The following is a 71,767-nucleotide window of genomic DNA, read 5'->3' as shown; positions in this document are numbered from 1 at the left end:
CCTCTCTCCCCCCAGCGGTAGTGGCGGAGAAGGACGGGACGCCAGTCTTTAAGTTCCCGCGGTGGCGTGTCAAAGGGAAGCCCATCCTAGAAATAGTGGAGGCCTACAAGGCGGTGGGGGCTGAGCTCAACGTCATGCCCTTCTGCTCCCAGTTCATCCCCATGAATGTGATCGACCACCCAGCCCACGGTTCCATCATCTACCACCCCTCCATCCTGCCCCTGCACCGCGGGGCCTCCGCCATCAACTGGTGAGGGAGGGAGAGGAAAAATAAAGTGTTAAGATAGTGTGAGGATTAAGGTTTATAGGCGTGTGTGTGGTGGGGTGGGGTGGGGGGGGGGGGGGGGGGGGGGTATGGGTGTGTGTGTGTTTGTCTGTCTGTCTATGTGTCTGTCTGTGTGTGTGTGACGTGAAGAAACTTGACCATGAGGGTGATAGGTCTAGTGTTAGCCTTTTGAGGATTGTGTGGGTGAGCCAGGCCTAAACTGACCACCAGAGAAGACAGACAGAATAACAAGTGTGCTTGACTCTTGAAATAGGCCTACGCAGGATCATTGTTGTAGACACTATGCCCCTATGGAGATGGTCAAGTGCAGAGGCACATGTGGTCATTTCAGCTGTTGTCAATATGTAACCGTGACCAGTGTAATTTCCTGAACAAGCTTGTCTTTAGTGTGTGCCTTTCCCTTATAGTTAAACACCTGCTGGAGAGCTGAGTAGGAGTGAGTGTGGTGCTATCTAACTGGTCTGGTTTGGGGTTGACCTGTTTGTAATGTATTTGGCAGAGGACAGTTTTCCCTATCTTTTTCCTACCCTTATCTATTCTCGGTTCCTGTTATCTGTGTTGGGGGTGTGTGTGCGCGTGTCCGTGTACGTCTCTGTGTGTGAACAGCTATGTGGATTTAGCCTATATTTGACACTGATCTGTGTTTGACTTGGCTCTTTAACCCAGGGGCGCAACTTTCACTGGGGACTGGGGGGTGGGGGGCATGTCCCCCCACATTCTGAAATTGCATTTTTGTCCCCCCCCCAGTGTTATCATTGGAATGTGATACAAAACGAGGCAGAGGTGTGCTTTAGGACCATGCGGACGCTCCGAGTGGTTGGGTAGGCTGTTTGGAGTGTATATCTGACTGGATAAAAAAATATATACAGTGGGGAGAACAAGTATTTGATACACTGCCGATTTTGCAGGTTTTCCTACTTACAAAGCATGTAGAGGTCTGTAATTTTTATCATAGGTACACTTCAACTGTGAGAGACGGAATCTAAAACAAAAATCCAGAAAATCACATTGTATGATTTTTAAGTAATTAATTTGCATTTTATTGCATGACATAAGTATTTGATCACCTACCAACCAGTAAGAATTCCGGCTCTCACAGACCTGTTAGTTTTTCTTTAAGAAGCCCTCCTGTTCTCCACTCATTACCTGTATTAACTGCACCTATTTGAACTCGTTACCTGTATAAAAGACACCTGTCCACACACCCAATCAAACAGACTCCAACCTCTCCACAATGGCCAAGACCAGAGAGCTGTGTAAGGACATCAGGGATAAAATTGTAGACCTGCACAAGGCTGGGATGGGCTACAGGACAATAGGCAAGCAGCTTGGTGAGAAGGCAACAACTGTTGGCGCAATTATTAGAAAATGGAAGAAGTTCAAGATGACGGTCAATCACCCTCGGTCTGGGGCTCCATGCAAGATCTCACCTCGTGGGGCATCAATGATCATGAGGAAGGTGAGGGATCAGCCCAGAACTACACGACAGGACCTGGTCAATGACCTGAAGAGAGCTGGGACCACAGTCTCAAAGAAAACCATTAGTAACACACCACGCCGTCATGGATTAAAATCCTGCAGCGCACGCAAGGTCCCCCTGCTCAAGCCAGCGCATGTCCAGGCCCGTCTGAAGTTTGCCAATGACCATCTGGATGATCCAGAGGAGTAATGGGAGAAGGTCATGTGGTCTGATGAGACAAAAATAGAGCTTTTTGGTCTAAATTCCACTCGCCGTGTTTGGAGGAAGAAGAAGGATGAGTACAACCTCAAGAACACCATCCCAACCGTGAAGCATGGAGGTGGAAACTTCATTATTTGGGGATGCTTTTCTGCAAAGGGGACAGGACAACTGCACCGTATTGAGGGGAGGATGGATGGGGCCATGTATCGCGAGATCTTGGCCAACAACCTCCTTCCCTCAGTAAGAGCATTGAAGATGGGTCGTGGCTGGGTCTTCCAACATGACAACGACCCGAAACACACAGCCAGGGCAACTAAGGAGTGTCTCCGTAAGAAGCATCTCAAGGTCCTGGAGTGGCCTAGCCAGTCTCCAGACCTGAACCCAATAGAAAATCTTTGGAGGGAGCTGAAAGTCCGTATTGCCCAGCGACAGCCCCGAAACCTGAAGAATCTGGAGAAGGTCTGTATGGAGGAGTGGGCCAAAATCCCTGCTGCAGTGTGTGCAAACCTGGTCAAGACCTACAGGAAACGTATGATCTCTGTAATTGCAAACAAAGGTTTCTGTAGCAAATTTTAAGTTATGCTTTTCTGATGTATCAAATACTTATGTCATGCAATAAAATGCAAATGAATTACTTAAAAATCATACGTCATGCCCTACAATGTAGAAAATAGTAAAACAATTAAGAAAAACCCTTGAATGAGTAGGTGTATCCAAACTTTTGACTGGTACTGTATGTCCCCCCCACTTCTAAAACCAAAGTTGCGCCCCTGCTTTAACCTCTTTGTGAATGGGCTCTATGGAAAAGGTTGGCTTTCTCTCAGTCTGTACTACAGGTGTATGATCTTAATTTGATCACTCTTTTGTTGCTGAGAATTTAACGGCACCGCAGGAAATGCAGATGAGCTTCACGACTGACATAAATTCACTGAAAACCTGCACACACACACGGTTATATTAACATTATTGCACTTTTCATGTAGCCTACTTTTCTCCAACTAATAGCCTAACCACCGATCAAGCAACATTATGAACTAAACGTTCAAATCCTATTACTGCTAGATTATTTTGCTATGACAATACTGGACAAATTAAGATCAGACGTTTTTATAAATGCAATTTGTAACAGATTAGTTCCTGCTTTTATGCATGACCTGATTACGTGAGAGGCCTGCTCCATATGGTTCCGTTTATGACCCTGTTTCTGTGTACGTCCCTCTTTCTATGTATGACCATGGTTCTATGCATGATGTTGGTTCTGTGTCTGACCTGGTTCTGTGTCCTGTGTCCTCCTCAGGACTCTGATCCAGGGGGATAAGAAGGCTGGGTTCTCCATCTTCTGGGCTGATGATGGTCTGGACACGGGTCCCATCCTGCTCCAGAGAGAGTGTCCTGTGGAACCCAACGACACAGTGGACACCCTCTACAATCGCTTCCTCTTTCCAGAGGGCATCAAGGCCATGGTAACCATAGCAACGCGCCATCATCTCCCTCTGTCCATCCTCGGATCACAGTCAGGATAAAACATACCACAGTCCCATGTGAATGGTGTAACGGTTGATGTGTACTACATTTAACACTGCTGTAACACCTAACACACTGACATTGCTTGAGGGTTGGTGTATTCCTTTGGTGCAGGTGGAGTCAGTGCAGCTGATCGCTGATGGGAAGGCCCCACGTATCCCCCAGACAGAGGAGGGGGCCAGCTACGAGGGTATCCAGAAGAAGTCCAACTCCAAGGTGAGATACTGAATGTGGTGTGAAGCATCAACAACGAGAGACACTGCCCACAGCGTCACCTGGTTAAGGCTGTTTGTAGAGAATGGTGGAAACTAAGTCCAATATCATGTTAGGAAATAACTATTCAAATAATTTCCTGTCTTTCCTGTCCTGTCACTTTTTTTGCCCAAACGATTATGTTTTCTTCTGAAAACTGTTTAGGGCAGTTTGATGTTGCTCAATTTGTAGCCATTTAATTCCACAATATGTCCATTCATTACTCAGTTTGGAAAAGTCCTGTTTAGCGAGAGTGTGATGTACTAGAGCCAGTAATGAAATCAGGGGTTGTCTAAGGAGGTGGGTAGGGCTGGTTTGAGGGGGTGGGGAGTTTAAACTTACTAGAACCTATAGCACTGGCCAACATTCTTAAGGCGAGTGGGGAGTGGGGGGTTATTTTTAAGGTCCCTCTTCCTAGTGTTGCATAATAAGCAGCCAACTGTTTGGTCCCCCCCTGGTTCCTAGAAACGAAGTAAAGAAGCGTCTGAAAATGAATATTTTCTTCCTCACTCTCTCCATCTTCTGTCTCTCCTCCAGGTCAACCTAGCTCAGCCGGCAGAGGCTATCCACAACTGGATCCGCGGCCACGACAAAGTCCCCGGGGCGTGGACGGTCATTGATGGTCAGGTGCGTTCCCAAAAACGCACACACACATTACATTTACAGTGTGTGTATGAACTGTACGTAGTGTCTAATGTTCTGTTTCTGTATTACTGTGTGTGTGTGTGTGTGGTCTAAGCCACTGCATCGCAGTGCTAGCTGTGCCACTAGAGATCCTGGTTCGAATCCAGGCTCTGTCGTAGCCGGCCGCGACCGGGAGACCCATGGGGCAGCGCACAATTGGCCCAGCGTCGTCCAGGGTAGGGGAGGGAATGGCCGGCAGGGATGTTTGTAGAGCATGGCGTTTGCAACGCCAGGGTTGTGGGTTCGATTCCCACGGGGGGCCAGTATGAAAAAAAATTATATATATATACAGTGAGGGAAAAAAGTATTTGATCCCTTGCTGATTTTGTACGTTTGCCCACTGACAAAGACATGATCAGTCTATCATTTTAATGGTAGGTTTATTTGAACAGTGAGAGACAGAATAACAACAAAAAAATCCAGAAAAACGCATGTCAGAAATGTTATAAATTGATTTGCATTTTAATGAGGGAAATAAGTATTTGACCCCTCTGCAAAACATGACTTAGAACTTGGTTGCAAAACCCTTGTTGGCAATCACAGAGGTCAGACGTTTCTTATAGTTGGCCACCAGGTTTGCACACATCTCAGGAGGGATTTTGTCCCACTCTTTGCAGATCTTCTCCAAGTCATTAAGGTTTCGAGGCTGATGTTTGGCAACTCAAACCTTCAGCTCCCTCCACAGATTTTCTATGGGATTAAGGTCTGGAGACTGGCTAGGCCACTCCAGGACCTTAATGTGCTTCTTCTTGAGCCACTCCTTTGTTGCCTTGGCCGTGTGTTTTGGGTCATTGTTATGCTGGAATACCCATCCACGACCCATTTAATGCCCTGACTGAGGGAAGGAGGTTCTCACCCAGGATTTGACGGTACATGGCCCCGTCCATCGTCCCTTTGATGCGGTGAAGTTGTCCTGTCCCCTTAGCAGAAAAACACCCCCAAAGCATAATGTTTCCACCTCCATGTTTGACGGTGGGGATGGTGTTCTTGGGGTCATAGGCACCATTCCTCCTCCTCCAAACACGGCGAGTTGAGTTGATGCCAAAGAGCTCGATTTTGGTCTCATCTGACCACAACACTTTCACCCAGTTCTCCTCTGAATCATTCAAATGTTCATTGGCAAACTTCAGACGGGCCTGTATATGTGCTTTCTTGAGCAGGGGGACCTTGTGGGCGCTGCAGGATTTCAGTCCTTCACGGCGTAGTGTATTACCAATTGTTTTCTTGGTGACTATGGTCCCAGCTGCCTTGAGATCATTGACAAGATCCTCCTGTGTAGTTCTGGGCTGATTCCTCACCGTTCTCATGATCATTGCAACTCCACGGGGTGAGATCTTGCATGGAGCCCCAGGCCGAGGGAGATTGACAGTTCTTTTGTGTTTCTTCCATTTGCGAATAATCGCACCAACTGTTGTCACCTTCTCACCAAGCTGATTGGCGATGGTCTTGTAGCCCATTCCAGCCTTGTGTAGGTCTACAATCTTGTCCCTGACATCCTAGGAGAGCTCTTTGGTCTTGGCCATGGTGGAGAGTTTGGAATTTGATTGATTGATTGCTTCTGTGGACAGGTGTCTTTTATACTGGTAACAAGCTGAGAATAGGAGCACTCCCTTTAAGAGTGTGCTCCTAATTTCAGCTCGTTACCTGTATAAAAGACACCTGGGAGCCAGAAATCTTTCTGATTGAGAGGGGGTCAAATACTTATTTCCCTCATTAAAATGATAATCAATTTATAACATTTTTGACATGCGTTTTTCTGGATTTTGTTGTTGTTATTCTGTCTCTCACTGTTCAAATAAACCTACCATTAAAATTATAGACTGATCATTTCTTTGTCAGTGGGCAAACGTACAAAATCAGCAGGGGAACAAATACTTTTTTCCCTCACTGTATATATATAAAATGTATGCACTCACTAACTGTAAGTCGCTCTGGATAAGAGCGTCTGCTAAATGACTAAAATGTAAATGTAAATGTGTATGTGTCTATCTCAATTGCAGTGTGTCAACTGAACCCGTGTCCTCTCTCTGTCTCTCCTTAGACTGTGACTCTGTACGGGTCGTCCATGCTGGGGGAGTCGGTGCCAGCCGGTCAGCCCCTGGAGTTAGAGGGGGCGTCCCAGCCTGGTGTCGTCACCAAGAACGGCCTGGTTCTGTACGGGTCAGATAGCAAAGCGGTGAGTCACAGGAAATGAGATCAATGGGAAATGAATAGGGAAATGTACAGTGTCTAGTGGGAACCCTGTTGGCTTTATTGCCTGTGATGTAACAGAGCACTATAAAGTATCTATCAACCTCTGATGGCTTCTAATGTTCATTTTGAGAATAGTTTCTTAACCCTAACTCTTTGTTGCCTCGCCTCCTTCCTCTCCTCACCCTCGTCCTCCTCTGGTTCCTCCACAGCTGATGGTGAAGAACCTGCAGTTTGAGGATGGGAAGATGATCTCTGCTGCTAAGTACTTCTCTTCAGGAGACACCGCCAGTGTGCAGCTGACTGATGATGAGAAGAAGATGGCAGAGGAGATACGAGTATGTTTCTCATTGTATCTCTGAAGGCTTTCACATAGCCATGTGTGATAGTTTGACACTACTAGAACAGAATCTGTTACTTAGTATACCACCATGTTGTAAATGCAGGATTCAGATAGAAGCTGTTCAATTAGCGCCAGTGATTCAGTGTGTTGTCACTCCAGGACATCTGGAAAGGCATTCTGAGCAACGTTGCTGCCATTGAGGAAACCACAGACTTCTTCAAGTCAGGAGCTGCTTCTATGGACGTGGTCAGGTCAGTGTATGCTTTCACTGGCATTGACCTGGTTTAACCCTGCATTTTCCTCACTTGACCTAGAGTTTTTTTGTTATATATTTTATTAACAGTGATCAGCTTTTGATCATCATGGTGACTTTTGTGACCCTAGTTGACCCCATTGTACCTGAGTGACATAATCTCCTATGACCTGACATAACTTCACTATGACCCTGATATAACCCCATCCTATCCCCAGGCTGGTGGAGGAGATCAAGCAGAAGTGTGCAGGGTTGCAGCTGCAGAATGAGGATGTGTACATGGCCACCACCTTCCAGGACTTCATCCAGATGTTTGTGAGAAGGCTGAGGGGGGAGGACCAGGAGGAGGAGATGGTCATCGACTATGTGAGTCAGACACACAACTGTCATACAGTAGCCTGGTCCCAGATCTGTTTGTGCTGTCTTGCCAACTCCTATGGTCATTTGTGCAACAATGATCATAGGAGTTGGCAAGATACCACAATTAATGACCAAAGGAGTTGGCAAGACAGTACAAACTGATCTGGGACTAGGCTGGTCATACAGAGCACAGATGGTGTTACTATTGATGATGAGAAACATACTGTTTTCCACTCACTTTCCACTTGTATATTCAAGTGTTTATATGACACATATACACATGTTATAAGATGATTATAAAACATCTGTAATTTGTCTTTGACGTGTAATGTTATGCCACTGTCATGGTTTTGTTCCCAGGCAACGAAAGACGTTAACAACATGACGGTGAAGATGCCTTGGCAGTGTTTCATCAATGGCAAGTTTGAGGACGCAGAGAACGGCAAGACCGCCGATACTATCAACCCTGCCGATGGCTCTGTGAGTTGTAATGCTATACATACAGATAGACACACACATATCCTACTATTACTCATCTATCATACTTAGATATACACTCTCACATACACACTGACTTACATACTTGTGGACATTATTATATTGATACGTCATTAAATGTTAACCCTTTTCCCTAGGTGATCTGTAAGGTAGCCTACGCGTCAGTGGGAGATGTGGACCGGGCGGTAGCAGCAGCCAAAGAGGCCTTTGAGGTTGGCCCCTGGGGCAGGATGAACCCTAGAGATCGTGGCACCCTGCTGTACAAGTGAGCACCAAGCTTACAGCGCCTCCTAGAGGCCTGGTGGAGATCTGCCTCGACTCATTATGGAGTATAGTTACTATCAGGGAACTTGTTTATATAGTGCAGATGTATATCCATTTATACAACAATAGTATATTTTGAGGACAAAGACTGCCAATGGAACCTTGAACCTACCTCCATCTCTTTTGCTGACCTCCCCTCCATACCAGGCTGGCTGACCTTATGGAGGAGCACCAGGAGGAGTTGGCCACCATAGAGTCCATAGATTCTGGAGCTGTCTACACCCTGGCACTGAAGACCCACGTAGGCATGTCCATCCAGACCTTCCGCTACTTCGCCGGCTGGTGTGACAAGATCCAGGTACAGTTTCACCTGCATGGACCATATAAATATAAAGATGTATGGAGCAGTTTGTATGATGAAACTGGCTCCACCTCTTTTTCATTCACACTTCCCTGTTGCCATATACTGACCTACTAGTGAGTAGATCTTTTCAGTAATCTAGTAGTCTAAGGATGTCTTCTATTACATCCTGTCTGCTACAGGGCAAGACGATACCCATCAACCAGGCCAGGCCCAATCGCAATCTGACCTTTACCAAGAAGGAACCTCTGGGGTAAGGGGTCAGAGTTCACATGTGATACAACTCTACTAGGAAATATCAATATGGATTTAGATATGAACATGATTCATGAGTAGTGGTTTTAGGATGAGTATTGGTTGTAGTAACCACTGCATTTGGCTGACCTGTGGCACCTGCTCATGGTGAGTGTTGTGTGTTTCCTGGGTGCCAGTGTGTGTGCCATCGTCATTCCCTGGAACTACCCACTCATGATGCTGGCATGGAAGAGTGCCGCTTGCCTTGCTGCTGGAAACACACTGGTCCTGAAACCTGCACAGGTGAGAACACACACCTGCATATGTTACAACAGATTCAGTCATAGATTTTATACTAGCAGTTGAACAACTTATGTAACATGGCAGTCACACACGACATTACCTGTCACACACAACTCTACCTAACGTAACCTTTCTCTGTAGGCCTACGTGTTAAAATAGCCTCTCTAGCACTGCACATTGCTGAACCACATATGTGAATATCAGCTGTCATTTGACTCACTTGTCTCTTGAAGAGTTTCCCGTGTCGACAGCAAGGAACGTGTTTCACTCTCACTCTCTGCTCTCGTCCAAAAGGTTACTCCTCTGTCAGCCCTGAAGTTTGCTGAGCTGACTGTGAAGGCTGGAATTCCCAAGGGAGTCATCAACATCGTACCTGGCTCAGGTAACAGGATACAAGGGAGCAAGGGCTTGTGGGAAGGGAGAGGTCCTCCAGGAGATCTGTGGGTGACGTATTAGATAAGGTTTTTGATTCTAATCTTTATTTTTCTGTTTCTCTCACTCCATCTCCCCCTCTCTACTACCCTCTCTCCCCCATCTCTACTTCCCTTTCTCCCCCTGGCACCCTCTCACCCCTTTCTCTCTCTCCACCTCCCTCTCCCCCATCTCTCTAATAGGTGGGATGGTGGGACAGCGCATGTCTGACCACCCAGACATCCGTAAACTGGGCTTCACAGGCTCCACTCCTATCGGCAAACAGATCATGAAAAGGTACAGTAGGGGGCTGGGACCCCACTTATTCCTGATTGGCTGATATTGGGCTACTTCCTGCTCATGCTCACGTGTCATTTCCTGTTGCAGCTGTGCGCTGAGTAACCTGAAGAAGGTTTCTCTGGAGCTGGGAGGGAAGTCTCCACTCATCATCTTCAGCGACTGTGACATGGACAAGGCTGTGCGCATGGTGAGAGAGGGAGAGAAAGAAGGAAAAGATAGAGAGAGTAACTACAAGAGAAGGAAAAGAGGAGAGAGACTTCATACCTGTGTCTTTTAACTTCTTCATCTGACCTGCTCTTATTTACTTCATATTCCCTTCCCCTCCATCTCTCTTTCTGCAGGGTATGAGTTCTGTGTTCTTCAACAAAGGAGAGAACTGCATCGCTGCTGGACGCCTGTTCGTGGAGGAGTCCATACATGATGAGTACATCAGGAGAGTGGTGAGTGTCTTCAACCCTCCCACAACAGTGCAAAACACACAATACACTTGACCTCTTCCTCTTCAAATCAAATCAAATCAAATGTATTGGTCACATACACATGGTTAGCAGATGTTATTGAGAGGTTAGCGAAATGCTTGTGCTTCTAGTTCTGACAGTGCAGCAATATCTAGCAAGTAATATCTAATAGTTCCACAACAAAAAACCTAATACTCACAAATCTAAGTAAAGGAATAAGAATATATAAATATATGGATGAGCAATGTCATTATCAGAGTGGCATAGGCTAAGATGCAATAGATAGTATAGAATACAGTATATACATATGAGATGGGTAATGCAAGATATGTAAACATTATTACAGTGGCATTATTAAAGTGACTAGTGTTCCATTTATTAAAGTGGCCAGTGATTTTCAAGTCTGTATGTAGGCAGCAGCCTCTCTGTGCTAGTGATGGCTGTTTAACAGTCTGATGGCCTTGAGATAGAAGCTGTTTTTCAGTCTCTCGGTCCCAGCTTTGATGCACCTGTACTGACCTCGCCTTCTGGATGATAGCGGGGTGAACAGGCAGTGGCTCGGGTGGAAGTTGTCCTTGATTATCTATTTGGCCTTCCTGTGACATCGGGTGCTGTAGGTGTCCAGGAGGGCAGGTAGTTTGCCCCCGGTGATGCGTTGTGCAGACCGCACCACCCTCTGGACAGCCCTGCGGTTGTGGGCGGTGCAGTTGCCATGCCAGGCGGTGATACAGCCCGACAGGATGCTCTCAATTGTGCATCTGTAAAAGTTTGTGAGGGTTTTAGGTGACAGGCCTACGTCAGTGATATGTACGCAGAGGAACCTAAAACTTTCCACCTTCTCCACTGCTGTCCCATCGATGTGGATAGGGGGGGTACTTCCTCTGCTGTTTCCTGAAGTCCACGATCATCTCCTTTGTTTTGTTGGTTGAGTGAGAGGTTGAGTGAGAGCCCTCACCTCCTCCCTGTAGGCTGTCTCATCGTTGTTGGTAATCAAGCCTACTACTGTTGTGTCGTCTGCAAACTTGATGATTGAGTTGGAGGCGTGCATTGCTACGCAGTCATGGGTGAACAGGGAGTTCCTCCGTTTCCTCCACCACACAATAGCTGAGTCTCTGTGTGGCATAGCTCAAGGGTCTCTCAAGATCATTTTCCTCATCATACCCTGTGCATTCCTCCTCTTCCTCCGTCTCCCCTCCTCTTCCTCCCATCAGGTGGAGGAGATAAAGAAGATGAAGGTGGGTGATCCTCTGGACCGCTCCACGGACCACGGGCCCCAGAACCACAAGGCCCACATGGACAAGCTGGTGGAGTACTGTGAAGTGGGCCTGAAGGAGGGCGCCACGCTGGTGTATGGGGGCAAACAGGTGGACAGGCCAGGTAAACACTTTTGAAGCAGTGTCTTTTCAACACTATAGGCCCCTCTTAGTGTCACAGTATGCACTCATACCAAAGTAGCTATAGTAGAATAACCTGTGTTCAAATCAAATCAAATCAAATTGTTTTAGTTGCATACACATACAGTATTTAGCAGATGTTATTGCGGGTGCAGCGAAAGGCTTGTTTTCCTAGCTCCAACAGTGCAGTAATATCTAACAATACACACAAATCTAAAAGTAAAAAAATGGAATTAAGAAATATAGAAATATTAGGACGAGCGTTGTCAGAGTCCGCAGTATAAATATACACTACCGGTCAAAAGTTTTAGAACACCTACTCATTCAAGGGTTTTTCTTTATCTTTACTATTTTCTACATTATAGAATAATAGTGAAGACATCAAAACAATGAAATAACACATATGGAATCATGTAGTAACCAAAAAGTGTTAAACAAATCAAAATATATTTTATCTTTGTGATGCGTGATTTGAAGGAGTCAGGCGCAGGAGGGTAAATCACAGTATACAGAGTTTGTTCCGTAATCCAACGTAACCAGTCCAGTGCGCAAAACAGGCGCACTGGAACAAACATGCACACAGGGAAAATACCCCGGCAATACAAAATACTGAGCTCAACCGAGCTACTAATCCTCACAATGAACAATCACCCATGAGGACAAGGGGGTCAGAGGGAACACTTAAACACGTACTAATGAGGGGAATATGAACCAGGTGTGTATAATTGACAAGACAAGACAAATGGAATGATGAGATATGAAGCGGCAGTGGCTAGAAGGCCGGTGACGACGAACGCCGAAGCCTGCCTGAACAAGGAGGGGAGGCAGCTTCGGAGGAAGTCGTGACTGGACGGCCAGGAGGACGCGGAGAAGGGCGAGCCGGATGGCGACGGTGGAAATCCCACAACAGGGAGGGATCGAGGATATCCCTCACCGGGACCCAGCAACGTTCCTCCGGACCGTACCCCTCCCACTCCACGAGGTACTGAAGGTCCCCCACCCGACACCTCGAATCCAGGATGGAACGGACGGAGTACGCCGGGGCCCCCTCGATGTCCAGAGGAGGCGGAGGGACCTCCCGCACCTCAGACTCCTGGAGCGGACCAGCCACCACCGGCCTGAGGAGAGACATATGAAACGAGGGGTTAATACGGTAATCATGGGGGAGTAATAACCTATAGGTAACCTCGTTGATTCTCCTCAGGACTTTGAACGGCCCCACAAACCGCGGGCTCAGCTTCCGGCAGGGCAGGCAGAGGAGCAGATTCTGGGTCGAGAGCCAGACCCGATCACCCGGTACGAAGACCGGGGCCTCACTGCGGTGGCGGTCAGCGTTGGCCTTCTGACGACGCACGGCGTGTTGGTCCCACGTCTCCTCCGCGCGCCGAAACCAGTCATCCACCGCAGGAGCCTCGGTCTGGCTCTGGTGCCACGGTGTCAGAACCGGTTGGTAACCTAAAACACATTGGAATGGCGTTAGGTTAGTGGAGGAGAGACGGAGAGTGTTCTGGGCATATTCGGCCCATGGCAAGAACAACGACCACTCCCCCGGCCGGTCCTGGCAGTAGGACGCAGGAACCTCCCCACATCCTGATTTACCCGTTCCACCTGCCCATTAGACTCGGGGTGGAAACCAAAGGTCAGGCTGACCGAGACCCCCAGACGTTACATGAACGCCTTCCAGACCTTGGATGTGAACTGGGGACCCCGGTCAAACACCATATCATCTGGTACCCCGTAGTGCCGGAAGACGTGTGTAAACAGGGCCTCCGCAGTTTGCAGGGCCGTGGGGAGACCGGGCAGAGGAAGGAGGCGGCAGGCCTTGGAAAAGCGGTCCACAACGACCAGGATGGTGGTGTTACCTTGGGAGAGGGGAAGATCGGTAAGGAAATCAACACTCAGGTGAGACCATGGTCGTTTTGGAACTGGTAAAGGTTGTAACTTACCCGCTGGGAGGTGCCTAGGTGCCTTACTCTGGGCGCACACCGAGCAGGAAGAGACATACACCCTCACGTCCTTAGCCAAGGTAGGCCACCAGTACTTTCTGGTCAGGCAGCGCACTGTACGACCAATACCTGGGTGACCAGAGGAGGGTGACGTGTGTGCCCAGTAGATCAGATGGTCACGGATAAGAGCAGGCACGTACTGCAGCCCAGCTGGAAACTGCGGTGGAGATGGATCTGTGCGGAACACCTGCTCTATATCCGCGTCCATCGCCCATACTACCAGCGCCACAATTCAGGAGGCCGGGAGTATGGGAGTGTTGTCTCTGGGCCTCTCCTATGTGTCATACAGCCGTGACAATGCATCTGCATTTACGTTCTTCGTACCCGGGATGTATGATAGTGTGAAATCAAACCGGGTGAATAATAGGGCGCACCTGGCCTGGCGAGGATTCAGCCTCCTCGCTGTCCGGGTGTACTCCAGGTTACGGTGGTCCGTCCAGATGAGGAAAGGGTGTTTCGCCCCTTCGAGCCAATGCCTCCACACGGTCAGGGCTCGAACAACAGCCAACAGCTCCCGATCACCAAAGTCGTAGTTCTGCTCCGCCGGGCTGAGCTTCTTAGAGAAGAAGGCACAGGGGCGGAGCTTGGGTGGCGTGCCCGAGCGTTGAGATAGGACAGCGCCTATCCCTACTTCGGACGCATCCACCTCCACTTCGAACGGTAGTGATGGATCGGGGTGGGCCAGTACCGAGGCTGAGGTGAACAGACCCTTCAGGTTACTGAAGGCCCTGTCCGCCTCAGCAGACCAGCAGAGCCAGGACGGCCCACCCTTCAACAGAGATGTAATGGGAGCTGCGACCTTGCCAAACCTCAGATAGTAGTTGGCAAAGCCAATAAAGCGCTGCACCTCCTTAACCATGGTTGGTGTCGGCCAATTAAGCACGGCTGAAATGCGATCTCCCTCCATCTCCAGAATGTCATCGATGTAGACCACTACACCACGACCAAGCATATCCCGAAACACCTCGTTCACAAAGGACTGGAAGACGGATGGAACATTCATCAAACCGTAGGGTATCACCAGGTATTGAAAATGCCCCGTGGTTGTGCTGAATGCTGTCTTCCACTCTTCCCCCTCTCGGACAAGGGGGGCAGAGGGAACCAGATGTGTGTAATTGACAAGACAAGACACGGGGGGCCAGTATGAAAATGTATGCACTCACTAACTGTAAGTTGCTCTGGATAAGAGCGTCTGCTAAATGACTAAAATGTAAATGTAATGATGAGATATGGAGCGGCAGTGGCTAGAAGGCCGGTGACGACGAACGCCGAAGCCTGCCCGAACAAGGAGGGGAGGCAGCTTCGGAGGAAGTCGTGACAATATTTGAGATTCTTCAAAGTAGGCACCCTTTGCCCTTGATGACAGCTTTGCACACTCTTGGCATTCTCTCATCCAGCTTCATGAGGTAGTCACCTGGAATGCATTTCAATTAACAGGTGTGCCTTCTTAAAAGTTAATTTGTGGAATTTCTTTCCTTCTTAATGCTTTTGAGCCAATCAGTTGTGTTGTGACAAGGTAGGGGGGTATACAAAAGATAGGCCTATTTGGTAAAAGACCTAGTCCATATTATGGCAAGAACAGCTCAAATAAGCAAAGAGAAACGAAAGTCCATCATTACTTTAAGACATGAAGGTTAGTCATTACGGAAAATGTCAAGAACTTTGAAAGTTTCTTAAAGTGCAGTCGCAAAAACCATCAAGCGCTATGATGAAACTGGCTCTCATGAGGACTGTCACAGGAATGGAAGACCCCGAGTTACCTCTGCTGCAGAGGATAAGTTCATTAGAGTTACCAGCCTCAGAAATTGCAGCCCAAATAAATGCTTTACAGAGTTCAAGTAACAGACACATCTCAACATCAACTGTTCAGAGGAGACTGTGTGAATTACATTTACATTTACATCATTTAGCAGACGCTCTTATCCAGAGCGACTTACAAATTGGTGCATTCAACTTATGATAGAATCAGGCCTTCATGGTCGAATTGCTGCAAAGAAACCACTACTAAAGGACATCAATAAGAAGAAGAGACTTGCTTGGGCCAAGAAACACAAGCAACGGACATTAGACAGGTGGAAATGTGTCCTTTGGTCTGGAGTCCAAATTGGAAATGTTTGGTTCCAACCGCCGTGTCTTTGTGAGACGCGGTGTGGGTGAACGGATGATCTCTGCATGTGTATTTCCCACCGTAAAGCATGGAGGAGGAGGTGTTATGGTGTGGGGGTGCTTTGCTGGTGACACTGTCAGTGATTTATTTCGAATTCAAGGCACACTTAACCAGCATGGCTACCACAGCATTCTGCAGCGATACGCCATCCCATCTGGTTTGGGCTTAGTGGGACTATGATTTGTTTTTCAACAGGACAATGACCCAACACACCTCCAGGCAGTGTAAGGGCTATTTTACCAAGAAGGAGAGTGATGTAGTGCTGCATCAGATGACCTGGCCTCCACAATCTCCAACCTCAACCCAATTGAGATGGTTTGGGATGAGTCGGACCGCAGAGTGAAGGAAAAGCAGCCAACAAGTGCTCAGCATATGTGTGAACTCCTTCAAGACTGTTAGAAAAGCATTCCAGGTGAAGCTAGTTGAGAGAATGCCAAGAGTGTGCAAAGCTGCCATCAAGGCAAAGGGTGGCTATTTGAAGAATCAAAAATCTAAAATATATTTTGATTTGTTTAACATTTTCTGGTTACTACATGATTCCATATGTGTTATTTTATAGTTTTGATGTCTTCACTATTATTCTACAATGTAGAAAATAGTAAAAATAAAGAAAAACCCTTGAATGAGTAGGTGTGTCCAAACTTTTGACTGGTAGCGTATATACAGTTGAAGTCGGAAGTTTACATACACCTTAGCCAAATACATTTAAACTCAGTTTTTCACAATTCCTGACATTTAATCCTAGTAACAAATCCCTGTCTTAGGTCAGTTAGGATCACCACTATTTGAAGATTGTGAAATGTCAGAATAATAGTAGAGAGAATGATTTATTTCAGCTTTTATTTATTTCATCACATTCCCAATGGGTCAGAAGTTTACATGCACTCAATTAGTATTTGGTAGCATTCCACAAGCTTCCCACAATAAGTTGGGTGAATTTTGGCCCATTCCTCCTGACAGAGCTGGTGTAACTGAATCAGGTTTGTAGGCCTCCTTGCTAGCACACACTTTTTCAGTTCTGCCCACACATTTTCTATAGGATTGAGGTCAGGGCTTTGTGATGGCCACTCCAATACCTTGACTTTGTTGTCCTTAAGCTATTTTGCCACAACTTTGGAAGAATGCTTGGGGTCATTGTCCATTTGGAAGACCCATTTGCGACCAAGCTTTAACTTCCTGACTGATGTCTTGAGATGTTGCTTCAATATATCCACATCATTTTCCTTCCTCATGATGCCATCTATTTTGTGAAGTGCACCAGGCCCTCCTGCAGAAAAGCTCCCCCACAGCATGATGCTGCCACCCCCGTGCTTCACAGTTGGGATGGTATTCTTTGGCTTGCAAGCACCTCCTTTTTCCTCCAAACATAACGATGGTCATTATGGCAACAATTGTTGGAAAAATTACTTGTGTCATGCACAAAGTAGATATTCTAACTGACTTGCCATAACTATAGTTTGTTAACAATACATTTGTGGAGTGGTTGAAAAACTAGTTTTAATGACTCCAACCTAAGTGTATGTAAATTTCCGACTTCAACTGTATATATACATCTAATGGCTTTAGAAGCTTCTGATAGGCTAATTGACATAATTTGAGTCAATTGTAGGTGTACCTGTGGATGTATTTCAAGGCCTACCTTCAAACTCAGTGGCTCTTTGCTTGACATCATGGGAAAATCAAAAGAAATCAGCCAAGACCTCAGAAAAAAAATTGTAGACCTCCACAAGTCTGGTTCATCCTTGGGAGCAATTTCCAAACGCCTGAAGGTACCACGTTCATCTGTACAAACAATAGTACACAAGTATAAACACCATGGGACCACGCAGCTGTCATACCGCTCAGGAAGGAGACGCGTTCTGTCTCCTAGAGATTAACGTACTTTGGTGCAAAAAGTGCAAATCAATCCCAGAACAACAGCAAAGGACCTTGTGAAGATGCTGGAGGAAACAGGTACAAAAGTATCTATATCCACAGTAAAACGAGTCCTATATCGACATAACCTGAAAGGCCGCTCAGCAAGGAAGAAGCCACTGCTCCAAAACCACCAAAAAAAGCCAGACTACGGTTTGCAACTGCACATGGGGACAAAGTGGTCTGACCATGAAATGTTTGGCCATAATGACCATCGTTATGTTTGGAGGAAAAAGGGGGATGCTTGCAAGCCGAAGAACACCATCCCAACCGTGAAGCACGGGGGTGGCAGCATCATGCTGTGGGGGTGCTTTGCTGCAGGAGGAACTGGTGCACCTCACAAAATAGATGGCATCATGAGGAAATAAAATTATGTGGAAATATTGAAGCAACATCAAGACATCAGTCAGGAAGCTAAAGCTTGGTCGCAAATGGGTTTTCCAAATGGACAATGACCCCAAGCATACTTCCAAAGTTGTGGCAAAATGGCTTAAGGACAACAAAGTCAAGGTATTGGAGTGGCCATCACAAAGCCCTGACCTCAATCCTATAGAAAATTTGTGGGCAGAACTGAAAAAGCGGGTGCGAGCAAGGAGGCCTACAAACCTGACTCAGTTACACCAGCTCTGTCAGGAGGAATGGGCCAAAATTCCCCCAACTTATTGTGGGAAGCTTGTGGAAGGCTACTTGAAACGTTTGGCCCAAGTTAAACAATTTAAAGCCAATGCTATCAAATACTAATTGAGTGTATGTAAACATCTGACCCACTGGGATTGTGATGAAAGAAATAAAAGCTGATATAAATAATTCTCTCTACTATTATTCTAACATTTCACATTCTTAAAATAAAGTGGTGATCCTAACTGACCTAAGACATGTAATTTTTACTAGGATTAAATGTCAGGAATTGTGAAAAACTGTCACGTTCGTTCATGAACGGGTCAGACCAAGGCGCAGCGTGATATGCATACATGTTTATTTGCCTATTAAACACAACGACAAAACAACAAACAAAACGTGAAGTCCAAGGTACACAAACAACATACCTAACACGGAACAAGATCCCACAACCCACTAGTGCCAATAGGCTGCCTAAGTATGGTCCCCAATCAGTCAGAGACAACGAGCGACAGCTGCCTCTGATTGGGAACCACACCGGCCAACAAAGAAGTACAAATACTAGAATATACAACATAGACAATCACCACATAGAAAATACACAACATAGAAACTACACACCCTGACTCAACATATACGAGTCCCCTGAGTCAGGGCGTGACAAAAACCGAGTTGAAATGTATTTGGCTAAGGTGTATGTAAACTTCCGACTTCAACTCTATATATATACAACTGCAGAAAAAATTAAGAGACCACTGCAAAATTATCAGTTTCTCTGGTTTTACTATTTAAAGGTATGTGTTTGGGTAAAAATAACATTTTTGTTTTATTCTATAAACTACTGACAACATTTCTCCCAAATTCGAAATAAAAATATTGTCATTTAGAGCATTTATTTGCAGAAAATGACAACTGGTCAAAATAACAAAAAAGATGCAGTGTTGTCAGACCTCGAATAATGCAAAGAAAATAAGTTCATGTTCATTTTTAAACAACACAATAGTAATGTTTTAACTTAGGAAGAGTTCAGAAATCAATATTTGGTGCAATAACCCTGATTTTCAATCACAGCTTTCATGCGTCTTGGCATGCTCTCCACCAGTCTTTCACATTGATGTTGGGTGACTTTATGCCACTCCTGGTGCAAAAATTCAAGCAGCTCGGCTTTATTTGATGGCTTGTGACCATCCATCTTCCTCTTGATCACATTCCAGAAGTTTTCAATGGGGTTCAGGTCTGGAGATTGGGCTGGCCATGACAGGGTCTTGATCTGGTGGTCCTCCATCCACACCTTGATTGAACTGGCTGTGTGGCATGGCGCATTGTCATGCTGGAAAAAACAATCCTCAGAGTTGGGGAACAATGTCAGAGCAAAAGGAAGCACGTTTTCTTCCAGGACAACCTTGTACGTGGCTTGATTCATGCATCCTTCACAAAGACAAATCTGCCCGATTCCAGCCTTGCTGAAGCACCCCCAGATCATCACCGATCCTCCACCAAATTTCACAGTGGGTGCGAGACACTGTGGCTTGTAGGCCTCTCCAGGTCTCCGTCTAACCATTAGATGACCAGGTGTTGGGCAAAGCTGAAAATTGGACTCATCAGAGAAGATGACCTTACTCCAGTCCTCTACGGTCCAATCCTTATGGTCTTTTGCAAACCTCAGCCTGGCTCTTCTTTGCTTCTCATTGATGAAGGGCTTTTTTCTAGCTTTGCACGACTTCAGCCCTGCCCCTAGGAGCCTGTTTCGAACCGTCCTCGCCGTGCACTTCACCCCAGCTGCCGTTTGCCATTCTTTTTGTAGGTCACTTGATGTCATCCTACGACTGTTGAGTGACATTCGAATGAGTTGGCGGTCATCCCGGTCAGTAGAGAGTCGTTTTCGCCCTCTGCCAGTCTGTAGCTTTGTTGTCCCCAATGTCTGCTGCTTGACCTTGTTCTTATGAACCGCCGTCTTTGACATTTTAAGGATGGAAGCAACCTGACGCTCACTGTATCCCTCTGCCAGTAAAGCCTGAATTGAACCCTTCTTTTCCACACTCAAAACTTTCCTTTTCAACTCTTTTGGCATGGTCAATAGTTATTTTTGATTAATATTACTTTTGAGGTACTATTAGCACAGTTTTTGCCATCCAGCTGGTCATATTGCAAGAGGATAGTGATGACCACAGCAGTGGTTTTTAGACTTTTTCTCGTTAAATAAGAATTGGTTCATTTGATCACCTAATCAGTACCTAATTCAGTAGAATGAGGTGTGCCTGTGTTGGAATTCAACAGACACTGGAATGGAATGGCTGTCATATATGTAGAGATGCTGATTTAAGAAACATTTGCAGTGGTCTCTTCATTTTTTCCAGAGCTGTATATACACTACCGTTCAAAATATTGGGGTCACTTAGAAATGTCCTTGTTTTCGAAAGAAAATCAATTTTTTTGTCCATTAAAATAACATCAAATTGATCAGAAATACAGTGTAGACATTGTTAATGTTGTAAATGGGTATTGTAGCTGGAAACGGCAGATTTTTAATGGAATATCTACATAGGCGTGCAGAGGCCCATTATCAGCAACCATCAGTCCTGTGTTCCAATGGCACGTTGTGTTTGCTAATCCATGTTTATCATTTTAAAAGGCTAATTGATCATTAGAAAACCCTTTTACAATTATGTTAGCGCAGCTAAAAACTGCTGTGCTGAATAAAGAAGCAATAAAACTGGCCTTCTTGAGACTAGTTGAGTATCTGGAGCATCAGCAATTGTGGGTTCGATTACAGGATCAAAATGGCCAGAAACAAATAACTTTCTTGTGAAACTCGTCAGTCTATTCTTGTTCTGTGAAATGAAGGCTATTCCATGCGAGAAATTGCCAAGAAACTGAAGATCTCGTACAACGCTGTGTACTACTCCCTTCACAGAACAGCACAAACTGGCTTTAACCAGAATAGAAAGAGGAGTGGCAGGCCCCGGTGCACAACTGAGCAAGAGGACAAATACATTAGAATGTCTAGTTTGAGAAACAGACACCTCACAGGTCCTCATCTGGCAGCTTCATTAAATAGTACCCGCAAAACACCAGTCTCAATGTCAACAGTGAAGAGGCGACTCCGGGATGCTGACCTAGGCAGAGTTGCAAAGAAAAAGTCCAGTGTCTGTGTTCTTTTGCCCATCTTAATCTTTTCTTTTTATTGGCCAGTCTGAGAAATGGCTTTTTCTGATCAATTTGATGTTATTTTAATAGACACACATTTTTTATTTCGAAAACAAGGACATTTCTAAGTGACCTCAAACTTTTGAACGGTAGTGTACAGTGGGGAAAAAAAGTATTTAGTCAGCCACCAATTGTGCAAGTTCTCCCACTTAAAAAGATGAGAGAGGCCTGTAATTTTCATCATAGGTAAACGTCAACCATGACAGACAAAATGAGAAATAAAATCCAGAAAATCACATTGTAGGATTTTTTATGAATTTATTTGCAAATTTTGGTGGAAAATAAGTATTTGGTCAATAACAAAAGTTTCTCAATACTTTGTTATATACCCTTTGTTGGCAATGACACAGGTCAAATGTTTTCTGTAAGTCTTCACAAGGTTTTCACACACTGTTGCTGGTATTTTGGCCCATTCCTCCATGCAGATCTCCTCTAGAGCAGTGATGTTTTGGGGCTGTCGCTGGGCAACACGGACTTTCAACTCCCTCCAAAGATTATCTATGGGGTTGAGATCTGGAGACTGGCTAGGCCACTCCAGGACCTTGAAATGCTTCTTAAGAAGCCACTCCTTCGTTGCCCGGGCGGTGTGTTTGGGATCATTGTCATGCTGAAAGACCCTGCCACGTTTCATCTTCAATGCCCTTGCTGATGGAAGGAGGTTTTCATTCAAAATCTCACGATACATGGCCCCATTAATTCTTTCCTTTACACGGATCAGTCGTCCTGGTCCCTTTGCAGAAAAACAGCCCCAAAGCATGATGTTTCCACCCCCATGCTTCACAGTAGGTATGGTGTTATTTGGATACAACTCAGCATTCTTTGTCCTCCAAACACGACGAGTTGAGTTTTTACCAAAAAGTAATATTTTGGTTTCATCTGACCATTTGACATTCTCCCAATCCTCTTCTGGATCATCCAAATGCACTCTATCAAACTTCAGATGGGCCTGGACATGTACTGGCTTAAGCAGGGGGACACGTCTGGCACTGCAGGATTTGAGTCCCTGGCGGCGTAGTGTGTTACTGATGGTAGGCTTTGTTACTTTGGTCCCAGCTCTCTGCAGGTCATTCACTAGGTCCCCCCGTGTGGTTCTGGGATTTTTGCTTGTGATCATTTTGACCCCACGGGGTGAGATCTTGCGTGGAGCCCCAGATCGAGGGAGATTATCAGTGGTCTTGTATGTCTTCCATTTCCTAATAATTGCTCCCACAGTTGATTTCTTCAAACCAAGCTGCTTACCGATTGCAGATTCAGTCTTCCCAGCCTGGTGCAGGTCTACAATTTTGTTTCTGGTGTCCTTTGACAGCTCTTTGGTCTTGGCCATAGTGGAGTTTGGAGTGTGACTGTTTGAGGTTGTGGACAGGTGTCTTTTATACTGATAACAAGTTCAAACAGGTGCCATTAATACAGGTAACGAGTGGAGGACAGAGGAGCCTCTTAAAGAAGAAGTTACAGGTCTGTGAGAGCCAGAAATCTTGCTTGTTTGTAGGTGACCAAATACTTATTTTCCACCATAATTTGCAAATAAATTCATTAAAAATCCTACAATGTGATTTTCTGGAGAAAAAAATTCTCCGTTTGTCTGTCATAGTTGACGTGTACCTATGATGAAAATTACAGGCCTCTCTCATCTTTTTAAGTGGGAGAACTTGCACAATTGGTGGCTGACTAAATACTTTTTTTCCCCACTGTATATGTGATGTATAGACATTATGGACAGTATGTGGATAGAATATGTAGTATATCTGAAGAATACGTAGGATAGAATAGTATATGTACAGCAATAGTTTAATTGTTAGTAACATAAGATTGGTTAGTGAATACGGATTATACAGTACAACACAATTGGAGGCCACTGTAATGCAATGTTTCAGCTAACCACCTTCATCATCATTGCTAATTACACTGTGATGTGGTTTCCCTCCAGGGTTCTTCATGGAGCCCACACTGTTCACAGACGTGGAGGATCACATGTTCATTGCCAAAGAGGAGTCCTTTGGCCCCATCATGGTGGTGTCCAAGTTCAAGGACGGGTACATCTCCTCAGTCTTTAGCGATAGAGCCTTTCCTCATCACAGACCCAAGTAATAGACCTGTTTGTGGTTCTCAACCCTGACCAACGTCCTTTTTCTCCCCTTCTGACCTTCAGTGACATAGATGGCGTGCTAAACAGAGCCAACGACACCGAGTTCGGCCTGGCGTCCGGCGTGTTCACGCGTGACATCAACAAGGCCATGTACGTGAGCGAGAGGCTGGACGCCGGGACCGTGTTCGTCAACACTTACAACAAGACTGACGTGGCCTCGCCGTTCGGCGGTTTCAAACAGTCCGGCTTCGGCAAAGACCTTGGTGAGTCTGGGGTTAATCATGTAATCATTTAGAAAAGGGGTTTCATGTTAATACTGTCATATTGGAATGTGGATTATATTGTATACTGATTTTTGTTGGTGGTCTGTCATAAATGCATTTCCATTTATTTTCCATTGTCTACCTTCCTTTTTCTTGAAACATAGTCCTCAAAGAGAATGGGCCTTCGAGCTTTGAATAGCCTTGTGAGCCCAACATGCTTGATTTAAGTTTGACTTATCAACTGTGCTTCTGTTCTGTCGGCAGGAGAGGATGCTCTTAACGAATACCTCAGGACCAAAGCAGTGACTGTGGAGTACTGAGGCAGCCTGCCCCTCCTAATAAACTGTTACCACGACTGATCAATCAATCCACCTGATCACGACTCACCAGTCCGTCTCAATCGGGAGTCCAACTTCTGCTTTGCTAACAGCAGGCGTGTGAGAGAGGAGACATTTGATGTGTAGCCTACCCTATGCCACGACCTCGTCTCAAGGTGCCTACTGTTTTTAGCATTCTGTTGGGGAACTTGCATTACGGACACATCATGGACACAGGCGGTTTTCCTCACAGTTACAAAAGGGAAATCGCACATATCAAACAGAGGTGGATTTCAGTATTCCGGAACCGGAGCCAAGGTGGATTTGACTGGATCAACCCCCCTTTACTTCGAGTTTTCAAGGTTTCGGTCCCTCCACTCATCATGAAAGAACATTTAGCTTTTCAAAAGCTGAGCGCTTCAGGCAATCTCCTCCTGCTCTGTAGATGCTGTGTTTTTAGAATCTTATATCTGACCCCTTTTATTTACAGTCACACATTTTATGCAACATTTCATTTTAGCTCAAGCATGCAATTTCAGATTTATGAGCTATGGATGCAAGGACTGACCATCCATGACATCAACATGATAGTTTTAACCATGTTGAGGCTATATAGTTTACTTTGTTTACAAAAATGTGAGTAAAGAAAGCTTAAATTTGGGGTTATGGGGTTAGACAGTTGAACTAAGCTCATGAAGCAGTTCTAAGGTATATTCTTCAAGAATCAATGGGTACATATCATTAATTTATAAGTCCAAAAATAGATGTAGAAACTGCAGATTGCCCCTTTAAGTTTTTAGTAAATATAATATTAATTTAAATAAGATATTAAATATACTACCTTTGAAAGACTAGTGTTTATATGAATACAACGGCTAATACTAATAAAGTATACGTTCAAGAAGAATATCATATTTTCATTGTATGCACCATTGTCAATGAGCATTTTGAAAACTACAGGGAAATCTGGTCTCTATGAAGATGAGACTATGCTCCCCCAAACCTTGTGAAAAAATCAGCCCCAATACATACAGTATTGTTTGTCTTCAAACATAAATGTTGTACAATGGTGAATAAACTCTGTTCCTTCTTTTGAATTTGATTTATTTCATATTCATCCAATGTCAGGGTCTATACTTCGATTTTTCCTTTAAACATGAGCATTTTGGTGTATGCCATGTCATTCACAACCACATAACAATATTGGATTTCATACACTTTTATTATGAAATACAGTACATGGTTTTGGTACTTTTTGTTTCAGGAAAAAAATTAACCTGGGAAAAACTTAACAGCTCACAAAGCTTGTGACCAACCATAACATAATCCTGGGACTAGGCCTATTCATAAAACAAAGCAGACATATATAATAAAGCATTTGGTATTGAAGATTACAGGTGAGAAATTCAGTCTAACAGTTTTCTGCTTAAATACTTAAAATGTAGCCTTGATTATCTATGCTAGTGATAATAAATCATATTTTAAAATGTACAAAAAATATTATCTATTGAAAATGGATTGAATACAGATAGCCTAAATGTCTTCTTTCTCTGCCATCAATCAACCGTCAAGCCACTATGAACTTTAACCTTACAAGTATCCTAGGGTCATCAGATAAACAGGGAATTATATAAGGCACATTCTTACTGCACATGCTTGAGAAGGCACTCAAAGCTTTGTTCCCATCTCATTATGGCTCAAATAGCACTGAAACACTTGTTGACATGATATTTGGCCCTTATAGTACAGACACCCCTCTATGTAGACACCATTGTCCCCTTTATCCCTCACTGCAGCAGGTCTCCATGCACTGAACCACTGTGAATCCATTAGCCCTCCAGGACCATGTCCTCACTGACCCACGGTCAGTTTTTATTATTTTACTCATAATGGTTATGAAAAGGGCTTGGAGAAGGAGAACTGATCCCATGTCAGTTGATTAGTATTACCAACGCATGTCAATATTCTACACGGCAACTGTCCCAGTAGTCTCTTTAGAGGCCTATAACGGCCTAATCCTCTTGTTTCTCCAGGACTTGGATATTAACCTTATTTTTCTTCCTCTGGCTGTTGCCAGGCAGTTTGAGGTTATCCTCTGTGAGCTCGCTCTCCTCAGAGTCTGAGTTGGAGTCATTGTCCTGTGAATACTCTCTGTCCGAGTCGCTGTCTGAACTACTGAGCTCCACAAGCGACACATCCTGATAGAGAGACAAGGGAATCAATGTAATAATCAACAACATAACACAATTTGTATGACTTCAACACAATGGGCTCATTTGAGTGGTAAGGCGAAAGTCAGACACTGATGTGGTTTTCCAACAGCAAGGCTCAGTGCAACATGGCAGTGTTCCCATTGTTTATATATGTTTTTTTTTTACTATGTCAAAATAAACATGTCTCCAACCCCCATATCACACACTGAAAATATATGCGTACATTGTACAATCAATTGGTGAGAGAGACTAAAATATCACATTAATTTGTACATATCCACTGTATTCATGAATTGCAGCAAAGTTGGTTCCTGTTTCAATCACATCTTTGGTCACGTTCACGTGGGTCAAACAAAAACAACCTAATGATTGGTTGACAATAGAGCCTCCCACAATGCAGGCGATGGCTGCAGGATGAAGTTGGGGAAGAGCAACTGCAGAAACTTGCAGTCAAAACTCGATGACCTTTGATCACATGATTTTTGTCAAGTTCATGCAGTCGACATGTAGGTGCAAGTCAGACGATGTTTATCCCGATAATACAACACACTTTGAAAGGCGGTGACCAACAATGGTCCCCGACTTCTCAAAAGTGATCCGCTAGAACGTGCCCAATGTCTCACCTGCAGTTTAAGGATAGAGTCAGCAATGTGCAAAGTAAACAGCAGAATCTGGCAGACTTCCGCAAAAACGAAGAGTGCGAAGCTAAACTTCACCACGGTTGTTGCCCCTGGGTGCTATCATGTTGCAGCAGAATGACAAGAAACCCAGCTGTGCACAAGCGCATTGTCTTGCTGCACACTCATCTGCAGTTCATCCTGCTGCTTGTGCCAACGTTATATCGCAGTCTCAGTTTAATTGAGCAGATGAAAACTAGAAGGGCCCTTTCTCTGCTAGCGAGGGGAAGAAGCTGTTAGTGGTCGCTGTTTCTTTTGGAGAGCAACCGTCAAAAGACAGATAAAGCGACCACTAGCAGCTGTTCAGGCTACACAATATGATAGGCCTGCTCGTGGTGTTCCGACATCACACTTCCCCCTCGCTATAAAAGACAACCACACTCACCATCTCTATGACCTTTCCAGCCTCCTCCACCCTCTCTATGTCATAGTGGCCCTCAGGTGCCTGCTCCATCTGCAACTTGAGCTTCTCATTGGCCTGGGCCATCTGGGGCAGGAAGTTCTGCAGTCTGTCCAGAACTGAAACACAACATGACAAACATACATACATACAACTGTAACTACACACGTAGCAATCTACTGAACATATTTAGCAAGCAATGCACACATTATGATGGGCAAGCTCTACAAATAGCCACATCTCCGCCATGGTGCGCTGTTATTATTCTGTTTCTGTCAGAGTATTGACCAGAAACGGAATAACAGCGCACCCTGGCGGAGATGTGGCTAATCTACAAACAAATGCTGGAAATGTTTTTAACTCACCACTACTTCTTGGGACCCTCTCGGTCTGCAAAGAACTGCCAGCTTTGGGCCCCTTCGACTTGAGGAGAAGCTTGTTATGAAGACCTATGTACAAGGACACCGAATTGTTACATCTGACCACACTGATAGTATGTAACAGTGGAGGCTGCTGAGGGGAGGTCGGCTCATAATAATGGCCAGAATGGAGTGAATGGTATCAAACACATGGTTTTTCCATTCCAGACATATTATGAGCCGTCCTCCCCCAAGCAGCCTCTACTTGAACACAATGTTGTTAATAGTTTGTGCACGTAGCTGTGATAGCTAACAGGCTAAACAACTCCTCAGTCAAATCAGTTGATAAAAGCAGTTTCGGGAAAAGGATCAAACCTCCTCCATTGCCACACGCGAGCAAGTCTTGTGAGCTTGTTTTCTTGATGTCCAAATGTAATTCCATTTTCGTCGTTGTATGATTATTTTGCTTCAACGTATGTGCTGCCGCTGTTTTTTGCTTAATTCGGCAACGTGAGAATCTACTTCCGGTGTCATGAACGCCGACGACGTTTCAAAATAAAAGTCTCTGACAAAGACATATCGTCATAAATGATGTACATTTTCAACGAAGACCCAGAGATTTCAATGGATACAGTTTTTTTCCGATTTGACTTTTCGTAGCACGTTAGGAGAACTTTCGTAGCTGGTTAGGAGAATTTAAGAAGCAGGTTAGGGTAATTAATGTAGCAGGAATAGGAGGATAAAAAAAAAAAAAGTTTTATTGTCACACACACGGGATAGGTGCAGTGAAATGTATTGTTTTTACACCACGTCAGACATAATAGTATGTACAGTGGGGGAAAAAAGTATTTAGTCAGCCACCAATTGTGCAAGTTCTCCCACTTAAAAAGATGAGAGAGATCTGTAATTTTCATCATAGGTACACGTCAACTATGGCAGACAAAATGAGAAAAAAAAATCCAGAAAATCACATTGTAGGATTTTTAATGAATTTATTTGCAAGTTATGGTGGAAAATAAGTATTTGGTCAATAACAAAAGTTTCTCAATACTTTGTTATATACCCTTTGTTGGCAATGACACAGGTCAAACGTTTTCTGTAAGTCTTCACAAGGTTTTCACACACTGTTGCTGGTATTTTGGCCCATTCCTCCATGCAGATCTCCTCTAGAGCAGTGATGTTTTGGGGCTGTCGCTGGGCAACACGGACTTTCAACTCCCACCAAAGATTTTCTATGGGGTTGAGATCTGGAGACTGGCTAGGCCACTCCAGGACCTTGAAATGCTTCTTACGAAGCCACTCCTTCGTTGCCCGGGCGGTGTGTTTGGGATCATTGTCATGCTGAAAGACCCAGCCACATTTCATCTTCAATGCCCTTGCTGATGGAAGGAGGTTTTCACTCAAAATCTCACGATACATGGCCCCATTCATTCTTTCCTTTACACGGATCAGTCGTCCTGGTCCCTTTGCAGAAAAACAGCCCCAAAGCATGATGTTTCCACCCCCATGCTTCAAGTAGGTATGGTGTTCTTTGGATGCAACTCAGCATTCTTTGTCCTTCAAACACGACGAGTTGAGTTTTTACCAAAAAGTTATATTTTGGTTTCATCTGACCATATGACATTCTCCCAATCCTCTTCTGGATCATCCAAATGCACTCTAGCAAACTTCAGACGGGCCTGGACATGTACTGGCTTAAGCAGGGGGACACGTCTGGCACTGCAGGATTTGAGTCCCTGGCGGCGTAGTGTGTTACTGATGGTAGGCTTTGTTACTTTGGTCCCAGCTCTCTGCAGGTCATTCACTAGGTCCCCCCGTGTGGTTCTGGGATTTTTGCTCACCGTTCTTGTGATCATTTTGACCCCACGGGGTGAGATCTTGTGTGGAGCCCCAGATCGAGGGAGATTATCAGTGGTCTTGTATGTCTTCCAATTCCTAATAATTGCTCCCACAGTTGATTTCTTCAAACCAAGCTGCTTACCTATTGCAGATTCAGTCTTCCCAGCCTGGTGCAGGTCTACAATTTTGTTTCTGGTGTCCTTTGACAGCTCTTTGGTCTTGGCCATAGTGGAGTTTGGAGTGTGACTGTTTGAGGTTGTGGACAGGTGTCTTTTATACTGATAACAAGTTCAAACAGGTGCCATTAATACAGGTAACGAGTGGAGGACAGAGGAGCCTCTTAAAGAAGAAGTTACAGGTCTGTGACTGCCAGAAATATTGATTGTTTGTAGGTGACCAAATACTTATTTTCCACCATAATTTGCAAATAAATTCATTAAAAATCCTACAATGTGATTTTCTGGATTTTTTTTCTCTCAATTTGTCTGTCATAGTTGACGTGTACCTATGATGAAAATTACAGGTCTCTCTCATTTTTTTAAGTGGGAGAACTTGCACAATTGGTGTCTGACTAAATACTTTTTCCCCCACTGTATGTGGCAGGGTCTACAGACAATCACGGACTACAAAAGGAAAACCAGCCACGTCGCCGACACCGACGTCTCGCTTCCAGATAAGCTAAACACCTTCTGGGGCCCCACAAGGGTGCGTGCTCAGCCCCCTCCTGTACTCCCTGTTCACCCATGACTGTGTGGCCAAGCACGCCTCCAACTCAATCATCAAGTTTGCAGACGACACATCAGTAGTAGGCTTGATTACCAACAATGACGAGACCACCTACAGGGAGGAGGTGAGGGCTGTGGGAGTGTGGTGCCAGGAAAATAACCTGTCACTCAACCTCAACAAAACAAAGGAGATGATCGTGGACTTCAAGAGGGTGCACCCCCCTATCCACATCGACGGGACTGCAGTGGAGAAGGTGGAAGCTTCAAGTTCCTTGGCGTACACATCACCGACAAACTGAAATGGTCCACCCATGCAGACAGTGTGGTGAAGAAGGCGCAACAGAGCCTCTTCAACCTCAGGAGGCTGAAGAAATTTGGCTTAGCACCTAAAACCCTCACAAACTTTTACAGATGCACAATTGAGAGCATCCTGTAGGGCTATATCACCTCCTGGTACGGCAACTGCACAGCCCGCAATCGCAGGGCTCTCCAGAGGGTGGTGCCGAACGCATTACCGGGGGCAAACTACCCGCCCTCCAAGACACATACAGCACCCGATGTCACAGGAAGGCCAAAAAGATCATCAAGGACAGCAACCACCCGAGCCACTGCCTGTTCACCCTGCTATCATCCAGAAGGCGAGGTCAGTACAGGTGCATCAAAGCTGGGACCGAGAGAATGAAAAACAGCTTCTATCTCAAGGCCATCAGACTGTTAAATAGCTATCACTAGCACATTAGAGGCTGCTGCTGCCTATTGAAATCACTGGCCACTTTAAGAAATGGAACACTAGTCACTTTAATAATGTTTACATATCTTGCACTACTCATCTCATATGTATATACTGCATTCTATCCTATAATATTCTACTGTATCTTAGTCCATGCCGCGCTGTCATTGCTTGTCCATATATGTATATATTCTTAAATCCCATTCCTTACTAGTTTTGTGTGTATTGGGTATTTGTTGTGAAATTGTTAGATATTACTTGTTAGATATTACTGCACTGTCGGAGCTAGAAGCACAAGCATTTCGCTACACCCGCTATAACATCTGCTAAACACATGTATGTGACAAATAACATTTGATTTGATTTGATTACTATATATGCTATGTCATAATCCTTCAAAATTCCAGAATGGAGTGAAAATGGCAGCCATTTTGGTCAGAGAGAAATCCAAACCAGTCTAAATGGAATTAATGGCAGTAGAGGCATAGGTGATGCATTTCCTGCTTTTACTTATGCAGGAAAATAAAAGTAAGGCATGTAATATATCAGAAATGGTGTAATAAAAATATTGTCACCCCAAAATATTGTTGTATAGTTATGAATACAGTTATGAAGGTTTTATACACATGTTCTGTATAAATAGCCTCTAAAATATATGTAAACAGAACATACATGTCTAAAATGTTGTTTTCCTGGAAAGCTGTGAGTGTTATTATATGACACAATATCAGTAGGCCTACTTGTTGTATTTACAATTTGTCTAAGTCCTATCATCAACTGATTTAGGTCAGTTGGTAGAGCATGGCGCTTGCAGTGTTCGATTCCCACGGGAGACCAGTATGAAACATTTTATAAAAAATGTAGACACTCACTACAGTAAGTCGCTCTGGATAAGAGCATCTGCTAAATGACTAAACTGTAAATGTCATTTCAGCCAGTGTATGGCTGTGGATTGACTGCATTGTTTTTAATGGAATGCTGGCATATTGGCAGTTAATAAAAAACAAAAAAATGGAATCATTCCTCTAAAACTGGCTGGTATTTCTCTAACAAACACAGTGCAGATAAGCTTCAAATTCATTGTTTTACACAATATCTTATCACAGCACTGGCAAACCATGGTTGACTAACTCCCTTACCAAAATGGCTGACCTTTTAGACCATCATAAGAAGGTTGATGGCAATGGGTGAGTCACGGATTCCCCAGCATGCACTGCAAATCGGTTATTTGTATGGGTGGGATTTTCTAAGAGGCGTTGCCGCACTAGAAGCGAGTAGACTTTTTACCTCCGCACACAAGCAAGATTTCATACAAACGCATTTGCAGCCGCCTACAGTGAACTTCTTGTCAATTTAGCTGGAATCTTTCATTATGGCCAACTACATTCATGTACCCGACGAGGCGCCCGCTGTACCCAAAATAGATGTCACATTAGACGAGAACGATTACAGATCTGGTGCATTGAGACTGATCAAGGAACTGAGACCGTTCTGGAAACCATCCGAGGTCAAAATGAAGGTATTACATTTGTCACATTCGACGTATTAATTTCTAATAAGTTTCTACGATGACCGTAGCAGACTAGACAGCCATCATCGGTCACATACTGTTTACCAGGCAGCTATTACCTAATTCTGAAACTGGAGGTGTTGCGCCTTTTTAAATAGAAGCTGCGTCAACTTGCTAGCTAGCAACAGTGTAGCATTCAAGCCAGCCGATTGACGGATGAATCGAGGCAGTGGAATTCATAGGCCTCTTGCTTGACGTAGTTTGTACGTTCTGTATCACATCAGGAGATTGCAACAAAGTATCTATCAAATTCAAGGATATTATAGGCGTCGTCATGCACATAACAGACAACTGGCAGCTGAAGTAGTTGACAAGTAGCTAGCTATGCATTTGATCTGGTGCCAATTTTCTTATGTCATTGTAATATTAACAGTGCCATTCTACGATTGCAAGACTAGGTACAACTTCCAGGAATCGATGATCATGAGTAGGGGGACTGTTTGCTAAGTACCTCAACTCCAACACCTGAGCTGTGCGCACACTAGCTCTCGAAAACCCTTCAGCCACATTACATTCTTCCACATTTGGCCTCCGTGTAAACTACAATTCCGACGCTGTGTTTTAACTTCAATAACCATCGCTTTCGAAACGGTTTTCGAAACATACTGGTATGCCCTTTGTCTTTCATATCAGCGAGAAATAAACTTTCAAATAAAACAGATTGCTACTTACTGTAGCAGTTTTGCACAGATCCATTCACTGCGTGCCTCTAGTTGACGAACTACACTTCCTCTCCTGTTAGTTTACACAGGTGTTCGAAGCACGCTAGATAACTAATTAGCACAGGTGGCGGCCTATGTCTTCCGTCTGTCTTCCGTAAACAAGCGCTGTAACATGGAGATATGGCCGTGTGGAATTTTATATATTTTTCATTTCTCACTGAAAGATACGTTCCTAATGTTTCCAAAACAGTACCGCAAGCGATGCGTGTTAATGTTTAGCGCAAGAGTTGGGGCTCTTGAAGATGCACTATGCAGAACTCGCTCTGCCATTTCCTGGTTGTTGACAAAACAAGCACGTATAGTGTAGTCATTGTACCATCTAAACCGCTGTGAAATATATTTTCCATAACCAAAAATATTGTATTTTCAGCAGTTTGAAGCTGGTGTACAAAGTAAAAGACGCATAAGCGACATTTAAAAACGGAAGCATAGAAATAGTGCACATAGAAGAGATCTATGGCTTCTTAGACTTGCTTTCAATAAGAATGACAGATCTATAACACATTTCTGTGTGAATTGAGGGGTCTCCCAAAAAGTTGCATATTGCAGCAAAACGTCACCTATCATCAATAGGCACTAAAGTAGTTGGCATATATGAATGAGGGAAGCAGACTATTTTTTTATGAACCTCCGACTCTTTCAAGTCTATGCACTGATACTTCAAAAATGTAAATTCTTAAACCCTGTAGCAACTGATAATGTAATAACTGTCAATAATGTAATAGGTCCTAATAATTTAGTAACTTTTGCATTTATAATGTAATAAATATTTTTAACACAAACGCAAAGTAATAGTTTTGGCTCATAATATAATAATTATTACATTATGCGTTGATTATTACATTATGAAGTGGGTAAATTATATTTTCATCAATAGTGTAATGACTTAAACCAACAACCTAAAATCACTCTTTCTTTAAAGCTGCAATATGTAACTTTTTGGGCAACCTGACTAAATTCACATAGAAATGTGAGTTATAGAACTCTTTCTCATTGAAAGCAAGTCTAAGAAGTGGTAGTGTTCTGTGCACTCTCTCTGCTTCCTGTTCTTAAGTTCTGTTTTTGATTATTTTAGTTTCAGTTTTGTACACTAGCTTCAAACAGCTGAAAATACAATATTTTTTGTTATGGAAAATATATTTCACAGCGGTTTAGATGGTACAATGATTCTCTACTCTATATAGTGCATTCGGAAAGTATTCAGACCACTTTACTTTTTCCACATTTTGTTACATTACAGCCTGATTCTAAAATTGATTCAATTATATTTTTTCCTCACCAATCTACACACAATACCCCATAATGACAAAGCGAAAATAGGTTTTAAATTTTTTAAGCAAATGTATTACAAATAAAAAACAGAAATACCTTATTTACACAAGTATTCAGACCCTTTGCTATGAGACTCGAAATTGAGCTCAGGTGCATCCTTTTTCCATTGATCATCCTTGAGATGTTTCTACAACTTGATTGGAGTCCACCTGTGGAAATTTCAGTTGAGTGAGTGTGTGTATCCTATATGTATGTTTTTTACTACAAAACGTAGAAATGCACAATTTTCACATATGTTGATGTTGGGGTGGTGCTGGAGATTATGAACTTGAACATTTAAAAAATGTTTCCCTTTAAGTGTCACTCTTGAGGAACACTCCATTTGCATTCATTGCCACAACAGCGAATGTGCATGTGCCAATTGAATCTCAACAAGGAAACAGTCAGTGGTTTTATTTGACTAATGTTTTATTAAAAAGTATGGATTTCAGCAAACCGAGAGAGGCACACAACAACAGAGGGCAAACATAGGGACACAGTAAGGGTTTAAGAGTTTATATTGTTAAAGTATCGCCACATAGCGAGTCAGAGGTTCATAAAAAAAACTCTAGTCTGAGCTCAACTCCGTGGAGGAGTTGAGGTACTTAGCAAGGGGACCAGGGGAGGTTTGTAAAAGTCTGAATTTTTGCCTGGTTTGTTTTGGGCACAGCAACTGTTTTGGGGAGAGCTGTGGTCAGAAGGGAAAGGTTCTCTGGAACTTTGAAACTCCCCCGAGGACATGTGCTAAGACTAATAATTGATGACTGTCAGTCTTCTAGTCTTTTATTTGTTTTATCTTGAAGATATGATCATATCATGTCGTGAGGTCCTTGGCAATTCCCTGCCGAGTCACAAGGTGGTCCGAGTTTTTCTCCTGGCCTCTGTGTGATTTAAAGTTAGGCTAGTCTAAATGGTGAACACACTTTTGAGAATGAAAACGTAGCCTAGATGGCAATTTGCATCAGGACATGGAGTTTTCCATTAACTGGTCTTATGACCCACTAGTCATGTGGTTTATTCATGGCAAACTTTTACAAACCCACCACACAGGTTTACACCACCTAGCTCATGTAAACAAATAGAACAAGTCTGTCATGTATGCTGATTGTAAAACCGAGGCGGTATGGTGACCATACAAGAGCGGCACAATGGGGGGCAATTTCAGTTTCCACCTCGTAAATAAAAACTGAATTGGGGGTGGGTGGGTGGGTGGGGGGGGGGGGCGTGGTTTCTCTAGGGAAACACAGCTCTAGGGGGTTGTTGTGGACACACACACACACAACCACCCTGCCTATTTTCATTCACAAAGCAAGGACTCAGCACATGCTAGCCATTGCTTGTTCCTGCAAAATAAAATTCCAGACGTGCCTCTACGCTCATGGTCAATCCCTGATAGTGTATGCGATTAGGGGTGGAATGCCTGGCCCCACAGAAATGTTCCAGTTTTCATTGGGGATGAAAACAACCATTGGGTTTAGACCCACCCAGGTAATTCCTATTTTCCCTCAATGCATTCTGGGGTCCTTTTGTTTTTCCATCAGATCTGAAATCCATTGACAACTTTTATAAAGGAACAATAGAATTCAGTCCCAGGATGAAAGTATACTACAGTAGGTGGCAGAATACTGTTTGTGGATGGTAGAGGTCCATTCGAATTTAGAAATGTCCTCATCCGTAGTATTAATAGAAAGATCTAGCCTACCTGACAGGAAGTCTACTGTACCTGTAGTATAGGCTACCTATAGTAAATATGCTATATAATAGAAGCCTATAGGGTACCTATAGCCATCCCTGTTATGAAAACCAGCATGACTGGACATAAGCCTATAAATATCTGAGTAAATTGTCATATACAGTGAGGGAAAAAAGTATTTGATCCCCCGCTGATTTTGTACGGTTGCCCACTGACAAAGAAATGATCAGTCTATAATTTTAATGGTAGGTTTATTTGAACAGTGAGAGACAGAATAACAACAACAAAAAAATCCAGAAAAACGCATGTCAAAATTTTTATAAATTGATTTGCATTTTAATAAGGGAAATAAGTATTTGACCCCCTCTCAATCAGAAAGATTTCTGGCTCCCAGGTGTCTTTTATACAGGTAACGAGCTGAGATTAGGAGCACACTCTTAAAGGGAGTGCTCCTAATCTCAGCTTGTTACCTGTATAAAAGACACCTGTCCACAGAAGCAATCAATCAATCGGATTCCAAACTCTCCACCATGGCCAAGACCAAAGAGCTCTCCAAGGATGTCAGGGACAAGATTGTAGACCTACACAAGGCTGGAATGGGCTACAAGACCACCACCAAGCAGCTTGGTGAGAAGGTGACAACAGTTGGTGCGATTATTCGCAAATGGAAGAAACACAAAATAACTGTCGATCTCCCTCGGCCTGGGGCTCCATGCAAGATCTCACCTCGTGGAGTTGCAATGATCATGAGAACGGTGAGGAATCAGCCCAGAACTACACGGGAGGATCTTGTCAATGATCTCAAGGCAGCTGGGACCATAGTCACCAAGAAAACAATTGGTAACACACTACGCCATGAAGGACTGAAATCCTGCAGCGCCCGCAAGGTCCCCCTGCTCAAGAAAGTGCATATACATGCCCGTCTGAAGTTTGCCAATGAACATCTGAATGATTCAGAGGAGAACTGGGTGAAAGTGTTGTGGTCAGATGATGCCAAAGAGCTCCATTTTGGTCTCAACTCAACTCGCCGTGTTTGGAGGAGGAGGAATGCTGCCTATGACCCCAAGAACACCATCCCCACCATAATTTTTTACATTGACATTTTAGTCATTTAGCAGACGCTCTTATCCAGAGCGACTTACAGTTAGTGAGTGCATACATTTTTTATTTTTTTTAAATGTTTATTATTATTTATTTTTATACTGTCCCCCCGTGGAAATTGAACCCACAACCCTGGCGTTGCAAACGCCATGCTCTACCAACTGAGCTACATCCCTGCCGGCCATTCCCTCCCCTACCCTGGACGACGCTGGGCCAATTGTGCGCTGCCCCATGGGTCTCCCGGTCGCGGCCGGCTACGACAGAACCTGGATTCGAACCAGGATCTCTAGTGGCACAGTGTCTTAGACCACTGCGCCACTCGGGAGACTGGAGGTGGAAACATTATGCTTTGGGGGTATTTTTCTGCTAAGGGGACAGGACAACTTCACCGCATCAAAGGGATGATGGATGGGGCCATGTACCGTCAAATCTTGGGTGAGAACCTCCTTCCCTCAGCCAGGGCATTGAAAATGGGTCGTGGATGGGTATTCCAGCATGACAATGACCCAAAACACACGGCCAAGGCAACAAAGGAGTGGCTCAAGAAGAAGCACATTAAGGTCCTGGAGTGGCCTAGCCAGTCTTCAGACCTTAATCCCATAGAAAATCTGTGGAGGGAGCTGAATGTTCGAGTTGCCAAACGTCAGCCTCGAAACCTTAATGACTTGGAGAAGATCTGCAAAGAGGAGTGGGACAAAATCCCTCCTGAGATGTGTGCAAACCTGGTGGCCAACTACAAGAAACGTCTGACCTCTGTGATTGCCAACAAGGGTTTTGCCACAAAGGACTAAGTAATTTTTTGCAGAGGGGTCAAATACTTATTTCCCTCATTAAAATGCAACTCAATTTATAACATTTTTGACATGCGTTTTTCTGGATTTTTTTTATTGTTATTCTGTCTCACTGTTCAAATAAACCTACCATTACAATTATAGACTGATCATTTCTTTGTCAGTGGGCAAACGTACAAAATCAGCAGGGGATCAAATACTTTTTTCCCTCACTGTATATATAGTGTTGTAACAATGTGCAAATAGTTAAAGTACAAATGGGAAAATAAATAAACATAAATATGGGTTGTATTTACAATGGTGTTTGTTCTTCACTGGTTGCCCTTTTCTTGTGGCAACAGGTCACACATCTTGCTGCTGTGATTGCACACTGGTTTTTCACCCAGTAGATAAGGTGTTTTCCCTCACTGTATATACACTCACTACTGGTCAAAAGTTTTACAACACCTACTCATTCAAGGGTTTTTCTTTATTTGTACTATTTTCCACATTGTAGAATAATAGTGAAGACATCAAAACTATGAAATAACACATATGGAATCATGTAGTAACCAAAAAAATGTTAAACAAATCAATATATTTTCTTTTTAAGATTCTTCAAAAAGCCATCCTAATTTATTGCGAATAAGAAACTGAAATATTACATTTACATAAGTATTCAGACCCTTTACTCAGTACTTTGTTGAAGCACCGTTGGCAGTGATTACAGCCTCAAGTCTTATTGGGTATGACACTACAAACTTGGCACACCTGTATTCGGGGAGTTTCTCCCATTCTTCTCTGCAGATCCTCTCAAGCTCTGTCATGTTGGATGGGGAGCGTCGCTGCACAGCTATTTTCAGGTCTCTCCAGAGATGTTCGATCAGGTTCCAGTCCGGGCTCTGGCTGGGCCACTTAAGGACATTCAGAAACTTCTCCTGAAGCCACTACTGCATTGTCTTAGCTGTGTGCTTAGGGTTGTTGTCCTGTTGGAAGGGGAACCTTCGCCCCAGTCTGAGGTCCTGAGCGCTCTGGAGCAGGTTTTCATTGAGGATCTCTCTGTACTTTGCTCTGTTCATCTTTCCCTCAATTCTGACTAGTCTCCCAGTCTCTGCTGCTGAAAAACATCCCCACCGCATGATGCTGCCACCACCATGCTTCACCGTAGGGATGGTGCCAGGTTTCCTCCAGACATAACGCTTGGCATTCAGGTCAAAGAGTTCAATCTTGGTTTCATCAGACCAGAGAATCTTGTTTCTCATGGTCAGAGTCCTTTCGGTGCCTTTTGGCAAACTCCAAGAGGGCTGTCATGTTCCTTTTACTGAGGAGTGGCTTCCGTCTGGCCACTCTACCATAAAGGCCTGATTGGTGGAGTGCTGCAGAGATGGTTGTCCTTCTGGAAGGTTCTCCCATCTCCACAGGGGAACTCTGGAGCTCTGTCAGAGTGACAATCGGGTTCTTGGTCACCTCCCTGACCAAGGCCCTTCTCCCCCGATTGCTCAGTTTGGCCAGGCGGCCAGCTCTAGGGAGAGTCTTGGTGGTTCCAAACTTCTTCCATTTAAGAATGATGGAGGCCACTGTGTTCTTGGGGACCTTCAATGCTGCAGACATTTTTTGGTACCCTTCCACAGATCTGTGCCTCGACACAATCCTGTCTCGGAGCTCTACAGACAATTCCTTCGACCTCATGGCTTGGGTTTTGCTCTGACATGCAGTGTCAACTGTGGGACTTCATATACGCAGGTGTGTGTGCCTTTCCAAAACCAGTCCAATCAATTGAATTTACCACAGGTGGACTCCAATCAAGTTGTAGAAACATCTCAAGGATGATCAAACAGGATGCACCAGAGCTCAATTTCAAGTCTCATAGCAATGGGTCTGAATACTTATGTAAATAAGGTATTTCTGTTTTTTATTGTTAATACATTTACAAACATTTCTAAAAAACCTTTTTTCGTTTTGTCATAATCGGGTATTGCGTGTAGATTGAGGAAAACAATTAATTAATTAATTAAATCAATTTTAGAATAAGGCTGTAACGTAACAAAATCTGGAAAAAGGGAAGGGGTCTAAATACTTTCCGAATGCACTATATTTATTTTATACTGAGGCATTGGATGTGATGATGATGATGCCAAATTGTGATAATTTGTCTACTAATCATCTATTTTTCTCTCTCGATCAGTCCTTCACAGATGGAATCACCAATAAGTTGCTGGGCTGCTACGTGGGCGGGGTCATGCAGGATGTGGTCCTGGTGCGTATCTATGGCAACAAGACAGAGCTGTTTGTGGACCGGGAGAACGAGGTGAAGAGTTTCAGGACGCTCCACGCACACCGCTGCGCCCCGCGTCTCTACTGTACCTTCAACAACGGCCTCTGCTATGAGTTCCTACAGGGCCAGGCACTGGAACCTGAACACATCCGCAGCCTGCCCACGTCCAGGTACAGCTACGCATATAGTTATCCCACCGTGTCGAGTACAACTTGTTGAAACAAGAGCACCCTTAGTCTAAATATTTGAGATAAACACACCCTCCCCCATTGCCAACCCTCTCTCCCCCCCTTAGAAAAAAGCAGAAACTCTGAGCTATCTTACCAGGCCCTAATCTTAGAAGAACTACACCCACACTACACATATAGTACTTTACATAGACCACACCTTTGAATTCATGTGTCAAGTCTACCCATTCTCAGGTGAAACCACAGTACACCTGCACTTCTTTACACTTTCCATAGCCTTCGACATTGTCATGTAAGGTGTGGTGCGTCTGTGTACTTGTATATGGGGGTGAGTCGGTAAGGAAACATAATGTGACTATTGTTCCCTTGGAGAACATTACTAGCAGTAGAAACACAGGACATAGATACAGTTACAGGTCAGGAGTTTGATTGAAAGCTGATCCTGGATCTATGGATACAGAACCATTCTTTAGCTAACCTGTTCTTCAGCTAAAGCCCAACCACTCCAGGGCTATGCATTCAGTTCACGTGTCCAATATCAGGTACACCGATGTACATAGACAAATATAGCCTCACCCTTAGGTGTAAACTCACCTTAAACTCCATGAGTTGACAGTCTTGTGTTTTTCCTATGACCTGACTTTCATTCAATTCTGGGATTCTTTACAAATATGGCCTCTAGTGTATAAGCCCATACTGAAGTAAGAGTTTTTTACAGTCTTGGCCTCTAGAATTTGGTCCCTCCTCTCAACTCCCTATCGCCAACTCACATCGCTTCCAACACCCTACAGGCTCATCGCGAGGCAGCTGGCTAAGTACCATGCCATCCATGCTCACAACGGATGGGTGCCCCAGTCAGACCTGTGGCTGACAATGGGCAAGTACTTCGCCCTGGTGCCCAAGTTCTTCCAAGACCCAGAGATGAACATGAGGTGAGTGGTGTAGATAAAGAAATGAACTGGGTCCCAATATCCAGACCTGCATGGTACGGAGTATGAAGGCCTGCGTTGGCGTATTCATGCCATGCACACTGAATAGTATGCTAGTTGAGATATTGGGACGTAGTCGAGGTCTAGATAGGAGGACTGAGTTATCTTAGTAGGGACACATGAAATCTGTTGGAGGTTTCTCATCAATACCTTTTTTAAGTTATAAAACTGTTATTATTGGTGCTTAAATATTTTGCCTCCACCCATTGCCTACTTTATGACTCATTAACGGGGCCAGGAGTTTTTCCAGGTCTGGTTACATAGTGATGAGGAATAACTCTCTGGGGCTCTAGTCTGGAACATTCCATTAGGAAGCTGTTGAATGGAACACTAGAGTTGTATGAGAGAGGCTTGTCCTGTGACCTCTGGCATGACTGAGCGATTGCACAGTGAATGACTGGCATTCCTCACAAAGCTTCACCAGGTGTGTTTACCTGAAGAGGACGAGCCCCCTGTCACTCAAACCTCACCCACTGTTCATGAACAATATGTACTGTACAGTTTTAGTTTGGTATGTTGACCATTTTAATAAAGTGGATTTGAGTTGATGCACTACGTTTGGAGTTCAACGCCTTTACAAGACTCCTTTATGCAGTCGTAGTTTATTGATCTGCGATTACGTGTTGATGAGTTTACTCTTGGATGATGTCAGTTTTCTAGTAGATTCCAACCCTCTCCTTTTATTGATCCGAGATGGCACAGTAATACTGTACCTCTGAGATTGCGCAACACCTCTACTTCTTTCCCTGTGTACTTCTGTAATGTGTAATCTCTCTCTCTGTCTCTCGCTCTCTTTCCTTCTTTCTCTCTCTCTCTCAACCTCCATCATCTCCCTCCATCCCCAGGTTAAACAGTGAGGTGCCTAGTCGAAGGCGACTGAGAGAGGAGATGGTGTGGATGCAGCAGAGTCTGTCTGTGCTGGGCTCTCCTGTAGTCCTCTGCCACAATGACCTGCTGTGTAAGAACATAATCTATAATCAGCAAGGAGGTGAGTCTCACCCTGCACGCCCAAACATACTGCACCTAGCCACTATTGCACTGTCCACCACTACCAGTCACAGGTAGGCCTGATTTCATATACTGCACCAGAGTTTGGGATCAATTCCATTTAAATTCAGTCCATTCGGGAAGTCGACTGAAATTCCAATTCTGATTTTCCACATTGAAGAGAAATGAAGGGAATTGGAAATGGAATTTTAGTTTAGTTCTGAAGTTAAAATAGAATTGAGGCACTGCACTACTGCTCTGCACGGCATTCTCCCAGTCACAAGCCACAAACCACAGGAAGGACTGACCATAGTGTTCAGTAGGTAAAAAATTAGAGAGGACATTCTGAAACAGAAGAGGTATGAAATACCCAAACTTGTTAAATTGGCTTATTTTGGTTTCTGTGTCAGTGTTTTCTCCTGTTTTGCTCAACTGAACAGGGCCTTGGCTTTAGTGCACCTTGTTTAGCCAACTACCATCACAGAGCCAACAGGCTTTGCCCGTCATGCTAGCTAAGGGTGGGAAGGGAGGGTGCTCCGTAGCTCATTTACATTTTCATCAATACATGTTTTTATTTGTGGTTCTTTGGGAATGCTGTTTTGTTTGTGTTGTGAATGCCTTTGGTACTAACGGCCGCCCGTGTACAAAGAGGATGCAAGTAGAAATGGTCACTCAGACCAGACTAGACCCGCCAGGTGGCCAATGGTTGCAGAGGGAATGGTGGGTGTTTTTACCTGAGGGTGGAGGAGGAGAGCATTCTTACCTGAGGCTAAGGTGAGGGAGGGGGAGAGGGATTCAGCTGATTTATACCTGGGGGGGTGGGTGATCTCACAGCTCCTTGTGTCCAGCTTTTCTCTCCTAGGAGTGACAGGCGGGAGCGGCTGGCCAGCCAGAGGGAGGGTTGACAGACCCAGTTCAGAACACACCACTGTTCTACGCCACAGCTCTCAGCTCAGAGCAGCAGTAGGCGCTAACACACTCTCCTTTCACTCAGACAGTGACTGACCGCTCTGTGTTAGCTAGCTCACTGCACCATTTGCTCTTATTACTTTCACTCAGTGACTGACGGCTCTTGCAGTGCTAGCTCTTTACCATACTGTTATCCAACCCAGTGCTAGACCACACCTAGTTTATACGCTTACTTGGTGACAGGATAGCTCTTGTCTGTTTTTATGAGAGGGAGAAGAGGGAAGCCTCAAGCTTCAGCAATGACAAAAAAATCATCACCGAAAACAGAACTACAGTTAAAGTGTAAGGAGATCATATATACAGTGGGGAAAAAAAGTATTTAGTCAGCCAACAATTGTGCAAGTTCTCCCACTTAAAAAGATGAGAGAGGACTGTAATGTTCATCATAGGTACACGTCAACTATGACAGACAAAATGAGAAAAAAAAATCCAGAAAATCACATTGTAGGATTTTTTATGAATTTATTTGCAAATTATGGTGGAAAATAAGTATTTGGTCAATAACAAAAGTTTCTCAATACTTTGTTATATACCCTTTGTTGGCAATGACACAGGTCAAACGTTTTCTGTAAGTCTTCACAAGGTTTTCACACACTGTTGCTGGTATTTTGGCCCATTCCTCCATGCAGATCTCCTCTAGAGCAGTGATGTTTTGGGGCTGTCGCTGGGCAACACGGACTTTCAACTCCCGCCAAAGATTTTCTATGGGGTTGAGATCTGGAGACTGGCTAGGCCACTCCAGGACCTTGAAATGGTTCTTACGAAGCCACTCCTTCGTTGCCCGGGCGGTGTGTTGCCCGGGATCATTGTCATGCTGAAAGACCCAGCCACATTTCATCTTCAATGCCCTTGCTGATGGAAGGAGGTTTTCACTCAAAATCTCACGATACATGGCCCCATTCATTCTTTCCTTTACACGGAACAGTCGTCCTGGTCCCTTTGCAGAAAAACAGCCCCAAAGCATGATGTTTCCACCCCCATGCTTCACATTTTTTTACATTTACGTCATTTTTAGCTGATGCTCTTATCCAGAGCGACTTACAGTTAGTGCATACATTATTTTCATACTGGCCCCCCGTGGGAAACGAACCCACAACCCTGGCGTTGCAAACGCCATGCTCTATCAACTGAGCTACCTCCCTGCCTGCCATTCCCTCCCCTACCCTGGACGACGCTGGGCCAATTGTGCGCCGCCCCATTGGTCTCCCGGTTGCGGCCGGCTACAGCAGAGCCTGGATTCGAACCAGGATCTCTAGTGGCACAGCTAGCACTGCGATGCAGTGCCTTAGACCACTGCGCCACTCGGGAGGCCTGTAACAGTAGGTATGGTGTTCTTTGGATGCAACTCAGCATTCTTTGTCCTCCAAACACGACGAGTTGAGTTTTTACCAAAAAGTTATATTTTGGTTTCATCTGACCATATGACATTCTCCCAATCCTCTTCTGGATCATCCAAATGCACTCTAGCAAACTTCAGACGGGCCTGGACATGTACTGGCTTAAGCAGGGGGACACGTCTGGCACTGCAGGATTTGAGTCCCTGGCGGCGTAGTGTGTTACTGATGGTAGGCTTTGTTACTTTGGTCCCAGCTCTCTGCAGGTCATTCACTAGGTCCCCCCGTGTGGTTCTGGGATTTTTGCTCACCGTTCTTGTGATCATTTTGACCCCACGGGGTGAGATCTTGCGTGGAGCCCCAGATCGAGGGAGATTATCAGTGGTCTTGTATGTCTTCCATTGCTCCCACAGTTGATTTCTTCAAACCAAGCTGCTTACCTATTGCAGATTCAGTCTTCCCAGCCTGGTGCAGGTCTACAATTTTGTTTCTGGTGTCCTTTGACAGCTCTTTGGTCTTGGCCATAGTGGAGTTTGGAGTGTGACTGTTTGAGGTTGTGGACAGGTGTCTTTTATACTGATAACAAGTTCAAACAGGTGCCATTAATACAGGTAACGAGTGGAGGACAGAGGAGCCTCTTAAAGAAGAAGTTACAGGTCTGTGAGAGCCAGAAATCTTGCTTGTTTGTAGGTGACCAAATACTTATTTTCCACCATAATTTGCAAATAAATTCATTAAAAATCCTACAATGTGATTTTCAGGATTTTTTTCCCTCAATTTGTCTGTCATAGTTGACGTGTACCTATGATGACAATTACAGGCCTCATCTTTTTAAGTGGGAGAACTTGCACAATTGGTGGCTGACTAAATACTTTTTTCCCCCACTAGCTCTTTTAACCACAATAGTCTCTCAGCGACAGTTCCATTACTGTCTCTCTGTGAGAGCAGAGGGAAGCCTCTTCCTTCCAACAATAACAAAACCGTTTACCCCCTGAAACTGACTAAAGTGAAAGGTTAGGGAAACTTTTTTAACTTGTTGTAACTTCCCTTATTTAAGATGTTTAAAAGGGTCATTTCAGTTCACCCAATAAGAGAGCAGGGTTGTTTGTCTCATTCAGCTGAAAAACTGTCCTCCCTTTTTTTCCCAAGGCCTCATCCCTCTGTTTATCTTTCTGCTCTGTCAAGTCAGGTGATGAAGGGAGGGAGAGAAGTAGTCAAATTCTGCCCCAAGTCTGAGTGTCAAACCTGTGTTGCTTAGATTACAACAGGAAGCCACTCAATTCTCTCATTTGCATAGGAGCAGGGAGGTGTCGTGCCATTGGGTCCCATGTGGACCAATCAGAATGCAGCTTTGAAGGGGCCTGTTGCGAAAAGGGGGGGGGGGTGAGCCCAAAGGAGAGGAGAGCGTTGGCAGTGGCAGTTTCTGCAGTTTGTGTGACTGTGGTTGTGTGTGAATGTGTGAGAGAGAGAGTGTGTGTCTGTGTCTGTGTCTGTGTGTGTGTGTGTGATGGATGTGAGTTTGCCCAAACCTTTTCGTCTGCTGTACAGGGCTACTAGCCACTGACTGGAGGTGTTCTGTTGTGTCCCGCTAGAACCGCACGGCGTCCGGTAACCATCTCACGTGTCTTTACTAAGTCAACCTCAGAAACACACACCAAAACACTCACACACACTGTATGTGAAACTGTACTGTGACAAACACACATCATTTGGAATTTAGGGTGCTTCAACAAGCACTCTTGAATATGACCTGCATAGTAAATCAAATGCTTAAACTATAAAGACCCTACAGCATTTGAATGGGTATTTTCTTGTCAGGGAGAGAGCTAAAACAGCTCTTGTAGTTAGATTTGGGGGTAAGGCTTTGCATGTTGACGTCACCTCATGCAATACTGTTTCTTCACTAGAGGGCAGTGTTGCATCTCTTTACCTCCAACGCCACATTAATTCTGCATGGTCCCTCTTTTTCCATCTTTCCACCACAATCTCTTTCTCAATAACCTTTTACCCAATCAATTCCACTGCAAGTTCCACAACTGCATGTGAACCAAACTAACCCAATATAAACATTTCGACTTCTCTTTTATCGCTTTCATATTCCTCTGTGTATTTATTGAATTATAACATATCTCACTAACCAAACAACAAAAACTAAACATGTAAAAACGACTCAACATTATTCCTCTGTGTATAATAGCATCTGTGTGAGCTCATTTGTTTGTGAAGCCAATCAGGAGATTTCCTGGAAGAAGTTGATAACGGAATTGGATAATCCAATTTGTTTTCCAATCACATGACTGGCTCCTGTAGCTTATATTGGGATTGGGATCACCCCACTCTTACATAATGGCAGAAAACATGGAAGTGAAACCGAGAAGAAGAACATAAATAAAATCAATCTCTTTGAACTCTATTTTGAAAAAATCAGTTCTCAACTTTTTCCAGAGCACTTTCAAATTCAAACTGGGTGAAAGCTGGTCCTAGATCTAAATGTTTTTCTTTTTTTTGCCAACTCCTCTAACTCGTCTGACTGTTATATAACATGACAACCACTGTCATGACAACGCTATACAGAGGAATCGGCTAAAGCACATACACCTGTTTGGGACCAGGCGAACTGCATGGCTGACTCAATTAGGCCTATATGTCTGTCTAGCTCTATCAACTTTGTATGTCTGTCTATCTGTATCAACTTTCTTGTCTTCATTTTCTCTAAGCATTCTCATCTGCGCCTCACTTCCCTTCAAAATGCAAACTCTTACTCCTCAACCCCAGAGGCCTACAATATTTATAGTAGGCTGTCAATCAGGCATCAGAACCACTTAGACTAGAGACAGGGATGATAATGGGTTAATAATGCACAGCTTTATCATTTATAATGTGACTGGTCTCTGTCCTGTTCTAAACAAACCTTCCTCTCTGCTCCTTTCAGAAAATGTGAAGTTCATTGACTACGAATACGCTGGGTACAATTACCAAGCCTATGACATTGGGAACCACTTCAATGAATTTGCAGGTAAGAGAGTGTGTGTTTTGGGTCACGTTACCAAGTGCGAATGGTCATTGGTCATTTTACTAAGTGCTGCGTGTATGTGTTGTTGTCCTCTGTAGCTCAGTTGGTAGAGCATGTCGCTTGCAACGCCAGGATAGTGGGTTCAATTCCCAGGACGTAAAATGTATGCACGCATGACTGCTTTGGATACAAGCATCTGCTAAATGACATATTATATTATGGGCAGTGTTTGGTCATTGTGCTAAGCATATCTGTGTGCTAAGCATATCTGTGTTTTAACCTTTTACTTAGCATGTGTATGTGTGTCCTGTTAGGTCTGAATGAGGTGGACTACAGCCACTACCCAGAGCGAAGCTTGCAGCTGCAGTGGCTGCGCTCGTACCTGGAGGCCTATAACGAACACAAAGGTCAAGGGTCAGAGGTCACTGAGCCAGAGGTGGAGGTGCTCTACGTACAGGTCAACCGCTTCTCCCTGGTGAGTTCATTCTCCTTTTTTTTGTTGTTGTGGTTAATTTGTGGTTTACGCCCAAGACAAAGTTGTCACATTTTTATTTGAGCTTTGTTTACAAGATTACGTTTTAGACCGATGTTCAGTGAGACTTTGAGACAGGGAAATCAGTCAGTAGTGTTCCTAGGTAAAGTTGAAAGGCTCTTTTGAGGCTTTTCACAAGGAGATCTTCAATGCCAGTCATCTGTCTGTTTGAATGTTCTCAGTTCATCATCTTCAACTCAACTCTTTCTTCATCCCCTCTGCTCTTCTCCGCTCACTTCTTTCAGAGAAACAACAAAATGTACCCAAAACAAATCAATTGCACAAGAATGTGTATTGTTCGGGTGAATCGCTGAAGGTTAATTGGTTGGTCCTTTAATCAATAGTTAGGGCAGTGTAGTCTTGTGTTGAACTATCCACCGATACCTAGCAGAAATGGTTGTTTCCCTGAACACATAGACACATCTAGAAGGTATGTCCCCTGGGAATCCAAAGGCAGAGGAGTACTTTGAAAGAAACACTTAGTAGACCTGCAAATGAGACAAACAAAGCAGGAGAAATAGCTTTGTAAATATTTCTAATTGACTGTCTGACTGTTTGCTGTCACATAGAGAGAAGTGACCTTGCAAACGTATTGAAAACGAATGAGAAGAGTTATGCCTTGTTATGGACAATAGGAGTCCCTGGGGGTATAATAGCCATACATTAGCTATACATAGGGGTATGTTCTGCTAATCCATAGGTTAAACATGGCAACAGAAGCTTGCTGTACCTTTTTTTGAAGTAGGGAGACTCTATATAGCAGCCTCCTTAGAGATTTCCAGGACAATCTAGAATTCTCATTTTGTACAGTCAACCGTAGCACTCTCCTGGGCGACAATCCCAACACCACCTGAGACTCGCCCTACCTCCTCCTTTGGTAACTACACTCACGTGTGTTTACTGTAGATAGAAGTGGTAGCCTTGGTTTCGGTCTGTTTCTGCTGTGGACAACTCCTTTGTTGGTTGTCACTATGGGCTTTCTCATGTTTGGCGTGACAATAGTGTTGGTTAAAGACTTCCATTCCGGTCAGGACTATGAACAGTGACCCACATTCAATAATATGACTATCCCCCATTTCTTTCTCTCTCCCTATCTCCTTCTCCCTCTCTCCAGGCATCTCATTTCTTCTGGGGCCTGTGGGCTCTGATTCAGGCAGAGTTTTCCACCATTGATTTTGACTTCCTGGGGTAAGTGGCTTCAAAAATATAGGTTTTATCCAGAGACAAGTCGAGAGTTTGGACTATAAAGTTCTATCTGCAAAAAGATGATTCTGAGATAATTGGCTTTAGAGTTCGAACCCTCATTGGTGTGAATGGTGTCAGCAATTTGTATATTGTAATCTTTTCATCTTAACAACATGAATTGGGGTATTTAGAGTGCCATATAGGTAGAGAACATTGAACAAAACAAGGCTTTGTCAGTAACTCAAATGTTAATATTATTTTCTTTACCCCCAATTTCGATCTTGTCTCATCGCTGCAACTCCCCAACGTGCTCGGGAGGCGAAGGTCGAGTCATGCGTCCTCTGAAACATGACCCGCCAAACCGCGCTTCTTAACACCCGCCCGCTTAACCCGGAAGCCCACCGCACCAATGTGTCGGAGGAAACACCATTCAACTGATGACCGAGGTCAGTCTGCAGGCGCATGGCTGCCACAAGGAGTTGCTAGAGCGCGATTAGCCGAGTAAAGCGCACCCCCCCCGCCCTATGGGACTCCCGATCACGGCCGGTTGTGACACAGTCCGGGATCGAACCCAGGTCTGTAGTGACACCTCTAGCACTGCGATGCAGTACCTTAGACCGCTGCGCCATTTGGGAGGCCCAAGTAACTCAATTTTGACAAAAACGCAGATAGAACCTTATAGTCCCAAGCTCTCGAAGACATGACATTACAGCCATAGCAGATATAACATATTTATAGATTCTGTAATAATGTAAATTGTTGAGTACTTTCTTTCACTCTGAAGGCCTACTTTTGATATTATGCCCTGACACTGCATCTTGCTTTCTTATGATATATTGTCACTTACTTGATATCTTGTTACTAAAGTCGTACATTTGCTCGCTCGTTTCAGATACGCAGTCCTTCGCTTCAGCCAGTACTTCAAGATGAAGCCAGAGGTTGCAGCACTGAACTTTCCAGAATAAAAGTCCTCCTCCCTAACTGGTCCTCATGTCCACCGTAGAGTGCCCTCTAGGGGGTGTCGTAAAGAAGACCTGGAGAGAGCCCAGCCCACGCTTCCTGTGGATTTCATTCGGCACTCACTAGAGACTCATAGAACCCTATGGGAACTTATAGAACCCTTTTGAGAACTCATAGCTGTTAGAAACCATGACTCGCCATCCATTAACACTCCACAGGGCCAAATCCATAGTCATATAGAAGCCTAGAACCATGCACTTCTTCATAAAGACTAAAGTCTTTAAGACCCAGTCCTCCAAAATGTCCAAATATGCAAGAAAAAAATGAAGAAAACTATCATGGCTATTTTTGTTAAGAACAACCAAATGAAAACAGTGCCATGTAAAATATGGTGAATTCAGTGTGAAATTCCAGTAGCATCTCTCACCCCAGTCTGTGCCCGCCCATAGGGGTAGCTCGCAACAGGGGAGACCTAGACCAACTCTGTAACTTGTCTCCTGTGTTGTGCTGCTGACTGACTGAATATTAGTGTGTGTGGGCTCACTCAGAGCCATTCATATTGGATATATACATCTCTTGTCTGGGCTCACTGGTCCACTGATTATTTAGTCACCAGTATATCTGTTGGTTTAATGGTAGGCTATATAATAAGTTACCAATATGTGTTGGTGCACTTGTGGTAGTCACCAATATATATTTGTTGGTCGATTGGTTAGATTACTTAGGTAGTGTCTCCTAGGTAATTCATTCTGTTCCCCTGTGTGAAGCGACGTCCACTTCCCTACCGTAACTAGGCTGTAGTTTGATTCATGGGAAATGTGTCATCATGACGACGGCCAGGACTATTTCCTGACCATTTCCTGGAAAAACTCTGACCAGGAGAAACTCTGGGCCTGGGGCCTTGTGGTCAGGAAACCCTCCAAGCCCTAGTCATGACAGTGCTATGTTCACTGTATAAAGTCATTTAGATTCACTTTTTGATTTATCATGTAACCTCATGGGGCAATTGCATTTGGCTAGACACGGCCTAGTCCTGGACTAAAATACAGGCACTTTCAATGGAGAGTTGATGTTCAATGGAGTCACCATTGAAAGTCATTTTTAGTCAAGAAGTATAGGCTTAAGCTGGTTTAGTGTTGCCTGGCTACCCTTCCACCTCGCTCCGGCCAACTGACGTTTCTTCTCAATGATGAGTCTGGATTTGCCTCCCTCCCTGATGATTTCTAGAATGCGAACACATTCTGACCAATCTGATTGGTCCCAGAAACTGATGGGTTGGGCCAGAGCCGGCCTACATGGATGACGTTATCAACTTTGAAACTATGGTTAGATTTTTTTTGGGACTATCCAATCGCTGATTAATTTGTTTTGTAAAACGCCCCTCATTTTGAAGTCACACAAACAACTTCTAGAATGGCAGTTTCAGACTGAATGTATGTAGCGATTGCTAGAGCAGCGTAATTAAATTCAGGGTGAGTTGTCTGACAAGGTTTAGTGCAACTGGCTGTGAGACAACTGAGAGTAAGACCTATGATTGGAGGACCAACGGCTTTGGTAGTGAGTGTCTTTGAAAGACTTCTCTTTATCTGAAAGAGTCTCTCTGTAACAGTATAGTTCTTCATCTGTTTATAAAGTATGCGCTGCTTGGTTCCATGAGTTCTTTACGAAAAAAAGTTCATCTAATAGGTCAAAACCAACCTACACCAAAGTGCTGATATTTTTTGCTTGTACATAATTGCACATTGTATTTTTCCGTTTAGAAATAATAATATTGATGTATAATATTTACTTTTTAAAAAGTACAGTTTTTATACCTATTTAAGTGATGAACTGTTTTCTGACTGGGAGGTCTTGGAGAGTATGTTAGGAGTGTGTTAAAACAGCTTCAACGTTAGTCAGGGTTGGTCTGTGCGGTCACTGTACAGACGCCTGGATGAAGAGACCACTTGATAGGCTGCTGAAATAGCACCATATTCCCTACATAGTGCACTACTTTATAGGGCTCTGGTCAAAAATAGTCCAGTGTACAGAGAATAGGGTGCCATTTCAGATGCAGCCATAGACTGTATTTTCCATTCATACTCTACACCCCCATGCCCAACGGTATTAGTCTGCAGACTTGCAGCTGGGTCCTATGGGGTGCTAGCACCTTTGAGAACCGTATTTCAGGAACCGGCTGCGAGTCTGCAGCCCGACGCCTCTCCCCATACCCTACTGTTGCTCTTCATCTGTGTAGCCATCTGCATGTAAACTTGACCCCATCTACTGTAGCAAAGAAACAACAAACTGGGAAGTCAGCCAGGCACTACGGTATATGCCTGTCTTAACGCTGTTCACTTTTTGTTTTGAGCTTGCCTTTCTTTTGATGTGGTTTTATTTAATGGTAATCAACATGTCTGGGTCTATGACTGCAGTGTCAGAGCTGGTAGGTCTATCTTCCTTCACTGGGAAATGGAGGACGGGTAAGAAATCGGTTGTTGTTGATCAGATCCTAACTTGAGAGATGTTGCGCGCTAAGTTACTCAACTTTTGTGAAAGTTCTCTGACATCAGTGCATGGATTTATGAAAAGGTTTGTTTTACACTTTAGTCTGAAGTTATGGTTGCGTCCTTTAGAATCATGAATCATGTTTGTGTGTTGTCCTCTTTTCTGCAGACCTTGTCATGTTTTTAACCACACATGGTCCACATAATACTGACATACTGTCAAATTGTACAGCTATAGCGTACATGTGTCCGCTATGTTAAAAATGAATTATGAAAACACTCTGTAACGCAAGTCTGTTTCCCTGTTGAGTTTCATTCTGAAATGAACACAAGACCACTGTAAAAAGCGACAACACTTTCAGCTTACTCAATACTGGTCTGCTTCTCTAAAACTTGTATAAATGCGCTTTATTTCTTCTCTGGCATTTGTAGCATATGTGTATATGTACATTTCAAAATCAAATGTATTATCTTTGCTTGAACTGTCAAATGTGAATGAATGTACATAGAGGCAGTTTTTTTTCTAAACATTGCTCTAACATCAAAAAGTAGTCTTTGTTTAACTGTGAAATCTAACTTTTGAATACTGTACACAAGTTTATTGAAAGGAGATTAAAGTATATTACCCAATCCTGTTTCTTTTTTTAAAATGCCCCTCTGTTAACATTCCTTCTGTATTTCTCGAGGGATCAGGCTGTTTGATTTTGATTGACATTACTCCGAGCCAGAAGTATTTGCCTGTTAACCACAGACCTACCACGAGGTTACCAGGAGATGGCGCCAAACATATGATCAAATGAAAGGCCAAGCGTTGTTGCACTGTACAGGTAACTGCCAAAAGAAAGGAAACACTTGAGTAAATGAGGGATCTAAAGTGTGGCTCAGTTGGAAGAGCATGGTGCTTGCAGCGCCAGGGTTGTGTGTTCTGTTCCCACGGGGACCAGTATGAAAAATGGATGCACTCGCTACTGTAAGTCTCTGGATAAGAGCCTCTGCTAAATTACTAAATGTTAAAGTACAGTGTATGTAGAAAGCAGGTGCTTCCACACAGGTGTGGTTCCTGAGTTAATTAAGCAATTAACATCCCATCATGTTTAAAAATGCCCAGTTTACCATTATTTTGGCAACCATGGCTCAAAGAAGAGTTCTCAGTGACTAAAAGAGGGGTCTCAAAGGAGCATAGGGGATTGCGTGTGTGTGACCAGATCTCAACCCAATTGGGAGATTCTGGACTGGCGCCTGAGACAATTTTCCACCACCAACAAAACACCAAATGGAATTTATTGTGGAAGAATGTTGCATCCCTCCAATAGAGTTCCAGATACTTGTAGAATCTCTGCCAAGGCGCATTGAAGCTGTTCTGGCAACTCCCTACTAAGACACTTTGTTGGTGTTTCCTATGGCATAAGGGGACGATGAGCGGATAAAAGGCAATCCGTAATTTCGATGAAGACATTAATGAGCGAGCTAGGACGGACGTAGTCAATATAACTATTTGTTCAGCACTTTTGAAATGTACAGGGACAGAATTCAGAACATGGGCCGTTCTTACACCAAGTCAGAACCATAGGATAAATAAAGAGGGCATATAAGCAGACAATGAAAGCTCTTACAGTATTCAATGATTACGTTTCTCTAAAACAGGCTATGTGTACCACCAAGTCAGAACAATAGGCTAAATTATGAGGGGGGAAAGGGACCATTCTAAAATGGATTAAGTTAATTGTTTTCTTATTCTAAAATGGATTAAGTTAATTGTTTTCCTCATCAATCTACACACCTGTCTATATAAGGTCCAACACTTGACAGTGCATGTCAGAGAAAAACACAAGCAATGAGGTCAAAGGAATTGTCCGTAGAGCTCCGAGACAGGATTGTGTCGAGGCACAGATCTGGGGAAGGGTACCAAAAAATGTCTGCCACATTGAAGGTCCCCAAGAACACAGTGGCCTCCATCATTCTTAAATGGAAGAAGTTTGGAACCACCAAGACTCTTCCTAGAGCTGGCCGCCCGGCCAAACTGAACCCAATGGTCACTCTGACAGAGCTCCATAGTTCCTCTGTGGAAATGGGAGAACCTTCCAGAAGGGTAACCATCTCTGCAGCACTCCATCAATCAGGCCTTAATGGTAGAGTGGACAGATGGAAGCCACTCCTCTGTAAAAGGCACATGACAACCTGCTTGGAGTTTGCCAAAAGGCACCTAAAGTACTCAGACCATGAGAAACAAGATTCTCTGGTCTGATGAAACCAAGATTGAACTCTTTGGCCTGAATGTCAAGCGTCACGTCTGGAGAAAACCTGGCACCATCCCTACGGTAAAGCATGGTGGCGCTTCAACAAAGTACTGAGTAAAGGGTCTGAATATTTATGTAAATGTGATATTTCAGTTTTTCTAAAAACCTGTGTTTGCTTTGTCATTATGGTGTATTGTGTGTAGATTGATGAGGGGGGGATGTAATCCATTTTAGAAAAAGGCTGTAATGTAACAAATGTGGAAAAAGTCAAGGGGTCAGAATTATTTCCGAATGCACTGTATCCCCCTGGCATATTACATCATTTATGCAGCAGCATACAATACATTTTTGGCGGTCCTTGTGGGCAAATCAAAGTCTGGCATTCTCTGGATTTATGGTGCTTTCAAGACATCAGTGATCTTCAGGTCGGAGCTCTAGAAAGACGCCCAAGTTCCCGACTTGGAATTCGAGATGTATGACCGTTCAAAACGTATTTTCCCAGTCGGAGCTCGTTTTCGTCCGAGTTCCCAGTTGTCTTGAACTCACTGAAGTCTGAGATTTCCCAGTTCCGAGTTTCCAGTTGTTTTGAATGCGCCACAAGTCATGCTGGATTGACAGCATGACCAATGTATTCAACCTTTTCTGGCCGATGGTGTTGAATGTTTATCCTTTTGAGCTTGGAAAAGAGACCCTTAAACCCAGACTTGGACCACACTCCCACTCCACTGAATAGCAGGCTAGTGATTGCTTTGCAACGCTTGCAGTTAGCCACTGATTCCTTCCAAACCACTCATTGTTGAATTTGCGATTTCTAACTTGTGTAATGTTTATGTCCAATGGCCGATGAGCACCGATACGTTTTATCTATAATTTCTCTTAATTTGACAAGGATGAAAAGGATTTGCCAGTAGATTGTCAATGTGATTCATGACTGCTTGTCTAGCTTTCTAGCTAAGATTTTGAAAGTATGATGTTGACATCAGTCCAATCAAAGCTACGGTAGATATAACGTGATTTGACGTAATTTTATCTGTGGCCAATGACCTTGAGCCTTCTTGGATGGGCACTTCTAATGCAAATCTATGGCAGCACACAAGGGGCTTGAATTTTCGAGCTCGCCCCTTAGATTTTGCGGTGACATAGTGTCCCCATGAGTGACAGAACACGGAGCCAATCACGGCGCAACTAGAGAACATTACCAACCCCTATGCTCTGTATTTTTCGCTGGCTGCCCCACCACAGAAAGCACTGAGCTAGGCTGAAACACCTGCATTTTGGAGCCGCCTTCCTCAAGAAAGCAAAAAAAGAGACCATGTTTGAATGCAGCTTTATTAACTCTGATTATTTTTATATTGTCTGCAAACTGATATGTGACACGTATTAATACCAAAATAACATGCAAAAATATATAGGTGGGGCTCAGCCTCACCTGCCCTGCATGACGGGTCGCCACCTGATCCCTCTGTCCTTGAAGCAAAGACAAAGGCAGTTGAGAAATATGCATCTTATTCCAGAGCTATAGGCCTCTTCAGAATGACTCTGGGAGGGAGGCTATATAGCGTTGTGGAAATGCACACAATATTTTCTAACAATCCTTTTGAGAGCAGCCAGGCAGATCATGTCTTCAGCTCTTGTCTTAATGTGAGCAGCAATTTCAGAGTTAAACAATTGCTCCAGCTCTGTGAGATTCATTTAACTCCACATCCCTCCAGCTATTTCCTACCACATTTACACATTCATTATGGATTCAATATCTGCTAGTCAACTTGTTTTCATTTCACACAAAGGTCAACGTACAATAACCACTTCCAGCTGTAACTATCTTGGAGTGTGAGAGATACCAGAAGTAATCCCAGTGCAATTAAACAGACTGAAACACTCAGGGCATACAGTACAAGTGTGTTAATATGTCAAACATGTGATATACAGTGCCTTGCAAATGTATTCATCCCCCTTGGCGTTTTTCCTATTTTGTCGCATTACAACCTGTAACTTAAATTGACTTTTATTTGGATTTCATATAATGGACATACACAAAATAGTCCAAATTGGTGAAGTGAAATGAAAAAAAAACTTGTTTAAAAAAATTCTACAAAATAAATAACGGAAAAGTGGTGCGTGCATATGTATTCACCCCCTTTGCTATGAAGCCCCTAAATGTGCTAGATGTGCCAAGCTGATAGTGACATACCCCAGGAGACTTGCAGCTGTAATTGCTGCAAAAGGTGGCTCTACAAAGTATTGACTTGGGGGGGTGAATAGTTATGCATGTTCAAGTTCTGTTTTTTTGTCTTATTTATTGTTTGTTTCACAAGAAAACATATTTTGCATCTTCAAAGTGGTAGGCCTGTTGTGTAAATCAAATGACACAAACCCCCCAAAAATCCATTTTAATTCCAGGTTGTAAGGCAACAAAATAGGAAAAATGCCAAGGGGGGTGAATACTTTTGCAAGCCACTGTACACACACCATATAAAAATTTGTTTTAGTATAATAAACACTACAATGTAATGTACTTCAATACCATATAAATGCACTGAAATAAGACACGCACCAGTTTTATGAAAGTCTATTGAAGTACTGAAAGAGAACACCAAAGCTGAAGTGCACATGGGATATTTTAGTGACACTTCTGCTGTACTTCATACTATTTGTGAGTAGCTCTCCATGTCACTACATTGTAAGTGTGTATATAAGACATCTCAAATAATGTCTTACAACTACACCTAGTATACTTTAAGTGAGGTCATTTTAGCACGTAGAAGTGTAATAAGTTGATTAAATAGTACTATAAATACAACTTTAATTTATTTAGCACAAATAAAGTTAGTCCAAAATAACAATCTAAATACATGTATATTAAGTACATTATTATTTTTACATTTTCTCCTAATGGCAGCCCTCAAGTAACCATGGTCCTGGGGAACATCCATGAGACCCATCCTGAAAATAAAATGGTAAAACACTTCAATGGGAGGCTGTACAAGCAGATCAATTAAATTAGTGAAAAACGCAGATATTGGTATAACTAGTATAACCGTCTCTGGAAAGCCAAGGGTGGGGGCAGGGTTGGTATTAGACTTTGGCAAACAGTAGTGCAATAATATAATCAAATTCATAGTGTTTGTAGTGGTGATGTAGATGACCTATACATACCATTCAGGGAATCCACCTTGTGGGTTCAGTTGATTTTGTTTCTCAGTTTAGGGTTTGTCCCTAAAATTAAAAAAGCCACCAACTCAAAAAGCTGCCTAGGCACTTCCATTTTGGAGTTCCAGAAACATCTATGGAGTCACAATAGAAAAGAGTGGGTCAACAACCTAAATAAGCCTGGTGAAGCATAAAAATAAAATAAACATCCCTTAAGTGCCTATGACATGTTATTTTCATTAACTAACAGTTTAGAGACTGTACTTTTAATGACTGGATTTCAAGCAATACATTATTGAAATAGTTTTATGACCAGAAAAAAAACTTGGTTTGTCTAAGGAAGGATGGCAGTTAAATTTACTAGGATAAAACAGAAAGTGTCAAAACAGGGCATCGTCACATGGGCAATAAAGGAAAGATTCTAAATGCTACAATGCTACACAATTAGCAACACTCAGTATTAATCACTCAGGCTGTAGCAATAAGACATGCTTTAAATATGGCCTCCAATTAGCACACTTAGTTACAAACAATACTTGTAGTTAAATACAAACAATATATACAGTATATTTGGGCTACAATTACAATAGGGATATACTTAACATTGGCCACAACAGAGTCATACATTACTTACTTTCTATTCAAGCATCTGTAGGACTGTTGAACTGGTTTTATTGGTGGAAAGAGGCCTAATGAATGATGGTGAGCACCTTTTATAGGAATGTCCCTCCTCTTTCCAGGTGGTCGGTATTGGGTTTTTGGATGGATGTGGGTGGGAAGGGGGGAGTGAGAGTTTTCTACAGTACTTGTAAGACATTATTTGAGATTTACAATATAAATAGACAATAAGAGCAGCAGAGAAGAACTGATTTGAAGTAGGCTATTGCCATGCATGGTTTTGATGGGACTGTCAAAAGGCTGATGTGGATGCGGTGTTGGAGTCAGGCGCAGGACACAGAAGCTTAGTCGATCCGACTTTAATAGTCACAGGAGCAAAATACAAATCCAACGGGCCTCATAAACAGGAGGCGAGCGAATACGCAGAACAGTGCGTAAAGTGCGAACAGCACTAACAATAAGAAAACAAATAACCTACACCAACAGACAGGCGTACAACGACACACAACTACAAACAAAACCAAAGGAAACGTATAGGTGACATAATCAATACGTGATATGGAACAGGTGCACTAATCAGACAAAACCAAACAAACATAGATAACATCAAACGGTGGCAGCTAGTACTCCGGGGACGACGAACGCCGAAGCCTGCCCGAACAAGGAGGAGGAGCAGCCTCGGCGGAATTCGTGACAGGGACAATAGTAGATAAGTTATGTCTGTGGCCTCATAAGCATGATGCTTTATGAACATTGTATGTGTCATGGTGACTGAGCAGCAGCAGTAGCAGTGCATCAAAACAGACAGTAGAGAACAATGCCTGGAGCTTTATAGGGGAGAAGAGAAGGGGGTCAGAGCGTTCATTCATCTTGATTATCTCTGCCAACCTAATTACAGGCCCAGGAAACAGTAATTAGCACAAGTCTCACCTCGTTAATCAGCTAAAGGCTTCACACTATTTATATCTGATTAATGACTGCTTACACATGGTCCCAAATGGCACCCTGTTCCCTATCTAGTGCACTACTTTTGACCAGAACCCATAGGTAGTGCACTACGTAGTGGCCATAGTAGTGCTACATAGGGAATAGGGTGCCATTTGGGACACAGACCATGAAGTGATATTTATATTTATGTTAATTGTACACAGCTTGCCTTGTTGCTCCGCTCCGCTCCAGTGATTTATTTTGTCATCAGGCACAGGAACCTCATTATGTTTTCTATTGTTATGCTCAAAATAGTAGATGCTAATTGTGCATCATCTCAATCAGAGATGACTTAGATTAAAGGGTTGCTCTGTATAATTAGACCTTTAATTTGAGTTGGACACTTCACTTACAGCCATTTGTACTTTCCAGCTTTCTCAATCTCATGTACAGTCTTACTGTGTACAACTCTTGACCCCAGGTCACTGCTGTATCTTGTGAGTCAAATAACATGGCATTATTTTACATTTTAGTCATTTAGCAGACGCTCTTATCCAGAGCGACTTACAGGAGCAATTAGGGTTAAGTGTCTTGCTCAAGGGCACATTGACAGATTTTTCACGTTGTCGGCTCAGGGATCCAAACCAGCGACCTTTCAGTTACTGTCCCAACAGGCTTAACCGCTAGGCTATCTACAACTGTACATAAATAATACAGTACAGAAGCCTACTGTGTGAATTCTCTGTCTGAGCAGCATTAAAAAAGGTGTAGCAGCTCATTAGAACTCTATACACCAGTGGAGAAACATAGATTATTTTACATCTGCTAACAGATGGCTGATAATGGAGATTTTTTTTCATCCATGTGGAAAAATTCCACCACAGATCGACAGCCAGTGTGTGTGTGTGTGTGCATGCATACGTTTGTGTGAGAAACAGAGGCCACACCATAATGGGAAAGGATCAATGCACTAAATGACGGGCTAAAGATACTGAACCAGATTAACATGGCTCTCCCAATACCAACAGCTGTTCATAAACTCACACAGCTAAAGATATCGTTTCAGATTAGCGCTGGCATTACAATACAGGCAGCTGCAGTCTGGAAGGGCTTAATACAATAGAGAGATGGAGTGGTGGAGGGATGGAGGAGAGTGGGGGGGGGGGGGGGGGGGCATAAAGCGCTACAGTGAAAAACATGTGTTATCATCACAAAGGGGTTGTCAGCTTCAAACGTCTTACATCCCTCCGATCCCCTCAGGATCAAACAGGCTTTGCCTCCCAGAGCTGTTACTCTCTCGCCACTTACTCTCTGTCTCAATCTCTCTTTCGCTCTCTCGTTCTCTCGTTCTCTCGCTCTTTTGCTCTCTCGCTCTGTCAGTTTCTCGCTCTCACAGACTCTCTCTCGCTCTCCATGCTCTCTCTCTCTCCCTCTCTTTCTCCCTCCCTCCCTCCCTCCCTCCCTCACTCTCTCACAGGCCTAGGGGGCTAATCTCAACTCTGCTATATTCTCTCATCTGTTGTGAGAACCACCATTAACAGAGTGTGGTCCTGACACTGTTGATGATGGGCAAATAATAAAGGGAAACCCCTTTGTCAGGAGTTTATTTGTCCCTGTTGTGGGATCCATCAACAACAACATAGCTGTATTGTAAGCCACTCAGCTTGTACTATTACCAGTGTAGCCACATTGTTTAGCCAACAGCGGTTTAGTATTGTATGAATGCATTGTAAGGCCCCTGAGCTGCCTATCACCAATATGAACGCTGCCTCGCAATTACAGTATTAGCAAAAGAACCGCTTGGCAAAATCCGTTACCAGTGCCTCTTGTATTAGATCAACTTGCTATAATTGTTCTTATTTTTTTATTGTTTTGCCCATGCATATTTGGGGACTAATTTCCCTAGCCACTCAATGCTGACAGAATCTTCATCCCCCTCTTCTTCACTCTCCTTCTATCTTCATCTCCGCCTCTCCTCCAGTGTTCTAGTCATCATTAGTAGTTACACACACACACACACATACACACACACTCTGCCCCAAACACACACACACACTTCCTGTGGATTGACATATCTCAAGTCCCTGTGAGAACTGAGCGAAAGGGCTGTTGACACAAACTTACAGAGGGGACACTGTGGGGCCTTCTGCTGTGAAACCAATCAGATTACACCCAACAAGACTCCATTAAACACAATCCACATCATAGATGACATGTTCTCTCTGCCCTCTCTGTCTGGCACAAGAGGGCTGTGTGTGTGTGTGTGTGTGTGTGTGTGTGTGTGTGTGTGTGTGTGTGTATGTGTGTGTGTGGGGTGAGATACGTCAGGAGTCAACCTCACAGGAGCATTCTGGGAAAGTGGAGGGGGGCCAAATGGACAGCAGGGCATTGTGGGAGTCGGGGAACAGGATAATAGGTAGACAGAAGGCAGGAAACAGATGCTTGATAAAACACACACACACACACACACACACACACACACACACACACACACACACACACACACACCCTACATAGAAGTGATTTCGGTCACAGAGTCAGAAAGAGAAGATAACCTTTCTATAGAAACATTATGCCTCGTGCACCTCATAGCTCATACTGACAGTGCACGAGGCATTCTTTTTGTACACACAAATTCTACATTTCCCAGTTTGTCCGCCAGATGGTAGCAGTGAGCTTTGCAAAACCTTTAGGTCTTATCGTTTGGCCGATGTGACTAAGCTTGAGATAGATTGATCTTAAGGCAGATCTTAATGAACACTTATCTAGATACCCCTGAATATTGACAGCATAATATCACAATCGCCTCAAGAGAAAGGATATATTTACAATTGATAATTTGGTACATTTGAGCACAAGTTAAAAGTCCACAAGAATGTAATCGGTATATTCTCCAGTTGTTATAGATGAGAGATTCTAATGCACTACAATAATTAAACTCCCATTCACATCCTCTTAACAATTTAGCTTTTAATATCTGGGTTAAATACTTTTAAATATAATGGATCAACCTAGATTAATCTATTCATTTTGAGTTGTTTTACTGAGAATTGTGATAATATATCTAAACACTGTACAAGTTCAAAACACAGGCCAAAATATAATATGACAGACATGATAGAATAGAAATGCATAGACATTCCTTTAAAATACATTTTGTTTTAGAGACCAGGTGCAAAAGTGTCCCTAAATGCACATTTATGTTCCAGACAAAATGGAGGGAAATATACTGTGAGGCAAAGCCAGTGTTGTTCAGTCTCACATAATTAAATAGAACACATCGTATTATATTTTACCTCTATGGTCATTCTATTAGTTATTTACCACACATTTATCCTGCTTTAACTACCAGTGAAAAAACAGGTCTCCACACAGAAAATAAAATAGATGTTACTATATGTGTTCATTGATTGGCAGGTGTAATTGTAATCAACATAATGCATCTAAAATAATAACATTATTTATTTGTTTATGTTATTTATATAACTGTACTGTTATTTATACATTACTGCACTGACATTTCTTTGATAGTGTTATTCCAATGTTCCAACATCCAAGATAAATGCCATAATTTTAACTTCATTAAAAGTGATTGATTTAGTCTAAATATACTCATACTTCTACATATATTGAGAAAGAAGATAACAGAAGAGAGGAGAAGAAAAGAGAGAAGAAAAAGGTTGTATTTGTGTATTTGTGTATTTTGTATTTGTAGAGTGCTTGACAGATTCCTAATCCAAAAACATCCATTTCAGTAACCTTAGTACCCCCTATTACTGCTATCTAATGCATTAGCGTTTTAAAACCACCTTCTCTAGAAAATAAATAAAACACATACACAACACAGTAACCAATCTTTTTTCAAGTTAAAGTTACTATATATATATGACTTGTGTCAAGGTCATACACACCGTGCTGCAAGGAAAGTAAAAATATTATGGAGCTGTGGCGAGTAGAGAGAGGCTACATATGCTTGAGTGGTGTGTGTGTGTGACTGTGTGTGTGTGTGTGTGTGTGTGTGTGCGTGTGTGTATGTGTTTCTGTGTGTATGAATGAGTGAGTGTGTGTGTGCGCTTATGTGTGTGTGCGCGCCCAGTGTTGGTGGGACAATAGGTCATCTGTGCCCAATTCTAGAGGGCGGGAACTCCAGAACCCTAGAGACCTGGCCCTGGCTGTTGACTGGACGACGCACAACTCTCAGAAGTTTACTTTAGAGGGTGCAGTTTGCTGGATTTCAATTAAGTGTGGAATGCAGCACTCTTGAAGGCTATCGTGTGTGTGTGTGTGCATGCGTACATGTGCGTGCGCGCTAGTATGCGTGCAAGCGTGTGTGTGTGTGTATGTGTGAGTGTGTGTACGTTTGGGCCCTGTGATGACTCCAGGCAGTATGACTCCATGTGGATGCCATTGTGACCCAGGAGAAATAGCCCTGGTGTATTCAGAAGCCTGCTCTTCTTTGGCTCGGTGACATCTCCATCAGTCACAAAATACTTCTCGGCTGTTGTTTACCGTTTGTTAGCGCTGTTTTGTTCGGCAGCTGTGATCAATGGAAGCCTTTCCTTTCATCAGTCTGAAGAATGTGTGGCCTGGTTTCAAAAGCCTTTTCAAACACGGATATACTGGCTTCGTCGGGTCGGAAAGGTTGAAAAAGAGCGAGATATTAAAAAAACATTCCCCTCCAAAGTTAGAGGAAAGCAGAGAGGATGAATATCGAATATCAGACTGCTGGACTCGAATGAAAAAGGAAATGGGGGAAGGGGAAAAAGAAAGAGAGAAAACGTTAACGAACCGAACCTTCGTTACCCAAACACAAACACTTACTTTCATCAAGCGTTTTCAAACGTGTTTTCATTTTCCCTTCAGATGCAGAAGGAACATCACAAGACCTGCGATCTGAGAGAGTGGAGTAGAAATGCTTTATTTAGACACAAATGGGTCTCATCTGAAATAATGAATATGTCCTTGAGAAAAACAAAGGCCAAAACAAAGCGGGCGACAAGAGCTTTAGAGGAGGAGGGAGATGGCTGATAATTGTTTTCAAGTCTCGCACCACTCTGTAAATGAGTTCTGTTGCGCCAAACACTGTTTCCTATCTTTTATATCTCTCACTCCCTCTCTCTCTCTTTTCTCTATGCCGTTGTTTTCTTGTTATCCAAGCCTGAATGCTTACCCTCTCCTTGGCTCTCTCTCCTCTCTCTTCTCTCTCCTCTCTCTCTCCTCTCTCCTCTTTCTCTCCTCTCTCCTCTCTCTCCTCTCTCTCTCCTTTCTCTCTCCCCTCTCTCCTCTCTCTCTCCTCTCCTCTCTCCTCTCTCTCCTTTTGTGTCGCAGGCATTTTACACCTTCGCCTGACTATTTGTTTGCTTTGCACCTTCACTACAGGAAGGAGTTGTTAGGCTGCTGATTGTTCTCTGAAAAAGATTTTCCTTGACTCATGAACCTCCCACAGTACTATACAGAACACAACACTTCAACAGCTATTATCCATAGGCCTAGTCTTCTCCACCACACTCATTGTCCTAGGCAGTGTATTGTAGTGCAGTATTGTACGGACAGTATTGGACAAGCTAACAGACAGGTGATTGTGTGTCATTGCCATTGCATTGTAGCATTTTTGTGAATATGGAAGTTTCCTTCAAGATCCAACAGTGACAGTTTCCTTCATGATCCAACAGTGACGTAGTTCAGTCTGTGTGTTTGGGCCACAATAGTATTGGGCTGCAGGGTCACAGACAAACAGTACTGGTGAATGTAATACCTTTATTGTGAAGGAGCAATCACTTTCTTATTTCACTGCCAGGGTCTAAGTGGCCTCCTCTCTTCAGTTTCTTCATCTTTTCAACTCTAAATGGAAGCTGCAAACTGTCCTTAGATACAGTCTACAGGAAGCGTTTCCTTCCTCTGCATTCAGCTTTTCCATCCATGGGTAGTTCTACTCAGGGGACCTCTGCTCAGGGAGTTCTATTCCCTCCAAGGAGTCTGTTCTTCTCAATGTCTGGGCGATGACAATAGCTTTTATACAAGGCCAATTGAGACGGCAAGTTTCAATTAAATATCGCAGTGTCATTATAGTTCAAATTCTTAATTATGCTTCAAATTTCCCTTAGGGAAAATCATGGAGGCCACTTCTCTCCACAATCTGTCCATATGGTGATTAATTAAAAGTTTTCTTAAGAATAAATTCCATTCAATTTAATTTAAAACTGTAATGTCATAACACAATAATAGGCATAGCCTCCTACTACAACACCGTAACCGAACCAAAAAAATGTTTGCAATGGAAAGTCCCCCCCCCCAAAAAAAAATGCAGAACAAAATATGCAAAAAGCAAATATCACTAAAGCCTCCTACATGCTAGGAAGCCTCAGGCGCCGCACATGAACATTGGTGCAGCTATTTCTAGATTCCACCCTTGGAATTCATACCATGACAAATGAACCATTGGAGTTAGGAATCCCTATTTATCTGCCACGTACAGAGACACTTCACCGGAGTGTGAAGAATAAAGGATTTATACAAACAAAAAGACGTCTTAGAGGATAAATATATATTTTATAAAAAATAGATTGTGTTGCGTTTTTTGGGGGGATAAATTATTTGTTTGCTTCTGTCTGATCAAGGCGTTTTGGTTGGTTGGTGGTGTCTTCTTACCAGGATCATGTACCCTTTACCAAACTTATTACCAAACATAGACATACAGTACTTCAAATCAAATCAAATTTTATTGGCCACATGCGCCGAATACAACAGGTGCAGACATTACAGTGAAATGCTTACTTACAACCCTTAACCAACAGTGCATTTATTTTTAATAAAAAAGTAGAATAAAACAACAAAAAAGTGTTGAGAAAAAAGAGCAGAAGTAAAATAAAATAACAGTAGGGAGGCTATATACAGTGGGGGAAAAAAGTATTTAGTCAGCCACCAATTGTGCAAGTTCTCCCACTTAAAAAGATGAGAGAGGCCTGTAATTTTCATCATAGGTACATGTCAACTATGACAGACAAAATGAGAAAAAAAAAATCAAGAAAATCACATTGTAGGATTTTTAATGAATTTATTTGCAAATTATGGTGGAAAATAAGTGTTTGGTCAATAACAAAAGTTTCTCAATACTTTGTTATATACCCTTTGTTGGCAATGACACAGGTCAAACGTTTTCTGTAAGTCTTCACAAGGTTTTCACACACTGTTGCTGGTATTTTGGCCCATTCCTCCATGCAGATCTCCTCTAGAGCAGTGATGTTTTGGGGCTGTCGCTGGGCAACACAGACTTTCAACTCCCTCCAAAGATTTTCTATGGGGTTGAGATCTGGAGACTGGCTAGGCCACTCCAGGACCTTGAAATGCTTCTTACGAAGCCACTCCTTCGTTGCCCAGGCGGTGTGTTTGGGATCATTGTCATGCTGAAAGACCCAGCCACGTTTCATCTTCAATGCCCTTGCTGATGGAAGGAGGTTTTCACTCAAAATCTTACGATACATGGCCTCATTCATTCTTTCCTTTACACGGATAAGTCGTCCTGGTCCCTTTGCAGAAAAACAGCCCCAAAGCATGATGTTTCCACCCCCATGCTTCACAGTAGGTATGGTGTTCTTTGGATGCAACACAGCATTCTTTGTCCTCCAAACACGACGAGTTGAGTTTTTACCAAAAAGTTCTATTTTGGTTTCATCTGACCATATGACATTCTCCCAATCCTCTTCTGGATCATCCAAATGCACTCTAGCAAACTTCAGACGGGCCTGGACATGTACTGGCTTAAGCAGGGGGACACGTCTGGCACTGCAGGATTTGAGTCCCTGGCGGCGTAGTGTGTTACTGATGGTAGGCTTTGTTACTTTGGTCCCAGCTCTCTGCAGGTCATTCACTAGGTCCCCCCGTGTGGTTCTGGGATTTTTGCTCACCATTCTTGTGATCATTTTGACCCCACGGGGTGAGATCTTTCGTGGAGCCCCAGATCGAGGGAGATTATCAGTGGTCTTGTATGTCTTCTATTTCCTAATAATTGCTACCACAGTTGATTTCTTCAAACCAAGCTGCTTACCTATTGCAGATTCAGTCTTCCCAGCCTGGTGCAGGTCTACAATTTTGTTTCTGGTGTCCTTTGACAGCTCTTTGGTCTTGGCCATAGTGGAGTTTGGAGTGTGACTGTTTGAGGTTGTGGACAGGTGTCTTTTATACTGATAACAAGTTCAAACAGGTGCCATTAATACAGGTAACGAGTGGAGGACAGAGGAGCCTCTTAAAGAAAAAGTTACAGGTCTGTGAGAGCCAGAAATCTTGCTTGTTTGTAGGTGACCAAATACTTATTTTCCATCATAATTTGCAAATAAATTCATTAAAAATCCTACAATGTGATTTTCTGTATTTTTTTTCCTCAATTTGTCTGACATAGTTGACGTGTACCTATGATGAAAATTACAGGCCTCTCTCATCTTTTTAAGTGGGAGAACTTGCACAATTGGTGGCTGACTAAATACTTTTTTCCCCCACTGTATACAGGGGGGTACCGGTGCAGAGTCAATGTGCGGGGGCACCGGCTAGTTGAGGTAGTTGAAGTAATATGTACATGTGGGTAGAGTTAAAGTGACTATGCATAAATAATTAACAGAGTAGCAGCAGCATAAAAAGATGGGGTGGGGGGGGCAGTGCAAATAGTCCGGGTAGCCATGATTAGCTGTTCAGGAGTCTTATGGCTTGGGGGTAGAAGCTGTTGAGAAGTCTTTTGGACCTAGACTTGGCACTCCGGTACCGCTTGCCGTGCGGTAGCAGAGAGAACAGTCTATGACTAGGGTGGCTGGAGTCTTTGACAATTTTGAGGGCCTTCCTCTGACACCGCCTGGTATAGAGGTCCTGGATGGCAGGAAGCTTGGTCCCAGTGATGTACTGGGCCGTACGCACTACCCTCTGTAGTGCCTTGCGGTCGGAGGCCAAGCAGTTGCCATACCAGGCGGTGATGCAACCAGTCAGGATGCTCTCGATGGTGCAGCTGTATAATTGTTTGAGGATCTGAGGACCCATGCCAAATATTTTCTGTCTCCTGAGGGGGAATAGGCTTTGTCGTGCCCTCTTCACGACTGTCTTGGTGTGTTTGGACCATGATAGTTCGTTGGTGATGTGGACACCAAGGAACTTGAAGCTCTCAACCTGTTCCACTACAGCCCCGTCGATGAGAATGGGGGCGTGCTCAGTCCTCTTTTTTTTCCTGTAGTCCACAATCATCTCCTTTGTCTTGGTCACGTTGAGGGAGAGGTTGTTATCCTGGCACCACACGGCCAGGTCTCTGACCTCCTCCCTATAGGCTGTCTCATCGTTGTCGGTGATCAGGCCTACCACTGTTGTGTCATCGGCAAACTTAATGATGGTGTTGGAGTCGTGCCTGGCCATGCAGTCATGGGTGAACAGGGAGTACAGGAGGGGACTGAGCATGCACCCCTGAGGGGCCCCCGTGTTGAGGATCAGTGTGGCAGATGTGTTGTTACTTACCCTTACTTAACCCAATAGTGGTGTCAGACCTCTCCATTATATGTATTCCATCAACCTGTATCTGTAGATCCTAATAGGCCAAAGTCTGAAAACAAGCTTAGCTCATTGAGGGAAACGCATTGATTAGGAAATAGGGAAACAGAAATGTCTTCAGAGTAGCTGTTTGTTACATAAATGGGCTCTTCCCCAAACCATCTGTTGGGTGTGAGGTGCTGACTTCATTTGTCGACGACATTGCAGAACAGTGGCTAGGGAGTGAAGGATGACTTTATTTCCCCCTTTCGCTCTTTGAGCAGCGAACGGCCCTAAAGCATAAACAAAGCTCAGGGTTTTTCCTCTGTGTGTGTGTTTGTGTGTCTTGTCCTCGGCTGCTTGGGCCGGGCGAGGCTGCTCACTCAGCCTCACTCTAAAAGGCCTGCTGGAGCACTTGCCACAAAACGCCCCACAACCAGTTGCCTACAGGTCACACAAACACAGACACACAAACACACAGACAGACAGACAGACAGACAGACAGACAGACAGACAGACAGACAGACAGACAGACAGACAGACAGACAGACAGACAGACAGACAGACAGACAGACAGACAGACAGACAGACAGAAAGAAAGAAAGAAAGAAAGAAAGAAAGAAAGAGAAAGAAAGAAAGAAAGAAAGAAAGAAAGAAAGAAAGAAAGAAAGAAAGAAAGAAAGAAAGAAAGAAAGAAAGAAAGAAAGAAAGAAAGAAAGAAAGAAAGAAAGAAAATGACAGATGGCTTTGTGGATCAAAAGTTGAAGGGCTGTGATATGTGGTTGTCGTACCTAGAAAACAGCAATCAGTAGTTGAAACAATAACAAAGTGAGCGGAAATGGAGGAAAACTAGACTCCCTGCGGACCTGTCATCTTTTCACTCCCTCCTCTCTACATTCTCTTCCTCTGTTTTCGCTGCTAAAGCCACTTTCTACCACTCGAAATTTCAAGCCTCTGCCTCTAACCCTAGGAAGCTCTTTGCCACCTTCTCCTCCCTGCTGAATCCTCCTCCTCCTCCCCCTCCCTCCTCCCTCTCTGTGGATGACTTCGTCAACCATTTTGAAAAGAAGGTTGACGACATCGGATCCTCATTTATTAAGTCAAGCGACACCGCTGGTCCTGCTCACACTGTCCTACCCTATGCTTTGACTTCTTTCTCCCCTCTCTCTCCAGATGAAATCTTGCGACTTGTGACGGCCGGCCGCCCAACAACCTGCCCGCTTGACCCTATCCCCTCCTCTCTTCTCCAGACCATTTCCGGAGACCTTCTCTCTTACCTCACCTCGCTCATCAATTCATCCTTGACCACTGGCCATGTCCCTTCCGTCTTCAAGAGAGCGAGAGTTGTACCCCTCCTCAATAAACCTACACTCGATCCCTCCGATGTCAACAACTACAGACCAGTATCCCTTTTTTATTTTCTCTCCAAAACTCTTGAGCGTGCCGTCTCTAGCCAACTCTCCTGCTATCTCTCTCAGAATGACCTTCTTGATCCAAACCAGTCAGGTTTCAAGACTGGTCATTCAACTGAGACTGCTCTTCTCTGTGTCACGGAGGCTCTCCGCACTGCTAAAGCTAACTCTCTCTCTGCTCTTATCTTTCTAGACCTATCCACTGCCTTTGATACTGTGAACCATCAGATCCTCCTCTCCACCCTCTCCGAGTTGGGCATCTGCTCACTCTTGGATTGCGTCCTACCTGACATGTCGCTCCTACCAGGTGGCGTGGCGAGAATCTGTCTCCGTACCACGTGCTCTCACCACTGGTGTCCCCCAGGGCTCAGTTCTAGGCCCTCTCCTATTCTCTCTATACACCAAGTCACTTGGCTCTGTCATATCCTCACATGGTCTCTCCTATCATTGCTACGCAGATGACACACAATTAATTTTCTCCTTTCCCCCTTCTGATAACCAGGTGGCGAATCGCATCTCTGCA

The 71,767-nt window shown here is 43.7% G+C and overlaps 3 protein-coding genes across 3 annotated transcripts in view; 2 read left to right on the top strand and 1 right to left on the bottom strand.

Annotated features, from left to right (window-relative positions):
- Positions 1–24,598, top strand: part of aldh1l2 (aldehyde dehydrogenase 1 family, member L2) — a 29,454-nt gene extending 4,856 nt beyond the window's left edge. Inside the window, exons 3-23 of the mRNA XM_084162622.1 lie at positions 16–250; positions 3,265–3,430; positions 3,606–3,707; positions 4,281–4,370; positions 6,469–6,603; positions 6,830–6,955; positions 7,120–7,211; positions 7,432–7,579; positions 7,934–8,053; positions 8,209–8,336; positions 8,543–8,693; positions 8,879–8,949; positions 9,128–9,233; positions 9,528–9,615; positions 9,848–9,941; positions 10,032–10,131; positions 10,286–10,384; positions 11,614–11,779; positions 23,636–23,741; positions 23,858–24,057; positions 24,322–24,598. Of these exons, the coding sequence (XP_084018748.1) occupies positions 16–250; positions 3,265–3,430; positions 3,606–3,707; positions 4,281–4,370; positions 6,469–6,603; positions 6,830–6,955; positions 7,120–7,211; positions 7,432–7,579; positions 7,934–8,053; positions 8,209–8,336; positions 8,543–8,693; positions 8,879–8,949; positions 9,128–9,233; positions 9,528–9,615; positions 9,848–9,941; positions 10,032–10,131; positions 10,286–10,384; positions 11,614–11,779; positions 23,636–23,741; positions 23,858–24,057; positions 24,322–24,377 (2,579 nt within the window). The 3' untranslated portion in view covers positions 24,378–24,598. The remainder of the gene's footprint in view (positions 1–15; positions 251–3,264; positions 3,431–3,605; positions 3,708–4,280; positions 4,371–6,468; positions 6,604–6,829; positions 6,956–7,119; positions 7,212–7,431; positions 7,580–7,933; positions 8,054–8,208; positions 8,337–8,542; positions 8,694–8,878; positions 8,950–9,127; positions 9,234–9,527; positions 9,616–9,847; positions 9,942–10,031; positions 10,132–10,285; positions 10,385–11,613; positions 11,780–23,635; positions 23,742–23,857; positions 24,058–24,321) is intronic.
- A 979-nt stretch (positions 24,599–25,577) lies between these two features.
- nopchap1 (NOP protein chaperone 1) lies at positions 25,578–28,550 on the bottom strand. The gene is made up of 4 exons (XM_084162336.1): positions 28,399–28,550; positions 28,030–28,113; positions 27,650–27,783; positions 25,578–26,572 (listed from the first exon to the last, which is right to left on the bottom strand). The coding sequence occupies exons 1-4, from the start codon at positions 28,463–28,465 to the stop codon at positions 26,387–26,389; spliced, it is 471 nt and encodes a 156-aa protein (XP_084018462.1). The 5' UTR covers positions 28,466–28,550; the 3' UTR covers positions 25,578–26,386.
- Positions 28,551–32,575: 4,025 nt separating this feature from the next.
- On the top strand, positions 32,576–54,037 carry LOC311129840 (ethanolamine kinase 1-like). The gene is made up of 8 exons (XM_084162335.1): positions 32,576–32,836; positions 40,670–40,929; positions 41,739–41,879; positions 42,782–42,924; positions 48,159–48,242; positions 48,554–48,714; positions 49,886–49,959; positions 50,849–54,037. The coding sequence occupies exons 1-8, from the start codon at positions 32,690–32,692 to the stop codon at positions 50,919–50,921; spliced, it is 1,083 nt and encodes a 360-aa protein (XP_084018461.1). The 5' UTR covers positions 32,576–32,689; the 3' UTR covers positions 50,922–54,037.
- Positions 54,038–71,767: the final 17,730 nt, after the last annotated feature.

This window comes from Coregonus lavaretus (assembly GCF_964263955.1).
Source record: "Coregonus lavaretus genome assembly, chromosome: 5".
Taxonomy (NCBI): domain Eukaryota; kingdom Metazoa; phylum Chordata; class Actinopteri; order Salmoniformes; family Salmonidae; genus Coregonus; species Coregonus lavaretus.
This window is presented reverse-complemented; position numbering and strand designations above follow the sequence as displayed.

Bases quoted from the DNA above. Each gene is read 5' to 3' on its own strand.
- nopchap1 (XM_084162336.1), bottom strand. From the start codon at position 28,465: ATGGAATTACATTTGGACATCAAGAAAACAAGCTCACAAGACTTGCTC. The intron at 28,114-28,398 runs GTTTGATCCTTT...CCTTGTACATAG, and splicing joins CGCGTGTGGCAATGGAGGAG to GTCTTCATAACAAGCTTCTC. The intron at 26,573-27,649 runs GTGAGTGTGGTT...TCTCTCTATCAG, and splicing joins CTGGAAAGGTCATAGAGATG to GATGTGTCGCTTGTGGAGCT.
- LOC311129840 (XM_084162335.1), top strand. From the start codon at position 32,690: ATGGCCAACTACATTCATGTACCCGACGAGGCGCCCGCTGTACCCAAA. The intron at 41,880-42,781 runs GTGAGTGGTGTA...CTCCATCCCCAG, and splicing joins GACCCAGAGATGAACATGAG to GTTAAACAGTGAGGTGCCTA. The intron at 48,715-49,885 runs GTGAGTTCATTC...CCCTCTCTCCAG, and splicing joins AGGTCAACCGCTTCTCCCTG to GCATCTCATTTCTTCTGGGG.